This window comes from Pygocentrus nattereri, chromosome 12 (genome assembly GCF_015220715.1).
Source record: "Pygocentrus nattereri isolate fPygNat1 chromosome 12, fPygNat1.pri, whole genome shotgun sequence".
NCBI classification, from domain to species: domain Eukaryota; kingdom Metazoa; phylum Chordata; class Actinopteri; order Characiformes; family Serrasalmidae; genus Pygocentrus; species Pygocentrus nattereri.
The window spans coordinates 32,003,646-32,075,153 of record NC_051222.1 but is presented as its reverse complement, the minus strand read 5'-3'; the positions used below and the strand labels follow the sequence as shown (position 1 = coordinate 32,075,153).

The following is a 71,508-nucleotide window of genomic DNA, read 5'->3' as shown; positions in this document are numbered from 1 at the left end:
ATCACATCTTAGGGGTAAAAATTGAAATGTGTTTGCAGGAAAATGAATTAAATCATGTTCAGCATTTTTCATCTGCAGGTTCTGGTCTTTGTTTCTGTGTTTCTGATCTTGCTGTGAGGATCTCTGCATGTTGGCTTGAGCTCTGTAGGTGTAGACCTGCTTCAACCTGCCTTACAGCCTTCCTTATTCAGACTAGGTCCTCTCCCAGTTCACTCCGTACTCACTTCCCCTACCCACTTCAATGTGGAACAGTCCATAATGCAGGAGAGCACCGCTGTTATTATGAAATGATCAAACATCAGATCACTAAACTGACGCCTGCTTTGCTGTTTTACTGAATAAAGACATTTTCCTAAATGAACACATAATGGAAAGAATAACTAAAAAGAGAAAGAATGACAGAACAGGGCATGACAATGAAAGACTGAGCAGTTTGATCACCCCTGTCACTTGGATTGTTCGAGTGGAAGTGTCTAGGAGAAGCAAACTGGGGTTGAATTGTGTTCAGGCTCTTAAAGATCTCAAATGAATCTGTAACACACTGAACAAACACAAGAAGAGCCAGAGCTGAGCAGAGAAACAGCTCCAGTGGAACATTCCAGTAAGTACATTAGACAAACTGTTCATTACCTGAGTCTCATCAGACCAGCTGTACACAGACCAACACTGCTTCAGACAACATGACAGTGTTTAGTATTTCAGTCTCAGTCTTTCTGAAACATTCTATCCATGAAGTGCTGTCAACTGAAAACTGAGAAATGCAGGATCTGAATGAGCAACACAGTTCAGAACTTTAATGATTAGAGGATTTAACCATCCAGTGATGCAGTTGGTGTTTGTGTAGTTTTACTGGGGCTGAAGTTTCAGGATTCCACCCTGAGGCTCTCATACCCATGATCTAATACAGCTGACTGTGTGATGAAGATCTATGACGGTTCTCTGGTCTCTGATCTCCTCTCAAAGGAGTCTTGATTTACAATGATGACCAATTTCCATAAACAGAGGCTCCTCTGAGTTCTGCATTCCTGTCTGATCCAGAACTGGAGATGAAAATATCACACTTTTAGCTGTGAGTGCAGGAAAATGTCTGTAGAAGCTGAACTAAATAACAAGGTCAGCATTTAAAACCTGTTTTTCTGATATTTGGTTCTGCATTTGTACACGTGCTGTGAGGAACTGAAAGGAACTTAAAGTAAAGAAGATGAGAGTCGGATGAGCTTGGTCTTGATCTGGAGGAACTGAAAGCAAAAAGCAAAGACTAAGTTCATCTGGTTGCATGTAAGCCGTGTTTCCCCTCAATCTCTCTCAAAGCCAAGAATGTATTGTTGACTCTGTAGAGGCGGCACTGCTTCAACATGCCTTACAGCGCTCCTGCTTTAAAGCTGGCCCTGTCCCAATTCACTTCATACTCACTTCCCCTAGACACTTCAGCTTAGTACAATCTATAACGTAGGAGAGCACAGCTGTTATTTACTCATGATCCAGCAGTAGATGACTGAACTTAAACTAGTGCCTGAAACATGTTTTTCAACAAATACTTGAAATACAGAAATTCAAAAACAAAAATCAGAGCGAAGGAGTAGAAAAGTAGAGTGAAGGACGACGTGGCTGATATAATAGTGTTAGTATATGTGGTGTTTACAGGACTCTCTCCACCCTTTTAGTCCTTTTCATGTCCTCCTCACTTTCTCCTAAATGTTCACTTAATGTTCTACTTTTGTTCTCCTCCTGTTCACTTAACGTCCTCTTCTGGTTCTCCTCCGGTTCTCTGTGCTGGTTCTAAGCTATAGAGGAAAACAATATGCCAGATTTCACCTGCATGTTCAAGCAGAGAGAAGACCATCAGGATCATGAATGGTGCTCTAGCAGTGACCTCTACCTCACTGAAAGGTCAAAACCTGTTTAATATGAATGTTAATTATTTCTGAAATGTTTATTATTGAGCAGTTACATTTCACTGCACTTCATGATGTTTATGAATCCAGAATTCTTAAAGAACCTTTTCAGATTTCTGGACGGAGTAAATACTGCCCAGTTCTTGTGGCTCTGTTTAGTGACAGTGATGAAGATCCCCTGCCCTCGTCTGACCATCAGTCCATGGACACACCAAACACTTTTGAAGAGAATCCCTGGTTTCCTCCTCACAGGTGAAACACACTGTGAAATGATCAGTTACTCAGTTAGAGATTAAACATAGTGGTGTGTCTAAACCCCTAAAATTCAGTGCTATACTGTGCTATGAATGTCTCGCCATGCACTGTCAGAAATACATTCTGAAATCATACATTCTACTGATATAAAGTTATTAATTTATATAAATAATATTTAAAAGAAATGTTTAATTCAAAGGTCAGAGAATGTTGGAGGAATGGCCAGGGCCTCTGAAACTGACCCCCAACCCAGGATGAAGACCCAGCAAAGCAATGTGAGGGAAACTGAAAGTGAAAGTAAAAGAATATTAATGAGAATTTAATCTCAGTGAATGTTTAAGAATATTAATGATAATTGAAGCTGGGTGTTGATGTTCTGCAGGTAAAAGGGAAAAGCAGGAGCTCTTTCTTTCAGTGGGTCTTTCAGTCGGCACTACAAGCTCTCCTGATGATCTTCACTCTGTGCTACAGCTCCTCACAGCCTCACAGAGGTATCGTAAACATGAACTCCTGATTTCCTCAAAGCTAATATGTTGTTCAGTGTTGTGTTTTATGGAGATTTACTAACATCCTGTGTTTGGATGTGAAGGTGAAGCTCATAGTGATGAAGTTTGGAGCAGAGAAGAATCCAACAGGAACCACAGCCCCGGGTAGAGAGAGACAGAGACAGAGACAGAGACAGAGAGAGAGAGAACGGGAGAAGCATTATTCCTCCCTCACCCTCGAGTGCTCACAGTGGTGATTAAACTGAGAGGATTCACAGTTTAATAGACAGAATGCTGTGATGTGAGGGAGAACAGAAGAGCTGGTTCTGTTTCCACGTGGATCTGCTAAGAGAAACTTCTTTAAAACGTGTGGAGCTTCAGAAGCTTTTCATTCATTTTCATATATAAATACAGAACTGATATACATGTAAATCTCCTGTACTGGAGGACTTTGCTTTTCTGGTGGACGTTAAAATTATTTTTCCATCAAATATTAAAATCAGTCACTCATACCAGCAGTCAGACTGGTCTACCAGTAACCAGTGAGTGATGCTCAGTGTTGAAGAATTTGATGATTATTGATGTCCTACACCATCTACCATCTTTAGCAGACCCTCAGTCCCATAGCAAACAGATTAGTTTGTGAAATTCTGACATTAATGCGAAGTTTTCACTAAAACTACAAACAAATAAATTTAGAACAGGAATCTTCCTCAATGTGGAGGTACAGTTGGAGGTATAAGAATTGAGTGTGGAGGGAAAGTCTACAGTAAAGTACAGTTGGGGGTATAAACAGTGGATGTGGATGAAAAGTCTACAGTAAAGTACAGTTGGAGGTATAAACAGTGGATGTGGAGGGAAAGTCTACAGTAAAGTACAGTTGGAGGTATAAACAGTGGATGTGGATGAAAAGTCTACAGTAAAGTACAGTTGGAGGTATAAGAAGTGGGTGTGGATGAAAAGTCTACAGTAAAGTACAGTTGGGGGTATAAGAAGTGGATGTGGAGGGAAAGTCTACAGGAAAGTACAGTTGGGGGTATAAGAAGTGGATGTGGAGGGAAAGTCTACAGTAAAGTACAGTTGGAGGTATAAACAGTGGATGTGGAGGGAAAGTCTACAGTAAAGTACAGTTGGAGGTATAAACAGTGGATGTGGATGAAAAGTCTACAGTAAAGTACAGTTGGGGGTATAAACAGTGGATGTGGAGGGAAAGTCTACAGTAAAGTACAGTTGGAGGTATAAGAAGTGGGTGTGGATGAAAAGTCTACAGTAAAGTACAGTTGGGGGTATAAGAAGTGGATGTGGAGGGAAAGTCTACAGGAAAGTACAGTTGGGGGTATAAGAAGTGGATGTGGAGGGAAAGTCTACAGTAAAGTACAGTTGGAGGTATAAACAGTGGATGTGGAGGGAAAGTCTACAGTAAAGTACAGTTGGAGGTATAAACAGTGGATGTGGATGAAAAGTCTACAGTAAAGTACAGTTGGAGGTATAAACAGTGGATGTGGAGGGAAAGTCTACAGTAAAGTACAGTTGGGGGTATAAGAAGTGGGTGTGGATGAAAAGTCTACAGTAAAGTACAGTTGGGGGTATAAACAGTGGATGTGGATGAAAAGTCTACAGTAAAGTACAGTTGGGGGTATAAACAGTGGATGTGAATGAAAAGTCTACAGTAAAGTACAGTTGGAGGTATAAGAATTGAGTGTGGAGGGAAAGTCTACAGTAAAGTACAGTTGGGGGTATAAACAGTGGATGTGGATGAAAAGTCTACAGTAAAGTACAGTTGGAGGTATAAACAGTGGATGTGGAGGGAAAGTCTACAGTAAAGTACAGTTGGAGGTATAAACAGTGGATGTGGATGAAAAGTCTACAGTAAAGTACAGTTGGAGGTATAAGAAGTGGGTGTGGATGAAAAGTCTACAGTAAAGTACAGTTGGGGGTATAAGAAGTGGATGTGGAGGGAAAGTCTACAGGAAAGTACAGTTGGGGGTATAAGAAGTGGATGTGGAGGGAAAGTCTACAGTAAAGTACAGTTGGAGGTATAAACAGTGGATGTGGAGGGAAAGTCTACAGTAAAGTACAGTTGGAGGTATAAACAGTGGATGTGGATGAAAAGTCTACAGTAAAGTACAGTTGGGGGTATAAACAGTGGATGTGGAGGGAAAGTCTACAGTAAAGTACAGTTGGAGGTATAAGAAGTGGGTGTGGATGAAAAGTCTACAGTAAAGTACAGTTGGGGGTATAAGAAGTGGATGTGGAGGGAAAGTCTACAGGAAAGTACAGTTGGGGGTATAAGAAGTGGATGTGGAGGGAAAGTCTACAGTAAAGTACAGTTGGAGGTATAAACAGTGGATGTGGAGGGAAAGTCTACAGTAAAGTACAGTTGGAGGTATAAACAGTGGATGTGGATGAAAAGTCTACAGTAAAGTACAGTTGGAGGTATAAGAAGTGGGTGTGGATGAAAAGTCTACAGTAAAGTACAGTTGGAGGTATAAACAGTGGATGTGGAGGGAAAGTCTACAGTAAAGTACAGTTGGGGGTATAAGAAGTGGGTGTGGATGAAAAGTCTACAGTAAAGTACAGTTGGGGGTATAAACAGTGGATGTGGATGAAAAGTCTACAGTAAAGTACAGTTGGGGGTATAAACAGTGGATGTGAATGAAAAGTCTACAGTAAAGTACAGTTGGGGGTATAAACAGTGGATGTGAATGAAAAGTCTACAGTAAAGTACAGTTGGAGGTATAAGAAGTGGGTGTGGACCAAAAGTCTACAGTGAAGTACAGTTGGAGGTATAAGAAGTGGTTGTGGAGGGAAAGTCTACAGTAAAATACAGTTGGAGGTATAAGAAGTGGATGTGGAGGGAAAGTCTACAGTAAAATACAGTTGGGGTTATAAACAGTGGGCGTGGATGGAACGCTTGTGTTGGCTCAGCGCTGCCTCTGCTGGATTGGTGGGGATCTGGTCTGGTAGGAAAGGAATCTGCTCCACGCTGAAACTTGGAAGCTTGGCTGATCTCCAACAGCAGGTTTGAGCAAATCTGCCCTCCAAACTCAAACAACAAACTCTTTCTTAACTTATAAATCAGAAGAGTGTAGGACTTTTACACTTATGGTCATTCATCAGTGTAACATTGTGGATGTTCTAAGAACAATTGGAGCAATATCCACGTTTTGTATTTCATAAACATATAAATAATTGAATGTGTATTTAAAACCACATTATAAATAAAAATATCTGATAAGACGTCTAGATGCAGCATGAAAAAATGAGTAATAAAATCTTATACTGTCATTCTGTCTGAGAGTGTTACTGCATCATTACAATCACACAATACAAAACGACAGGCTGTTTTTAATATGAGAAGACAAACATCTCATAATAAATGTAAACACAGTCTGCTGGACTGAACCCTCTTTGTTGGCGTGAGCTTTTGTAGGTGTGGCACTGTTTCAATCTGCCCTCCTGCTTTAAACTAGGACGTCTACCAAATTCTGTTTGTACTCACTTCCCCTAGACACTTCAACCCTGAAGAGTCCATAATGCAGGAGAGCACAGCTGTTATTTAAACTGAATATCAGATCTCTAAACTAATGCCTAGAATGTCATTTCTCTCAGGAGGTTTAAGACACTCAAAGAAAAGAAATGACAAAGGAAAAAAATATGTGATCGTTTAAAAGTGTTACATTTGAAGAGCAGTTTGATCTCCATTAAAACCTGAGTTTCCCAAGTGGAAGTGTATAGGTGAAGTACTTTGGAGGTGGAATTATGTCCAGGCTCCTGTCTAACAAGAACAAACAAGACGTTCATTAATATTTCATCTTAGAACAGCTCTAGCTAATTTTCCTGCATTTATAAAGAAATCCTTATTCATTCAATCACTGGGTCAGTCATTCAGATGAACGTTTGGCCAGTAGGAAATATCTGAGTTTGTTTTATTTTCAGTTACGTGAAAAGCAAAATAGGGGTTTCACTTTTTCTATACTGGTTTTATTCTGTTCAGTTCTCTCTTTCTCTGTCCATCAAAAACGTCAAAACAAAGTGATTTACAAGAAAAAAAATTCAAGAGTACAAAATGTTACCAAAGTCTTAAATTATACGGTTCTTCTTATTTTATATTTGGAAATCTTGTTGGCAAATCATTTTGAGGTACGAGTCAGTCAGTTATAAAACTTGTTTATACAGTTACTGTTTGTACAGTCTGTGGCTGAAGTGCCCTCAGCATGTGACCCGACTTCCACCCTGAGGCTCTCACAGCCGTCATGCAGAGTTGAGTTTGTTTTTAAAGATCTGTGAGCGTTTCGTTTTCTGGTCTGACTTGTTCTGCTATGCAAATTGATGCTCTTCTGAGCTCTGTATTTCGGTCTGATCCAGAACTGGAGATGATAAATATCACACTTTAGGCTTTAAGTGCAGTAAAATGACTGTAGAGACTAAACTAAACCACATGGTCAGCATTTAGCATCTGGATTTCTGTGGTGTTTGGTTGTGAATTGAAATGTGAACCTGAAAGAAACAGAAAGCTCAGCAAATGAAACTCAGAGAAGTTTGAGGATGTTTATCTCTATGAGACACATAAGTAATATTTCACATTCCTGACTGTAAACAGTGAAATACAGACTACTGGAAGGAACTCGTTGCTTGTTGGCATTTGGTAGGTGTGGTACAACCTCCCTCAGAGGCTTCCTGCTTCAAACTAGGACGTTGCCCAAATTCACACCCTTCTCACTTCCCCTAGACACTTCAACCTGGAACAGTTCATAAAGCAGGAGAGAACAGCTGATGTTGTTACATGATCCAACATCAATCACTCAGACTAACAGCTTAACAGACATTTTTTTCTGGACAAATGTTTGTCCACAACACAGGCTAAGAAATGAAAAAGGAATATGATGTGAAAATAAACATTGTGATCTTTAAACACTCAAAGATTAGTTTGGTCACCCCTACAGCTTGAGCTATTCCAAGTGGAAGTGTCTAGGAGAAGTAAGTTGGGGTTGAATTTGGTTCAGGCTCTCAATGATCCTAACTGTATCTGTAACACACTGTACTAACACATAAAAACAAACCAGAAGAGCAAGACCTGGTCAGAGAAGCAGTACCAGTGGAATTTTCCACTGAGAGTAAGAGCAACTCCTCCCAGCATATAAGACTTATGAGGGTAGATTTTTCAAATCAGCTCTTATTGAGATTTAGGAACTTTAGTAACTTTATTAGAGATTTGAGAAGCACAATGAGGGTTTAATATATCTTTTGTGGATGACACTTAATAAAATAAATGTGCCCCAGAGGGTTCTTTACAGAATGAAATAGAAGAATCATAGAAGAATAACTTCAAATGTGTACTTCTTTGGAGATCCATTGATTTTCATAGAGTCTAGAGGATCTTTCAAAACATAAAAAACTCCATATGATGTAACAGTTTTAGGAAGAACTCTTAATTTTGTGCAGAATCTGTAAATTATGTGAAAGTTCTTTAAAGCTTTAAAAGGTTCTTCACACTCACACACATTTTTAAAAAGTGCTTTTTTCTCAGTCTTTTATGGAATCAGTCAAAAAACCCTTTGTGGCACCTTAATTAAGAGTGCAGAGTAATTCATTGTACATTTGCTTGCTTTCAGGATAAAACCTGCTCAAGCAGACTGTTGCTTGTTTGCATTTGGTAGGTGTGCTACTTCTACACTCACCCCCACAGACTTCCCGCTTTAAAATAGGATGCTGCCCAAATTCTCATCCTTCTCACTTCCCCTATACACTTTAGCTATGAAGAGTCCATATTGAAGGGGAGCACAGCTGTTATTTGTGAATGATCGAACACCAGATCTTCAAATTAAATGTCTGGAATGACATCTTTTCTGCAAATGCATGTTTCTCTGATGAAATAAACTAGAAGACAATTTCAAAAGAAAACCAATAGCAAACAAATAGCAAATATAACATGATTATGAACCAGTTTGTTCACCCCTGCAACTTGTACTGTCCCAAGTGGAAGTGTCTAGCAGAAGTCAGTTGGGGTTGAATTGTGTTCAGGCGCCTGAAGATCTCATATAAATATACAGCAAGCTGAACAAAAAACAAACAAGTAGAGCAAGAACTGATCATGGAAACCACTCCAGTGAAATATTCTGGTAAGTACAAGACAGTAAACCCTCATAAAATAAGACTTAGAGGACTTTTAGTTTGGAAACCTGTCCATCATCAAACATTTTTAATTTATTATATTTATGAGAAGCATTTATTTTTCTTTTTATGCATTAATTCCTTAAAGAAATGTAGTTATACTTGAACTGTCTGATGTAGAAGAGAAAAGAAATCATGTGAAGGTATTCCACATTTATTCACACTAAAAATAACTAGAAAATGAAAAGAGTTAATGATGCAGATAGAAAAGTTCTACAGAAGTCATGGAGACTTTCTTCTCTTTACTTTGATTAAGAACTGGAGTTATTAAATATCACATCTTAGGGGTAAAAATTGAAACGTGTTTGCAGGAAAATGAATTAAATCATGTTTAGCATTTTTCATCTGCAGGTTCTGGTCTTTGTTTCTGTGTTTCTGCTCTTGCTGTGAGGATCTCTGCATGTTGGCTCGAGCTCTGTAGGTGTAGACCTGCTTCAGCCTGCCTTACAGCCTTCCTTATTCAGACTAGGTCCTCTCCCAGTTCACTCCGTACTCACTTCCCCTACCCACTTCAATGTGGAACAGTCCATAATGCAGGAGAGCACCGCTGTTATTATGAAATGATCAAACATCAGATCACTAAACTGACGCCTGCTTTGCTGTTTTACTGAATAAAGACATTTTCCTAAATGAATACATAATGGAAAGAATAACTAAAAAGAGAAAGAATGACAGAACAGGCCATGACAATGAAAGGCTGAGCAGTTTGATCACCCCTGTCACTTGGATTGTTCGAGTGGAAGTGTCTAGGAGAAGCAAACTGGGGTTGAATTGTGTTCAGGCTCTTAAAGATCTCAAATGAATCTGTAACACACTGAACAAACACAAGAAGAGCCAGAGCTGAGCAGAGAAACAGCTCCAGTGGAACATTCCAGTAAGTACATTAGACAAACTGTTCATTAACTGAGACTCATCAGACCAGCTGTACACAGACCAACACTGCTTCAGACGACATGACAGAGTTTAGTATTTCAGTCTCAGTCTTTCTGAAACATTCTATCCATGAAGTGCTGTCAACTGAAAACTGAGAAATGCAGGATCTGAATGAGCAACACAGTTCAGAACTTTAATGATTAGAGGATTTAACCATCCAGTGATGCAGTTGGTGTTTGTGTAGTTTTACTGGGGCTGAAGTTTCAGGATTCTACCCAGAGGCTCTTACACCCATCATCTAATACAGCTGACTGTGTGATGAAGATCTATGACGGATCTCTGGTCTCTGATCTCCTCTCAGAGGAGTCTTGATTTACAATGATGACCAATTTCTATAAACAGAGGCTCCTCTGAGTTCTGCGTTCCTGCCTGATCCAGAACTGGAGATGAAAATATCACACTTTTAGCTGTGAGTGCAGAAAAATGACTGTAGAAGCTGAACTAAATAACAAGGTCAGCATTTAAAACCTGTTTTTCTGATATTTGGTTCTGCATTTGTACACGTGCTGTGAGGAACTGAAAGGAACTTAAAGTAAAGAAGATGAGAGTCGGATGAGCTTGGTCTTGATCTGGAGGAACTGAAAGCAAAAAGCAAAGACTAAGTTCATCTGGTTGCATGTAAGCCGTGTTTCCCCTCGATCTCTCTCAAAGCCAAGAATGTATTGTTGACTCTGTAGAGGCGGCACTGCTTCAACATGCCTTACAGCGCTCCTGCTTTAAAGCTGGCCCTGTCCCAATTCACTTCATACTCACTTCCCCTAGACACTTCAGCTTAGTACAATCTATAACGTAGGAGAGCACATCTGTTATTTACTCATGATCCAGCAGTAGATGACTGAACTTAAACTAGTCCCTGAAACATGTTTTTCAACAAATACTTGATTATGAAGGAAATACAGTACCAACAGCAATTCAAAAACAAAATCAGAGCGAAGGAGTAGAAAAGTAGAGCGAAGGACGACATGGCTGATATAATAGTGTTAGTATATGTGGTGTTTACAGGACTCTCTTCTCCCATCCTGTTCTCTTCATGTCCTCCTCACTTTCTCCTAAATGTTCGCTTAATGTTCTCCTCTTGTTCTCCTCCTGTTCACTTAACGTCCTCTTCTGGTTCTCCTCTGGTTCTCTGTGCTGGTTCTAAGCTAAAGACGAAAACCACATGCCAGATTTCACCTGCATGTTCAAGCAGGGAGAAGACCATCAGGATCATGAATGGTGCTCTAGCAGTGACCTCTACCTCACTGAAAGGTCAAAACCTGTTTAATATGAATGTTTATTATTTCTGAAATGTTTATTATTGAGCAGCTACATTTCACTGCACTTCATACTGTTTATGAATCCAGAATTCTTAAAGAACCTTTTCAGAGTTCTGGACGGAGTAAATACTACCCAGTTCTTCTGGCTCTGTTTAGTGACAGTGATGAAGATCCCCTGCCCTCGTCTGACCATCAGTCCATGGACACACCAAACACTTTTGAAGAGAATCCCTGGTTTCCTCCTCACAGGTGAAACACACTGTGAAATGATCAGTTACTCAGTTAGAGATTAAACATAGTGGTGTGTCTAAACCCCTAAAATTCAGTGCTATACTGTGCTATGAATGTCTCGCCATGCACTGTCAGAAATACATTCTGAAACCATACATTCTACTGATATAAAGTGATTAATTTATATAAATAATATTTAAAAGAAATGTTTAATTCAAAGGTCAGAGAATGTTGGAGGAATGGCCAGTGCCTCTGAAACTGACCCCCAACCCAGGATGAAGACCCAGCAAAGCAATGTGAGGGAAACTGAAAGTGAAAGTAAAAGAATATTAATGAGAATTTAATCTCACTGAATGTTTAAGAATATTAATGATAATTGAAGCTGGGTGTCGATGTTCTGCAGGTAAAAGGGAAAAGCAGGAACTCTTTCTTTCAGTGGGTCTTTCATTCGGCACTACGAGCTCTCCTGATGATCTTCACTCTGTGCTACAGCTCCTCACAGCCTCACAGAGGTATCGTAAACATGAACTCCTGATTTCCTCAAAGCTAATATGTTGTTCAGTGTTGTGTTTTATGGAGATTTACTAACATCCTGTGTTTGGATGTGAAGGTGAAGCTGATAGTGATGAAGTTTGGAGCAGAGAAGAATCCAACAGGAACCACAGCCCCGGGTAGAGAGAGACAGAGACAGAGACAGAGAGAGAGAGAGAGAACAGGGGAGTAGCATTATTCCTCCCTCACCCTCGAGTGCTCACAGTGGTGATTAAACTGAGAGGATTCACAGTTTAATAGACAGAATGCTGTGATTTGAGGGAGAACAGAAGAGCTGGTTCTGTTTCCACGTGGATCTGCTAAGAGAAACTTCTTTAAAACGTGTGGAGCTTCAGAAGCTTTTCATTCATTTCCTATATAATCACAGAACTGATATACATGTAAATCTCCTGTACTGGAGGACTTTGCTTTTCTGGTGGACGTTAAAATTATTTTTCCATCAAATATTAAAATCAGTCACTCATACCAGCAGTCAGACTGGTCTACCAGTAACCAGTGAGTGATGCTCAGTGTTGAAGAATTTGATGATTATTGATGTCCTACACCATCTACCATCTGTAGCAGACCATCAGCCCCATAGCAAATAGATTAGTTTGTGAAATTCTGACATTAATGTGAAGTTTTCACTAAAACTACAAACAAATAAATTTAGAACAGGAATCTTCCTCAATGTGGAGGTACAGTTGGAGGTATAAGAATTGAGTGTGGAGGGAAAGTCTACAGTAAAGTACAGTTGGGGGTATAAACAGTGGATGTGGATGAAAAGTCTACAGTAAAGTACAGTTGGAGGTATAAACAGTGGATGTGGAGGGAAAGTCTACAGTAAAGTACAGTTGGAGGTATAAACAGTGGACGTGGATGAAAAGTCTACAGTAAAGTACAGTTGGAGGTATAAGAAGTGGGTGTGGATGAAAAGTCTACAGTAAAGTACAGTTGGGGGTATAAGAAGTGGATGTGGAGGGAAAGTCTACAGGAAAGTACAGTTGGGGGTATAAGAAGTGGATGTGGAGGGAAAGTCTACAGTAAAGTACAGTTGGAGGTATAAACAGTGGATGTGGAGGGAAAGTCTACAGTAAAGTACAGTTGGAGGTATAAACAGTGGATGTGGATGAAAAGTCTACAGTAAAGTACAGTTGGGGGTATAAACAGTGGATGTGGAGGGAAAGTCTACAGTAAAGTACAGTTGGAGGTATAAGAAGTGGGTGTGGATGAAAAGTCTACAGTAAAGTACAGTTGGGGGTATAAGAAGTGGATGTGGAGGGAAAGTCTACAGGAAAGTACAGTTGGGGGTATAAGAAGTGGATGTGGAGGGAAAGTCTACAGTAAAGTACAGTTGGAGGTATAAACAGTGGATGTGGAGGGAAAGTCTACAGTAAAGTACAGTTGGAGGTATAAACAGTGGATGTGGATGAAAAGTCTACAGTAAAGTACAGTTGGAGGTATAAACAGTGGATGTGGAGGGAAAGTCTACAGTAAAGTACAGTTGGGGGTATAAGAAGTGGGTGTGGATGAAAAGTCTACAGTAAAGTACAGTTGGGGGTATAAACAGTGGATGTGGATGAAAAGTCTACAGTAAAGTACAGTTGGGGGTATAAACAGTGGATGTGAATGAAAAGTCTACAGTAAAGTACAGTTGGAGGTATAAACAGTGGATGTGGAGGGAAAGTCTACAGTAAAGTACAGTTGGGGGTATAAACAATGGGTGTGGATGGAACGCTTGTGTTGGCTCAGTGCTGCCTCTGCTGGATTGGTGGGGATCTGGTCTGGTAGGAAAGGAATCTGCTCCACGCTGAAACTTGGAAGCTTGGCTGATCTCCAACAGCAGGTTTGAGCAAATCTGCCCTCCAAACTCAAACAACAAACTCTTTCTTAACTTATAAATCAGAAGAGTGTAGGACTTTTACACTTATGGTCATTCATCAGTGTAACATTGTGGATGTTCTAAGAACAATTGGAGCAATATCCACGTTTTGTATTTCATAAACATATAAATAATTGAATGTGTATTTAAAACCACATTATAAATAAAAATATCTGATAAGACGTCTAGATGCAGCATGAAAAAATGAGTAATAAAATCTTATACTGTCATTCTGTCTGAGAGTGTTACTGCATCATTACAATCACACAATACAAAACGACAGGCTGTTTTTAATATGAGAAGACAAACATCTCATAATAAATGTAAACACAGTCTGCTGGACTGAACCCTCTTTGTTGGCGTGAGCTTTTGTAGGTGTGGCACTGTTTCAATCTGCCCTCCTGCTTTAAACTAGGACGTCTACCAAATTCTGTTTGTACTCACTTCCCCTAGACACATCAACCCTGAAGAGTCCATAATGCAGGAGAGCACAGCTGTTATTTAAACTGAATATCAGATCTCTAAACTAATGCCTAGAATGTCATTTCTCTCAGGAGGTTTAAGACACTCAAAGAAAAGAAATGACAAAGGAAAAAAATATGTGATCGTTCAAAAGTGTTACATTTGAAGAGCAGTTTGATCTCCATTAAAACCTGAGTTTCCCAAGTGGAAGTGTATAGGTGAAGTACTTTGGAGGTGGAATTATGTCCAGGCTCCTGTCTAACAAGAACAAACAAGACGTTCATTAATATTTCATCTTAGAACAGCTCTAGCTAATTTTCCTGCATTTATAAAGAAATCCTTATTCATTCAATCACTGGGTCAGTCATTCAGATGAACGTTTGGCCAGTAGGAAATATCTGAGTTTGTTTTATTTTCAGTTACGTGAAAAGCAAAATAGGGGTTTCACTTTTTCTATACTGGTTTTATTCTGTTCAGTTCTCTCTTTCTCTGTCCATCAAAAACGTCAAAACAAAGTGATTTACAAGAAAAAAAATTCAAGAGTACAAAATGTTACCAAAGTCTTAAATTATACGGTTCTTCTTATTTTATATTTGGAAATCTTGTTGGCAAATCATTTTGAGGTACGAGTCAGTCAGTTGTAAAACTTGTTTATACAGTTACTGTTTGTACAGTCTGTGGCTGAAGTGCCCTCAGCATGTGACCCGACTTCCACCCTGAGGCTCTCACAGCCGTCATGCAGAGTTGAGTTTGTTTTTAAAGATCTGTGAGCGTTTCGTTTTCTGGTCTGACTTGTTCTGCTATGCAAATTGATGCTCTTCTGAGCTCTGTATTTCGGTCTGATCCAGAACTGGAGATGATAAATATCACACTTTAGGCTTTAAGTGCAGTAAAATGACTGTAGAGACTAAACTAAACCACATGGTCAGCATTTAGCATCTGGATTTCTGTGGTGTTTGGTTGTGAATTGAAATGTGAACCTGAAAGAAACAGAAAGCTCAGCAAATGAAACTCAGAGAAGTTTGAGGATGTTTATCTCTATGAGACACATAAGTAATATTTCACATTCCTGACTGTAAACAGTGAAATACAGACTACTGGAAGGAACTCGTTGCTTGTTGGCATTTGGTAGGTGTGGTACAACCTCCCTCAGAGGCTTCCTGCTTCAAACTAGGACGTTGCCCAAATTCACACCCTTCTCACTTCCCCTAGACACTTCAACCTGGAACAGTTCATAAAGCAGGAGAGAACAGCTGATGTTGTTACATGATCCAACATCAATCACTCAGACTAACAGCTTAACAGACATTTTTTTCTGGACAAATGTTTGTCCACAACACAGGCTAAGAAATGAAAAAGGAATGTGATGTGAAAATAAACATTGTGATCTTTAAACACTCAAAGATTAGTTTGGTCACCCCTACAGCTTGAGCTATTCCAAGTGGAAGTGTCTAGGAGAAGTAAGTTGGGGTTGAATTTGGTTCAGGCTCTCAATGATCCTAACTGTATCTGTAACACACTGTACTAACACATAAAAACAAACCAGAAGAGCAAGACCTGGTCAGAGAAGCAGTACCAGTGGAATTTTCCACTGAGAGTAAGAGCAACTCCTCCCAGCATATAAGACTTATGAGGGTAGATTTTTCAAATCAGCTCTTATTGAGATTTAGGAACTTTAGTAACTTTATTAGAGATTTGAGAAGCACAATGAGGGTTTAATATATCTTTTGTCGATGACACTTAATAAAATAAATGTGCCCCAGAGGGTTCTTTACAGAATGAAATAGAAGAATCATAGAAGAATAACTTCAAATGTGTACTTCTTTGGAGATCCATTGATTTTCATAGAGTCTAGAGGATCTTTCAAAACATAAAAAACTCCATATGATGTAACAGTTTTAGGAAGAACTCTTAATTTTGTGCAGAATCTGTAAATTATGTGAAAGTTCTTTAAAGCTTTAAAAGGTTCTTCACACTCACACACATTTTTAAAAAGTGCTTTTTTCTCAGTCTTTTATGGAATCAGTCAAAAAACCCTTTGTGGCACCTTAATTAAGAGTGCAGAGTAATTCATTGTACATTTGCTTGCTTTCAGGATAAAACCTGCTCAAGCAGACTGTTGCTTGTTTGCATTTGGTAGGTGTGCTACTTCTACACTCACCCCCACAGACTTCCCGCTTTAAAATAGGATGCTGCCCAAATTCTCATCCTTCTCACTTCCCCTATACACTTTAGCTATGAAGAGTCCATATTGAAGGGGAGCACAGCTGTTATTTGTGAATGATCGAACACCAGATCTTCAAATTAAATGTCTGGAATGACATCTTTTCTGCAAATGCATGTTTCTCTGATGAAATAAACTAGAAGACAATTTCAAAAGAAAACCAATAGCAAACAAATAGCAAATATAACATGATTATGAACCAGTTTGTTCACCCCTGCAACTTGTACTGTCCCAAGTGGAAGTGTCTAGCAGAAGTCAGTTGGGGTTGAATTGTGTTCAGGCGCCTGAAGATCTCATATAAATATACAGCAAGCTGAACAAAAAACAAACAAGTAGAGCAAGAACTGATCATGGAAACCACTCCAGTGAAATATTCTGGTAAGTACAAGACAGTAAACCCTCATAAAATAAGACTTAGAGGACTTTTAGTTTGGAAACCTGTCCATCATCAAACATTTTTAATTTATTATATTTATGAGAAGCATTTATTTTTCTTTTTATGCATTAATTCCTTAAAGAAATGTAGTTATACTTGAACTGTCTGATGTAGAAGAGAAAAGAAATCATGTGAAGGTATTCCACATTTATTCACACTAAAAATAACTAGAAAATGAAAAGAGTTAATGATGCAGATAGAAAAGTTCTACAGAAGTCATGGAGACTTTCTTCTCTTTACTTTGATTAAGAACTGGAGTTATTAAATATCACATCTTAGGGGTAAAAATTGAAACGTGTTTGCAGGAAAATGAATTAAATCATGTTTAGCATTTTTCATCTGCAGGTTCTGGTCTGTGTTTCTGTGTTTTTGCTCTTGCTGTGAGGATCTCTGCATGTTGGCTCGAGCTCTGTAGGTGTAGACCTGCTTCAGCCTGCCTTACAGCCTTCCTTATTCATACTAGGTCCTCTCCCAGTTCACTCCGTACTCACTTCCACTACCCACTTCAATGTGGAACAGTCCATAATGCAGGAATGCATAATACAGCAAGCTGAACAAAAAACAAACAAGTAGAGCAAGAACTGATCATGGAAACCACTCCAGTGAAATATTCTGGTAAGTACAAGACAGTAAACCCTCATAAAATAAGACTTAGAGGAAGAACCTTTTCAGAGTTCTGGACGGAGTAAATACTACCCAGTTCTTGTGGCTCTGTTTAGTGACAGTGATGAAGATCCCCTGTCCTTGTCTGACCATCAGTCCATGGACACACCAAACACTTCTGAAGAGAATCCCTGGTTTCCTCCTCACAGGTGAAACACACTGTGAAATTATCAGTTACTCAGTTAGAGATTAAACATAGTGGTGCAGGCCTGATAGTTTTCAGGCGCCACGCCGGAATTCCGGCGTACCGACGTGTCTGCGAGGAAAAAAAAAAGGTTCTCCTAGTGCAGGGTCGGCACTATGCACTAGGCACTACTACTCAGAGAGCCATAAAAGCAAAATAATTGGAAATTCATTTCAGTGAGAGCCACATAATATATTAAAACGACGACGACATCTCACTCTAGCGAACGGGGGGGGGGGGTGATGACGCCGACATGTCAGTCAAGCGAACCGAAACTAAATACCGGACGTTTGTGATATTCCGCCCGAACATTTTTTTAAGTCTCAAAAATAATATACGTTAATTAAATTAATTATTTTCAAAAGCTGAGCCGCATCAGAGGGATCAAAGAGCCGCATGCTGCTCCGGAGCCGCGGGTTGCCGACCCCTGGCCTAGTGATCTGACCATAGGATCTGACGCTTCTCTTGATCTGACATGCGCAGGTTTCACTGTAACCAACACCAAGGCCGAGCCTACTAGCCATTAAGCCAGTCAGAAACAGGGGGGCGGGACTTGCTTTGACCAAACAAATTGATAGATTCAGTAGGAAATCCCGGGAAATACACGTGCGAATTTTTTTCAGCTGTCAACGCGAAACGTATAAACTCAGCCATGGAACACAACTATATTAAGCCTATATTAAGCCTATATTAAGGGGAAAATGGAACTGAATAGTAATTTTAGGGCTGTAGTATTATTTATGACTTTGTTGCACTGTAACTGTTTCAAAATATTTAAAATAAATGCTGCATAGTTTGCTATTATATTTTTAAAAGAAATGAATGTGTCCTTGTTCATGTCATTTAGTCAATGGTTAGGCTACTAATCAATTCCTAGTTTACTTTGGAGTATTGGAGTATTGTTATTGCCACCTGCTGACCGTTCTTGGTATGGCTGTAGTATCTAGTCTCCTATGATATAGAAGCAATAAGGTATGTGACTAGTTAAAAACAGGTATGGATTCCTGAACAGGCCTGCTAGTCCCAAGAGTTCTGGTAATCTGCACAAGCTTCTGAAATATAGGCTTATATTGGGTTTGTTTATCTCATGTCTGAATGTTGTTCATGTATTTCAACAAAATTCAACACAATCTATCATTGAAGGGACTAATTCAAAAGCAAAAATTCTGACAGTAATGAAGATCAGGGTTATACATAGATGTATATCTGCGCCCAGGGGCCAACAAGTTATGTGTTAAGTGCGTCGCATACATAGCACCCCCACCCTGCTCACCTCCCGAGCAGAGAAAAAAAGTTCAGGCTCAGGAATTTTTCTCACTATCACCCCTGTTGGTGTGTCTAAACCCCTAAAATTCAGTGCTATACTGTGCTATGAATGTCTCGCCATGCACTGTCAGAAATACATTCTGAAATCATACATTCTACTGATATAAAGTGATTAATTTATATAAATAATATTTAAAAGAAATGTTTAATTCAAAGGTCAGAGAATGTTGGAGGAATGGCCAGTGCCTCTGAAACTGACCCCCAACCCAGGATGAAGACCCAGCAAAGCAATGTGAGGGAAACTGAAAGTGAAAGTAAAAGAATATTAATGAGAATTTAAGCTCAGTGAATGTGTAAGAATATTAATGATAATTGAAGCTGGGTGTCGATGTTCTGCAGGTAAAAGGGAAAAGTAGGAACTCTTTCTTTCAGTGGGTCTTTCAGTCGGCACTACAAGCTCTCCTGATGATCTTCACTCTGTGCTACAGCTCCTCACAGCCTCACAGAGGTATCGTAAACATGAACTCCTGATTTCCTCAAAGCTAATATGTTGTTCAGTGTTGTGTTTTATGGAGATTTACTAACATCCTGTGTTTGGATGTGAAGGTGAAGCTGATAGTGATGAAGTTTGGAGCAGAGAAGAATCCAACAGGAACCACAGCCCCGGGTAGAGAGAGACAGAGACAGAGACAGAGAGAGAGAGAGAGAACAGGGGAGAAGCATTATTCCTCCCTCACCCTCGAGTGCTCACAGTGGTGATTAAACTGAGAGGATTCACAGTTTAATAGACAGAATGCTGTGATGTGAGGGAGAACAGAAGAGCTGGTTCTGTTTCCACGTGGATCTGCTAAGAGAAACTTCTTTAAAACGTGTGGAGCTTCAGAAGCTTTTCATTCATTTCCTATATAATCACAGAACTGATATACATGTAAATCTCCTGTACTGGAGGACTTTGCTTTTCTGGTGGACGTTAAAATTATTTTTCCATCAAATATTAAAATCAGTCACTCATACCAGCAGTCAGACTGGTCTACCAGTAACCAGTGAGTGATGCTCAGTGTTGAAGAATTTGATGCTTATTGATGTCCTACACCATCTACCATCTTTAGCAGACCCTCAGTCCCATAGCAAACAGATTAGTTTGTGAAATTCTGACATTAATGCGAAGTTTTCACAAAAACTACAAACTGCAACAAATAAATTTAGAACAAGAATCTTCCTCAACGTGGAGAAAAATGATACAGTTGGAGGTATAAGAAGCGAGTGTGGATGAAAAGTCTACAGTAAAGTACAGTTGGAGATATAAGAAGTGGGTGTGGAGGGAAAGTCTACAGTAAAATACAGTTGGGGGCAGGGGTGCAACTACATACTTTCTGAGGTGGATGCAAACATATTATCGGCGCCCCCCCCCCCCCCCAAAACCCCGCCCCTTAAATTAAGTGACTGAAAAAAATTAAAATTAAAATCAAATATTTAAGCAGGCAAGCTAAAATAAGGAACTTTATAAACAGAATACAAATTAAATGGTAAGAGCAAAAAACAAGCAATGAGGATTTAATTAAGAAGAAATAAAATAATTCAGAATAAACTGATAAGTGGACAGGCTAAAATGTAACGCAATAAAATAGAGATTAATAATTAGAATAATAAAATATAAGCACAAAGAAAGAGGGTTAAAACACCAAGTTTATATAAAAAAGTAAATTATGGAAATAAAATAAACAGTAAAACACAAGACAGAATAAATAAAAGGAAGAAATAAATGAAATAAAAAGGTAAAAGGCGAAAAGTATGGAATAAAATAAATAAAAAGGTAAAACAGAAAATTAAATAAATAAAAGGACAAAATAAATAAAAATGTAAAGGAAAACTCAACTAAAACAGTTACAGGCTGAATGTGTCTGAATGTGGCTAGAAACTAAGAGTTTAAGATGATTTAGTGACACCAGCGAGCTGAGCTTTAGACCAGGCTGCCACGGTTAGGATATTAACTAGAGTGTTGACTAGCTAGGTTAGCTAGCTAAACAGGCTACTATAAAGAGCTATGGCTTGACTAATGTCACTCGTTTTGAAGTTAAACCGAGAAAATAACCAGTTCAGTGTTAATCAGGTCGTAGCTGGAGAACCAAGTTTAGCTTTAACGTTAGCTTGCTGCCTCACTGCTATCATTCATCTGGCTGGCTGGGTAATATTAATATGGCGAGCCTTAGCTAGCACAGTAACATACATCTTAAACTGAGAAGGCGATCTCTTCTGATGGTGTGAATCTATTCACGGTGAAGTACGGGATCTTTGGGGAAACTATGGAAGGTCTGACCTCTATTATATTCCTTTATTTTTGAATAAGTGCGTTTGGGAGCGCAGCAGTGAGGCAGCTTTGCTAGAACCCAGTGGTCCAACGCTACTTTCGTGTCAGGAGCACATGAACCCTTTTTATTGGCTCTCACCATCTCCAGTTCCATCATGGCTGCATCCACTAATGGTTACATATGCAATTTGTTATGGACTCATTTAGTGGGCAGAGCCAAAGTGAAGCTGGAGACACCTTCACAAAAAGAAGCTTATCTTTCTCATTCTCTCTCCAGGTGAAAACATGCTCATTTTGTGGAGGAGAGTCTGATAGTTTGGATTTTTTTTTACCATTTATATAATTTGAGCACATCAACAAAATGTGAAAATCAATTGTTAAGAGATACCTAAAAAAATATATGTTCTGACTGAAGCACTGACACAAAAAAGTATTAATCTCTTGAATGGACACGTTGAATCAAATGAAAAACGTAACCGTTGCTACATTTGTTGTAAACCTGCCTGCTCACTCCTCTACGGTGCTGCAACAAAACCTGTCGGATGCTGCTTTTAAAGCTTTATATTATGTCCAGGAGTCTGCTTCTATTTTGCATTCCTTTCTAATTTCATACAATGTTTTCCATTACAAGTGATATTATTAACATAACAATTTGAGTGAAAAGTAGAATCTTACCAAATTTGAACCTGACTTTGAGAATTTCTGAGATTTTGGTACAGTATCTCCTTCAGTTCAGTTGAGCTAGAGATTCAAAGTTTGTACAGAGGCCTCTGAAGAGCAGAGCAGATCAGATCCATCTGATCTTATTATTTTATTCTGAAAAATAATAAAATGCTAAATAATGAAAAATTATTAATAAACTAAACTTAATCAAACCTTATTTCTTGTGCATTACATTAAACAGGCAATGCTCTTCCAAATTCTAAAATATGTTAAACTGTTCAGAGAAGGCTAAAAAAGAAAATATGTTCTGACTGAAACTCTAACACAAGGAAGTGTTCACTTTTTAAAGGGACACTCGAGCAAATAAAAAAATGTAACCATTGCAACATCTGTTTAAACATGCCCTCTCCACTGGAGCCACAATAGTCCTGAAAGTGAATGCCTAGTTAAAAGACTGAAAAAAACCCTTCTGGTGATGCATCTTTAAGGTGGGAGCACTTTCGGGTGAATATATGGGGTGGCTGGAAACCACATAGCTAACAGTACTGCTGAATATCCCGTCTTTGTTTAGTAGCCTCTAGATCAGTATGTTTCTTTATTGCTGTGAGGGGGATGTCCCAGTGGTTGTATGATGTATTTGCGTATTTGCGTGATGCATGCTGTGTATCATAGTAAGTGAACATTAATGGACAAAAAATGACAAATAACTGTCAAACCAGTGAGGCTGAGGGAAGCAACACTGAACAACAAAAGACTACATACCACAGCAAATAACATATTAAATGCTGGGATGCCCCTGTAAGGAGTCATTTGGATTCTTGCATGTTCAGTAATGGATAAGCAGACTGCTCCCTCGTAGTGGACACACAGTTCAGAGTTATATATTAAGTAAATTAAATTTTCTGCACTCGATCGTTTCTAACCTCAAAGGTTTTTTTTTTTTGGTTTTGTTTTTTCAAATAGCCTATACCATAAAAAGTAACACTGTCTGAAGTTAAACATTTACCTTTATGGACCATTACGGGCATGTGAATCTCCCAGTCAAAATCAAGAACAATCTAATATGTCCAAAGGTCTTGTGCTCAAAGGAATTTGTGATCTGTGAGCTGCAGCAACAGGACACCTACTTCTTTAACACAGGTATCTAAAGTTTATTTATAATTAATTTCATCTCTGTTCAACCATTTTTCCACATCATTTGAGCACAACATCTCTCTATATTGTGTGAAAATTTCCACATATATGAATCAGTAGAAATGGTACAATAGTACAGAGATTTTGAATAATATCTGTACATTCATTTACATTAGGATATTTTGCATTTTGGAAATGTTTTTTTTTTGGACAGTGATGAAATGCTGAAAGATCCTTTTCTACTTGATGGTAATTTATCATTAGGTACAAGTCAAATCGTATGTGCAAAATGGATGTTGATATGTTAATGTGTGCCCAGATTTATTGCACTTCTCTTCAAACATGAGAGAGGCCTGGAAAATGGCTGAAAAATCTGGTGTGTTCTAGGTATCATTCATAATCCGCTTGTAATTATCAGATTTCAGATCTGCTGACTTATTGTGACTTATTGTGAACTAATAAAATGAAATAGATTTGATAAACAAAATGATTGAAAAACATTCAGCCTGACATTTGCTCATTTTAAAGATGTTGTCTTTGTGTCAAAGACATTCAGTTTCTCTGTTTAATAATAGACTTTATTTGTATAATTCACTTGGACTATGATAGAAATTTTGATGCATGACCTTGAACGTTATGTCTTCTGAATAAGACTTTATTTCATTTGTGTGTATTTGTTAGCTAACTTAATTTTAAGAACCCCAAGAAAGTGGTTCCACAAGGTTCTATATTAGGCCTGATTTCATTGATTTCATTTATTTATTAACCACTATATACTCCTGAGTTTTGCCAAAATTATAAAATTGATTGACTAAAAGATTTCTAAAAGGCATGAAGGTAAAGATGACATATTTCTTTAATATGTAAAGAAAGCAACTAAGTAAAAAACTAAGGAAATTTTAGAACTTTTAAGGAAACTTTTTTTAACTAAAAAAGGAAATGGTCCTAAGCAAATGTTTGCTCACTCTGCATGGGCAGTACTTAGTAAGGCCTTTAGCAAGTATCACAGCTTGTAAATTTTTTGAAGCCAGCTAACAGTCTTTCAGTTCTTATTTGGGAGATTTTTGCCCATTCTTTCTTGAACAATCTTCTAGTTCTGTGAAGTTTTTGCATGGACTGCCCTTTTGGGGTCAGTCCACAGAATGATGATGAGGTGAGGAGAATGCGAGGGCCATAGCAAAACCTTTTTGAGGTGTATTTAGGATCGTTGTCCTTTTGTGTAAGTAATCGTCAGTTTTTTACAGATGGCAGCTGGAAGAGTTATCAACAGCTCACACATTAGCAGATGAACAACAGAACAAAATCTAAAATATTATCACCACATTTACATGCAGCCTAATAACCTGTTAATAATCCGACTAATGACTCAATCGGAATACGTCCAGGTAAACACCTCAGTCAGAATAGTCTAGTCCAATTGAGGCCATTCAGAATACAATTTCTACCCGATTGAACGAGGTGGATAAACCTCTAAATAATCAGTTAAATATAAGAATAATATCTGTGTAAACGCCTGAATCCGATTACATTCCCTATCAGAAGGCGGAAGAACGTTCTGCGCATGCGTGGCACGTCATAACGAAAGGTTTATACCATTCAACATGGCGGAGCAGAGACTGGTCTGCAGATGAGACGAAGTTTATGCTCTGAGCTTTAAAAGACGGTGGTGGGACGGACAGCCAGCTTATGTGTCTCAGAGCACGACGTGTCCGTCTCAGCCTTCTTTAATAAGAACATGTGAAGCATGTGTTTCTGAGTCTGACATCAGTTTAAAGCAATTAAAACCACAAGGGCGCCAACTGGAAGCTCATCTCATGACGACTGGACCTCATTCGCTTTCATGGTAACGTTCACTCTAAACGCTACTTCATGCATGCGCGTCAATTTGCATCGGATTATTTGTAGGGAGCATGTAAACGAAGATTTTCATCAGACTGTTGAACAGAGTGAGAATAAACGCCTCAGTCTGAACCTGTAATCCGATTATATTCAATCTGATTGGCAAAAATCTTTGCATGTAAACACAGCCATTGTAACTTTATTCACCAGGAGATATACAAGCTACATAAAAAAGTCATCACTGAGTAAAGGTGCAGCCACTGAACTATCAAAAGCACCAGTTCAACTGTATACAGTGCTAACCTGGACAGAAGAATGGAGCTGACTCTAGTGCTCCACACACACCAGAACAGGTTCATTTGGGGTTGTTGTCATTCTTCTCTCAGGTTGGAGTTTTATTCTTTACATTTTTGTCTGTGGTGGATTGTTAGATTGTTGGTTGCTCATATGTTTGTGAAGCTAACACTAGCACTTAATGCCAAAGACAACAGGCTTGATTTGCTTGTTGTGAAAACATGGGCTCAGCTAGGAGGCTAAAATCTCCACACAGCAGGTTTAATTCTCTTTTTCTTTCAGCCCAAAACCAGCTTAACATTTCACTTTCTTCGCTCATTTGATTTTCATTTTCTACACTTAGCAGTGGTGCATTAGCTGTTGGCCTGTTTGCTAAGATAGCACTAGCATTTAGTGCTAACAAGGACAAAAGATTGGAGCTACTGATTTTGCAGATGATAGATATTATTAACTGTTAGCATGTTAGCTCTTAGCCTATTCGCTAAGCTAACATTAACCAGTAACAGATAACTGGTTGTTGTGCAAACCGCACTTTAACAAGCAGGCACCAGTTATTTGACTTGCTTTTCCACTTTTGGCATATTTTTCCAAATATTCATTGTCCCCCATTCCCAACAGCAGTAGTTGGTTTTGTTAAACTCTTTTGTCGTGTGACGTTTACTGACAGCTTTACGCCACACAGTCATTGACTTAGCATAACCAGTGATTATTACACATGATAAATTCAGTCACACAGATTCACAGATTCTCTTCTCTCTTGCTTTCTCTCTCTCTTTATGTGTGTTTGTGTTATTGCAACTCTTGTTAATGAAAACCTAGATGAGGCTCTGAGTCAGAGCACAGAGAACGCAGAAGAAACAGGCAGGATCTCCTCAGCACTCATGCAGCAGGATACTAATGAGGTAACACACATTAATACACAGATATGCAGAAAACCCTCAAGATTACAAACTAGAGATGGGGACTCAAGTCAGCTACTTATACTTGACACATAACACTCGAGAATGTTCAGCCTGAGAAAAAACAAGAACAAAACTGATTAAATTAGGAGAGCCAACTTATGGAGTAAAGGAAAAACTTGAGACACGACTCTCACTTACCCCCAGAGATTTGACTCTGCGCTCACTCGCATGCCAGAGATTCAAGACTCAACTCTAACTCGTATCCCAGAAACTCAATTCAACTGGCCTCAGAGACTAAAGACTCACACTCCCACCCCAGAAACTCAAGACTCTACTATTGTACCCCAAACACTCAACTCAGACTTGCAACCCAGAGCCTCAAGACTTGACTCAGACTCACAGCCCAGCGAGGCGCATCCTAGAGACTCAACTCTGAATATCACTCTGAAGAATCATAGCTTGACTCAGACTTGCATCTCAGAGACTTGTGCTTATGTCTGAGACACTGGAGACACAACCTGGACTTGCATAAATCGACTCACAACCATTTCGGTCAGACGCTCAGTAACAAGTGTACATGCGACAGCAAATCACGGTAACACCACACTTAGATACTCATTGTTGGAGCAAACCAGAAAAGAGCAGGGAAAAGTTTCATTTCACTTATTATTATTACTTCATGAAAGACAGCAGTTCTGCCTCTATGCAGTCTTAATAGTCCCAAAAGATAGGCCACGCTGAGAAGAAGTGTAAACTTATTGAATTTTCTCCGTTTTTCTTTTTTTGCCTGCAGAAATGCAACGTATGGGTCAACAGCCTTCCGTCAGACCTAGAATCCGTTGCCCCTTCTATGAAAACCAGCCAGTCTAAAGATTACCCACATAACTTTTCTTCGAACAGGTGAAAGATGGCTCTAATAATATAATTGATGACAACATAATTGATTAAGTCTTTGTTTCATTATTAATCCAGAGGAATGTTTATGTTTTTGTGGTTTTGGTGAGATGGAATTTTTCTGGGCTTCCAGGTTTCAGGTGTTCTAGTGTCTGTAATCTCAGATGAAGTTACTTAATAATAGTGACAGAAGTTTAGCTTCTCGTCTTTGAGATCGGCTTGCACTTGCTTGCATTCTGGTGCCTTCTGGTGAATGGCTTTAAACCATGCTGGCACATTTCAACTGCAGTCTAAGACCAGTTTTGGAGCAGTGCCAGCTACAAACAGTAGTGCAATCCCAGCAAACTTTGTACCACTTCGCTTTGACTAATAAAGTGATGTTGCTTCATATGTATCTGTTCATAAAAAAACAGACTTAGTTTCTGGAGGAATTAGAATTGTTTTATTGTAAATAAACAGTGCATACCATCAGCAGAAATAACAGTTCAAAATGAAAGTAAACCTTTTCTGTTATGAAAAAAGGGTTACTGTTGGGAGAACAAGAAAAATATATAATATTAGTAGAATAAAACCATTGTTTTTGCATTGGCCATTATGATAATGTCAACAACTTTATTTATATAGCACCTTTTATACACAAAAATGCAGCAAATTTCTGTGGTGCTGCAGACTATTGCACAGTAATTTCTGGCTAACATACTACTCTAGACAGTCATGACCAGGGCATACTGGAAGGCTGGCAGGATGAGAAACTGGGTGGCTGGCTGAGCAGTAGACTGGGTGGCTGGCTGAGCAAAAGACTAGTGAGCTGCATTTCCACCAAAGATACATAGATTCATAAACTCAGTCTAAATAGAAGTTCTAAAGTAGTAATAAATAGAAGCAACTAATCAAGTGAACTGATCACCTGAATTCCTTTCTTGTAGGCTACAGAAATTGCAGACCCTTCAGACAATCAGGTGGCCACAGCTTTGAAACGTGCTGCTAATAATATGAATACACAATAATAAAAAGCTGATTAAAGCCAAGTGTGACCTGTGACTAAGGCAGATGGAAACCACCAAGTGTGGTAGCAGGACAGAACAATTAGGTTGCAGGTAGATTTTCTGTGGGAGCAGGATGAAGTCTTGTGGGAGGGGACGGAAGAGTGAAGCTGCTCCAGTAACAAAGGCAAGCAGTTCAGCAGCAGAGTGTTGACTGGTAGTCGGGACTGCTAATATATCTATCATCCTTGAGTGCAGAAGAGCCTGCTGACAGGTCAGTACAGGTGTCTTTATGAGCAGACAGGCCTGCTGTAACATCCTCAGGAGCATAAAATGTAATGCAGTGCTAAAATGTAATACAGTGCATTTTGGAAATGACTGTCCCATCCCTCTCCTCCAGTCCTAATATATTTATTTGAATTACATGTTTGTAACCCAGCAGACAAACCGGTCAGAAACAATACAGAAATGGTGATGACAGGTGAGACAAATCTCTAATTTACCCCTTTTAGGACTGGACACTTTTTATTCAGTTTTACTCACTGTGATATGTCCATGTTTTAGTGGTGTCTGTGCAGCATCCGAATTTGAGTGCTCTACATCTGTTAGTAACTCCCCTGAAAATTGCTTCAGGTAAGGTGTGATAGGCTTTGTTAAATTAAAATAAGTAAATCACTGTAGTTAAAGAAACCAACAGCTTAATCTTGGTCAGTATGAAAACAATGCAGAATATTTTATTAAGGTTAACAAAAAAGAAAATGTAAGTGAAGGTCATCTATAATTCTAGATTTGTATCTAGGATTTGTCCTTTAAAAATAAACACTAATAAAGTAAAACATTATTACCACTCACAGATCAAGCAAACAACCTTGATATTTTGTAAAGTTCTGGGATATATTATTAGACAGTAAGTGAACAATTGGTTCTTGTAGTCACAGAGTGTTGGATGCTGGAATAGAAGTAGGCATGAAGACCTCAGTGACTTTAAGAAGCCTGCTGTGTCATTGTTAGCCTTCTCCAATAAATCATTGGGTTTGAGCTGAGTGACAGCACATGGTCTGAGCAGAATTTACCTCCACAGTGAAGGAAGCCTCATTATCAGAAGACTTAGTAGCCTTCAGGAGTTGAGTTTCGGAAGGGGTCTTGCTAATATTAAAGGAAAAAATCCTTCTAGAGTTTATGCCTTCTTAGTTAATATCTTGTCAATGTATGGGATGTATTGTTAGACAGTAGGTGAACAGTCAGCTACCATCATGGTAACTGTCCATATGTAAGATGCAGGAGAAATGGCCAGGCATGAAGACCTGAGAGAGGGCCAAATTGTTATGGCCAGATGACTGGGCTAGAGTATCTTTGAAATGGCTAGACCTGTGAGGTGTTCCTGGTCGGTAGTGGTGAGTACCTACCGACAGTGATCCACAGAGGGGCAAAGCATGAACTGTCAACAGAGTGTTGGTCACCCAAGGCTCATCAATGCACAAACGCAACAAAGGCTATCCTGTCCAAACCGACAAAGACAAAAGTTTTTCAAAACCAATGCCAAACTCAGATTGGAGCTATTCAAGAGATTAGATTATGCAGTTACAGGTTTGAGTTCTAGCTTCTTTTGTCTGTAATTTTCTTAGGTTTTCCATGGAAATGACACGAGACACACAAATATGCACAAGTACAGCCCAGCAGGGGTTCCAGAGTAAAGATGAGGAGGTGAGCATTATATCGTAGAGTACTGGGACAGTGAAATCAATATTTTGTATACATTTTGAATGAAAAGTTAAAGATAAAGTACATGTACATACACTGACATACCAAAAGTCATGAGACAGAAACTAGTATCATGGAGCATCTTTTCAACAAGTGGACAGAAGGCGTCTAGAGGGATGTTGAATCATGCTGCCTGGACAGCCACCCACAGACTGTGATATATGTAGGTGCAAGATCTCTGGTGTGAATGGACTGCTCCACCACATCCCATAAATGCTCCATTGGGGCAAATGCGCACATCACATAATTCATCACAACTCTCCAGAATGCTCCTCAAACCAATTATGGGCCAGTGCATCATCCTGCTGAAATATCCCATCATTTTGAGGGTACATGAAGTTCATGAAGGGCCAAAAAAAGTCACCAAGCAGTGAAATGGTCAATGACATTTACAGGCAAACCAGTGGATCCAACCCAGGTCATTAGAAAACACCCCATCATCCACTATGGGTGATAATGCCTGGTATACATGTGACCTTGTGGATCTAGAAATGTTAAATGCCCACACAACTTTGGAAATGTAATTTCCCATCCATCTGGCACCCACTACCATGCCTTGTTTGAACTCCCATAATTCACGTTGATTTCCCATGAGCACACTGACCAATGTTCAACCTCACTCACAGGATAACAACCTAAACTAGTGTGGGCATTCCCAAGCCATCCCCTGAGGTAGTGCTACTTCATACTCAGTTTACATTCTGCTGTCCCATGATTTTTGGCATGTCAGTGTATGTCAAAAAACACAGCATAGTATGTGCCTTGATGCACTCTCAATATGTCTGAAGTTAACCTTCAGTTTACTATGGTTTACTGAGCCTTGGTATTGGGATTTTTAAAAGATTTTTTATTTTTTAACTCTGGTTTTTATTTACTTTTTATTACAACTAAGTATTTTTAACACTATTATTCTTGCATTTTTTATTCTTATTTTACCATAACATTATTGCTTTGCTATCATTTGTGATATATTTCTGTCAAACTTATTCTGTCTTACACTTTATCAAGTATTTTGAGTTGCATCAGATGCAGTACTGTGACATTTTTGAGTTAGATATAAGATAATCCAATTGCAGAAGGAAGGTCAATGTCAAATGAAAATAAGTGGGAAAAAAAAGAAGTTTCCAAAACTGGAATTCAAAAAATTATTAAAAGCTATGGGAAAATCACCTGAAAGACCTCACAGACACAAAAACTGTCCCCATCAGATAAACAGCACTTAAAGCTTTCATCTTTATCAATTGCTCCCCGGGTGCCGTGGATAGGGCTGCCCACCGCTCTGGGCAAGTGTGCTCACTGCCCCCTAGTGTGTGTATCTATTCACTAGTGTGTATGTGGTGTTTCACTTCACAGATGGGTTAAATGCAGAGGTGGAATTTACCCGTTTGTGGGATTAATCACTTAACATGTAGACTTTCATGACAATGAAAGAATGAAGCAATTAATGAATTCTGGTCATAATGAATAAACTTATCAATAATGTTAATATTCTGAATATTTTCACACTGTGCATTTGTGCTTGACTGTGTAGATGATTATTGATAGATTTCATGGACATGTCATTTTCTGTTGTTTGGTAGAAAAATAGTTGTATTTCCATTTGGAAGGCTTTGCTGCCAGTGGTACTTTTAATGTTGGTCACTGGGTTGTACGCATATTCTACAGGTAAGTGTTCATCTTAATTTTCAACCCAGCTTCACAAATTGTGTCACCAAAAAGGCACTAATTGTAATCTGCACCATACTGGATAAATAAATGAGATTGTGTTTTCTGTTGTTGAAGAACATGAGGTGAACCATGCTGAGCTGAGACTGATGCTGGTGGGTAAGACTGGAGCTGGGAAGAGTGCGTCAGGAAACACCATCCTGGGTGAAGAAGTTTTCAGAGTCGAGGCGTCTCCAGCCTCTGTGACTGCACACTGTGAGAGAAGCAACAAAGCTGTGGATGGACGGAATATCACTGTGATCGACACTCCTGGGGTGATGGATACATGGCTCACATCAGAACAAGCAGCCCACAGTGCACCTGATTGTATCTACCATCCTGCTCATCGTCCTCATGTGTTCCTGCTGGTGGTCAAACTGGGGAGATTCACAGAGGAGGAGAGGAACGCTGTGAAGTGGATTCAGGAGAACTTTGGAGAAGAAGCTGTGAAGTTCACCATAATACTTTTCACTGGTGGAGATCTGTTAGAGAAAAAACCCATTGAGAAATTTATCAGTAACAGTTTTGAGCTTCAGGATCTGATAGACACGTGTGAAGGTAGATATCACATCTTCAACAACTATCAGAAAAATGATCGCAATCAGGTCACAAAGTTACTTGAAAAGATAGATATGATATTATTTGGATCTTTTGGCTACATTCATACACAAGAATTGCATGACAGGGTCCAAAAAAACACTAGAGAAGAAGAAGAGAGGAAGAAATTAAATTTGATTAAAGAGATCAAATCTGAGGAGGATGTAAAGAGAAACACAACAGAAAGAATGATCAGAGAGCAGGAGGAACTAAAGAGAAATCAGATGAAAAGAGAGTTAAAAGAGGAGGAAATGAGAAAATGCAACAGCAGAGAGATGGAAATCAGACGAGAGGAGGAACTAAAGAGGGAACAGATAGTAAGAGAATTAAAAGAGGAAGAAATAAGAAAATGTAACAGCAGAGAGACTGAAATCAGACGAGAGGAGGAACAAAAGAGGGAACAGATAGTAAGAGAATTAAAAGAGGAAGAAATGAGAAAATGCAACAGCAGAGAGACAGAGATCAGACGAGAGGAGGAACTAAAGAGAGAACAAATGGAAAGAAAGGTAAAAGAGGAAGAAATCAGGAACATTGAGAACAGGGAGGAAGAGATCAGAAAGGAGGAGGAACTGAAACTGAGGCAAATGCAAAAGGAGATGAAAGCAAAGGAGAAAAGAAAGATGAATGAGATGGCAGTTAAATTAAGAGATGAACAATATGAGAACCAAAAACTTCTAGAGGAATTAGAGAAAGTACATAGAACCAAATTTTGGCTTTGTGTCGTGGCAGTGTTTCTCTTTGTGTGGATTTTGTGTTTGTGCAGCAGGAGTGGAGTCCAACAGAAATCAAATGAAAAATAGTTAAATAAAATACCTGTAACAGATTCAAAACTGCAAGCCTTTTCTAGTTATTGGTCTTTGGATTTACTTTTGTCACTAACATATTTGTTTCACTTGAATGAATCAGTGAAAAAATATTTTGTTATTCTCATCAAACAGCGTTGAATGCTATGCCAAGGGAATGACAAACGGTGCCCAATCTGGTGCAGAAAAGCAGTAGAAACAGTGTCTTTTTTCCACTTTGCTGGGACTATGTTGGTTTTTTTTTTTGTTTTTTCTTTTTCAATTTCTCCAGCCTTTGAAAGTACCTGCTCACATGGGACTCAGGAGGCTAGGGTGCACAAAAACTGGGGTGCACGCTGAGAAAGGTGGGGATAAGCAGTCTTCTGTAATAACCAGAACTTGTTTGTTTGAAGGAAAAATGATGTCTATACCTGAAACAGTGTATGCTCGGTGTGTTATCTCTACCCTCTATCATATGTTCAAGCCTAAAATGTTTATATGCTTCTCTTTTTTCCTGTTTGCTTGTTTTGAAGTGCTTTGCCTGCAGCGGAATTGAAATGATTTGACTAAGTGTGCTTCATCAGTTCCAGCATGAATAATTTGTGGCTGTAAAATCACAAATTAAATTAAATTCAATTCAATTAAAACCACATCTGTGTTAAGCTGTTCTGAAAATCAGTAATAACGGTCGCGCTTTCATGCGGGTTTGAGCGGGTTTGAGTCTAACGCTGTTATAGGAAAACGAAAGTGAAAGTAAACGCTCGAAGACTGCGAGAGGAAGCCTGATTGGCTGGCTGGGGAGTCACGTGGAGAGGCAGCCTAGCTCAGTCAATCACAACCACGATGCAGTCGCCAGAGTAAGTGAACCGTGAGCTGCTAGTTTGATGTGTGTAGCTCGAATTTATTCAGTGGACTGATAGTCGAGCGAAGTTCAGGAGGGTAAACATCAGGTAAACACATTACTGATACATTTTCTCGAGAAGATTAAACATACTGTGGTATTTTCGCGGCATATTAGCCCATGTGAGGACGCGGTGTGGCTACAACCTCCTGCAGTCTTAACGGCAGGTTTGCATTGTGCTAGAAATGCTAACTCGAAAGTAATTCGGGGGTGTGTGCGTGTATTTAGCCACTTGTGGGGACCACCGGTCTCGCTCCCAGAGAGCAGGTGACGTGGATCCACAATCATCACTTTGGTCGCGTTTGATATTAAACAGTCAGTGAAGTCAGCAGCTCCCAGCGTTGGTCGCAGTGATGGTGAACATTCCTCATTCACAGCTGACCCAGGTGAAAATCTCCTTGTGCAGCGGGCAGTAATGGCGTCAGCGCGCGAGACCATGTACGCACCCGCGCGAACGCTCTCGCACGTGTCCTGGTGCTGGATTCACGAAAGTGTCTTAAGAAAGTAAAAATCTTTATGGATATTTTTTTTTTCTCCACTTCATTCCTAAGAAAGAACAATAACATCTTCAGAATCCTCTTCTTTTCTTTTCTTAAATATTTTCTAAGAATAATTGTGAGATCAAGCGGTTTTCTTGAAAACATTCTGTTCTTAAATGTGTTTTTACCTTAGAATAGCCTCACACTCATCTTTGGCCAAGTTCATTACAAGCCTCATTGCCTAAATCCGATTTTTTGCTCGAATCCGATCTCTCTGACAGGACGGTTCACACTGGTTTGGGTCAGTAATTCAGATCCGCCATTAATGTGAACGAACTGGCGTCCTGAAATGAAATGAATTGAAATGAAAGTATATTTAGCACCAGTGTGGCCAACATTAGGAGCTGCAGCCTTCTTTGATAATTTAACATTGAACACATTGTCCACACTGAAACCTCGACCTGGAATCGTGATTCAAAATGCCGAAAAAGCGACGATGGATCAATGAACAGACAATAAACAGCCTTTTAGAATTCAGAGCTATAGAGGAAAAAGGAAAATTTGTGAAGTAAATCAATCCTTTTATGAATTGCTGACCGTTTGAGTTTATGACTGTTCACTGTTGAAAAGTTCTTTTCAAAGAATTTTCCTGTTATCTCATAATTCAGTGATCTGAATGAAGAAACGTGTGAGAAATTCAGAAGTACTCCTTGCTGTAGATAAAGCAGGATGGCTTCCATGAGGTTTATTGGAGTTCTGTGTTTTCAGAAGTGTTTCTGAGCCTTTGCAGTGATTTCCACTACAGCGTCATGTCTGTTTTTAATGCAGTGCTGTCTGAGGGCCCAAAGATCACGGCCTGCAAATACTGGTTTTTGGCCTCGTCCCTTACATGCAGAGATTTCTCCAGATTCTCTGAATCCTTTAATGATATTATGTACTATAGACGCTGAAAAGCAACAGTTCTTTGTTATTTTACGTTGCTGCACTATTTGATGGTGAAGTCTTTCACAGAGTGGTGAACCCCTCCTCATCTTCACTTCTCACAGACTCAGCCTCTCTGAGATGCTCTTTATACCCAACCATGTTGCTGACCTATTGCCAATCAACCACTAGGTGTTTTTTTTTTTTTTTAGCATTACACAACCTTGAGCCTTTTGTTGCACCTTTCCCAACTTTTTTGGAACATGCTGTTGGCATCAAATTCAAAAAGGGCAAATATTTTTCAAAAAATAATAAAAGTTTCTTTTCTGTTCTGCTATTTTCAATGAAATATAGGGTTTAAATGATTTGCGCATCAATGAATTCTGTTTTCATTTACATTTTGCACAGCGTCCCAACTTTTCTGGAAATGGGGTTGTAAAAATGTACAATAAAATGCACAGAATAGATAAAAAGAATAGAAATATGACAGCATGATATTTTTGTTTGTGGTTTATTTTAAAAACAGGTTCAGTTTCAACAGCTTGATGGCAGAACGGCAGCCTGGCAAGACAATGCTCTTTAATGAAGAATCCAAAGATGATATGCCAACAAATAACCTCAACTGCCCAGAAAGGTAAGACAAACTTTACTACAGCTGATTTTTATTTTTCCAATTTTACTCATGGTGACAATATTAAGTACAATGCACCAGTCTTTGTGTTCAACCAGCTGCTGTTTTCACTGCATCTCGAGTCATCAAAGATTTGATGGAAGAAGTTTTTAATCAGGTTTTAATTAAAGGTTGTGTTCATTTGTTTAATTTGAATGCACACAAAGTGAGTGAATTGAATAACTGATTCAGTTTAAAGTCGAGGACAATTCATGTCTGCCTTTATATGAACTTTTTTTCTAAATGAGTATAAAATTCAGAGTTTACAGTAGTGAGAAGTATGTGTGAAATATGATGTAGTGTGATATGAATGTGAAGATAAGGGAATGTTTATTCAGTAGTTTAAATGCACACAAACTGCTGTAGCGACTATTGTTGCTCTGTGATGTATTTCACCTTTAGTATGTGCAGGATTGCTACAGTTATGAGAAACCCAGTCTATTATGAACAGACGACGTTATGTTTCTCCAGACTTTGGTAGATTTCGATCTCATTTCTGGAAGAATATAAATTCATGTGCTTTTTGTAAATTGTTACATATTTCCTTTGATGAAGTGCCATTTTTATTATTCAAGTCATTTTATATATTTCAAACAGGTTTCTTAAAGTTGTTTATAATAAATCTTTCATGTTTTTCCCACAGTAATTTCTTTCATAAAATATTGTAGACTTGTAGAAAACTGTCTACACTGCAAAACAGTTCTGTATTTGAGATATAAACAAAAGCGTTCAGCATGATTTGATGTGAAATAAACTCACTGAGTTAATTTACTCACAAAGACAACTGGCTGAAGTGCAGACCAAGCATCAGAACGGGGAAGAAAGGGGATTTAAGGGGCTTTGAACGTGGCGTGGTTGTTGGTGCCAGACGGGCTGGTCTGAGTATTTCAGAAACTGCTGATCTATTGGGATTTTCACACACAACCATCTCTAGGGTTTACAGAGAACGGTCCGAAAAAGAGGAAATATCCAGTGACCGGTCAGTTGTGTGGACGAAAATGCCTTGTTGATGTGAGAGGTCATAGGAGAATGGGCAGACTGGTTCCAGATGATAGAACTTTTTAGAAGAAATCAATATTACAAATGTCACAAATATTTACAAGTCAAATTTAGCCATTATACACCGATCAGGCATAACATCCTGACCACCTCCTTGTTTCTGCGCTCATTGTCCATTTTATCAGCTCCACTTACTGTATAGCTGCACTTTGTAGTTCTACAACTGCAGACTGTCTTTATTATTTTATTATATTACAATAAATACCAATGTAAGATTTTTTAAGAAGTTTAAAAATACATATAATCATATGACATAATTATTTTGTTTGTTACTTCAACCTCCAGGGGTGGTGCCAATAGGAAACATGGCAACCTTGAGCAGTCATCAGAAAATGCATCCTTACAACACTTTTATGATTTCTCCAGCAGTGGGTAAGACAGAACTCTACTTTTCTCTTTTTTCCTATTCTTCTTTTTGAGTCGCAATAGTTATATCTGCTCTTCCCAAGCTTGCAAGTTTGAATCAAAACACTTCTGTGTGTAGAAGATAAATCAATTACAAATAAAGCATTTGTTTCATTTCAGTTCTTCAAAAAATACAAACAGAAAGCTAACAGGCTAATAGGCTCCGCTAACACAGCTCTGCATTTGGCTATAAGTTGAAATATTTGCTAAAGGATCTGCTGAAAAACGGCAATATGCAAAGTAAAAAATAGTCCATGCATGTCTTACGAGCTCCAAAAGTCAGTTTTTAAGCTAGCAAACTCAATGTGGAAAAGTGAATGTACACCACCATTACCATGCTGCTAACATGACACTGTAAATCCCATAAAGACTGAATCCCATAGCTAGATCAAATTAGCATTATTGTAGCATTGGTAATCAGATGTTTACAAAGAGAAATGTTACTTACAAAGTGAGTGTTTTGACATTAAACACTGCTGTGTAATCACATGTTAAATAAATAAATAAGTCCAGGAATTCACTTTAATATCCCATACTTTATTTTATGTTAGTACTGGCACTGTAGAGAGTAATTGGATATCTGGATAAATCTGGCACATTTATATTAAGAAATTTTGAGGTTGTAATATTACAAAAGCCACACAATAAGGTGTTTAATACAGTAAATTCTGCCTGTGCTATAAATGTTTCCTCAGAATTCAATACTGTTGTTGTATACAACTGTACAACACATCTGAAGTATTATGTTGACTTGAATATGGTGAATTATTGTAGAAATTACAGAAATTCTTTACAGTGTGCCAGTACAATATAGCCTTTAATGGGCCTTTAACCAGGTCCTTAATCCAGATCGCATTAAATAAGCTGTATAACGCATTGAACAGTCCGGAGTAACATATTAAAACTTTGTAACAGTTTTATTTTTCTAACCAGCCGTGTTTTCATCCAATAATGAATACATTTGGTGGGGGAATTAAATGGGCACAGAAAAATGATGCTAAGTAGACATTTCTATCAGCTCTGTTTAGACCAATAAACACATGTCGCTGATTATTTCATGTCTGTAAGAACACTTTCACTACAGGCTGTCGAAACTGACCAATGAGTTCTAGCTTTCCCCAGTCAAATCTGCTCATAAACTGTTTTGTTTAATTTTGTTTTTTATCAGTTTCATCTTTGACATAGCGGTACACTCATTCTCATGTCTGGTTGGAATGAGTGTACATACATAATAGTTTAACAACCTAAATACAAATGCTTTATTTGCAGTTTACTAACTAAATCAAATTATCAAAATAATCTATAGTACCATCAAGAAGAATAAAATTAAAATAATACCAATAATTTGTGCACTTGGCAATCCAGTACAAAAGGGAATGTACACTGTGGTTTTCTTTTAAACTACTGACTCCGCCCATAAAATAAAACAATACAAAACATAGTGCCAGAGCCTCTCACACACTGTAATGATACAGTGTTTCAGTGTGTTCTTTTGTGAAGTAATCACACTACACCATCACATCATTCTACTGTCTTAAAAAAACTATTTCACATTTTATTTTTTCCAGTATTTTTAACTATGTTAAGTTTGGTCAGTAGGGGGACCAGTGCACTTACTACACAGGTATTTAGCTCATGAGCCACTGAATGTTGTCGTTTTATTGTCTACCCACCAAAGCACAGCTTAGAGCATTCTTCATGTAAATGACATGTAAAAGAGGTGCTGGTAAGGTGGAGCTTGATTTCATGCACTGAATCTGACTCGTCGTTTCTGCTCAAATCTGCTCATTTCATGAATCAGATGCAGAGTAGATTGTGCGTCATTAAAGGTGGCCAGATCTGTTCAGTTGCAGGTAAAATGCCCTGGCCAATGTCCTGCAGCTGGAAACTAATCAGCGATGATTACCCTACACATTTAGAATCAACGGGCATAACAAAAGCTTCTGTTAAGTCTAAAGCCCCGTTTGAAATCGCGTTCTAAAAATTGGAGTCTTTGTTTTATTCATGTCAGTCTACTGACCTCCATCTCCAGAAACATGGCTGGTCAAACAACTTGATTTTATTCACAATTACATTAATCATTCAGCACATGCTTGACCCCTTGCTCCATCACAAGTAACTGAAATGACTTTTACCAAAAATAAGCATATTTTTCATATGCAATTTAGAAATTGGTCCTCTTTCCATGGTAACTGTCCAAAACTCTGGTAGCATGCATTTTTTCTTTTTTTTTTTCTGAGGTTTTATCTTCATTTCGCGTTTATTATGTCTACCACCTCTAGACCCCCCATGCAAAATCAGAGAACCAGCCGAAGGCACAAGCAAACAGAACCAGGCATCACAAATTAGCGTCAACAGGAGATCCAGCAGAAAGTGCGGGAGGAGGAGAAGAGGAAGACAGAAGAGGAACAGAAGGGGAGAAAGATGGAAGAACATATGGATCACCTGAAAAATGTGATTACCAGATTGCGAAAGGAGGCATATCATAAAAACAAAGTACTTAAAATGAAGATGAAATTGGGAGGGCTTAGTAAAGGGTCTATTCTTGTGGAAGATTTTGTTAAATTGCAGACTATCATTGTTGTTTGTTATTAACCCCTTTAAATCTGGATCTTATATCCTACGGTTGGCAGTATACTTCAAACGAAAACAACACCTTGAGACCTCCCTCTGACTGTCCTAATCATTGGGTCATTCATTCTGAGACCTCCTGCTGGCTATGAGGTCCTAATAACCAGGTCATTTGCATTGTCGTGCATTTAATTAAATTCATTACATTAGTAATTAGTTACAGTTACTAGTTACTTCTGTGAACAGTATTTGAATTACTTTATCAATTACTGCATATGAAAGTAATTAGTTACTAGGAGAAGTAATTTTGTGTTAATTCTAAATTTCTAAAATTCTAAGTTTGCTTCAATTCTCTTATTAATGCATACATAGCTGTATTATTGTAGTGTTGTTATAATACAGTGAGGGACAAGACAACTGAAAAATGTTTATTATTTGACAACAGTTACCTGGCAGTGAATCTATTTATGAATTATTTAGTCCTGCCTGGCTCTTTGGATGCTAGCATTGGGATCTTTTGTGATTAGCTTTGTAAAAGCGTTTGGTTTAACCAGGTACTTCCGAAGATCAGAATTACTATTCCTTGATGTGGATAAAGTTCCCTTACCTGCTTTCAGACTCACCAGTATATTTTGATTCTTGATCTCGAAAATGGAAGAACAATGCCCACATTTCCAGGACAGCACGCTCACATTGCCTAAACTGTTGGTTGCTGTGTGGGCTCATGCTGACCGATTTACTCATTCGTTGTGACATTAGATCACAAACAGGAAACTTAGGGAATAGGCTGCATTTCTCTGCTAGTCTCCTGCCTGCACAATTTCATCAAGGCAAAGTGACAACCAATATTTTGGATGTTTATATATGTGGTTTAGTGCTTTATTTAAGCTATTCATTCATTTGTGCAATGTACCTTTATGCCTGTTTGTCCCGGACCTGCCCGCAGTGCTTTCCACTCCTATGCCCAACAATGAAAATTAGCATGATATTCTGATGGGTCCCACAGGGTTCCTGCTGAAACTACAGACCTCTAGTTTGAAGTATACTATCAGCTTAAGGTTTATTATTCAGTAAATGTATGGACCTCAATGCTAACCAGACCGGTTAGTCTTAAGTTATTGAGTTGTGTAATATAAATGTGATTTTTTAAATTTAAATCATAATGTTACCTAAACATGCTCTTACCTGTTCTGGTAGAAAAACTTCAGCATTTTCCTTTGGATGACCTGTTTGCTGGGTGCATTAGCAGCATTTAATATCTGGTATTTCGCTTTCAAAGGTATGCACATATTAGGAAATATACAAATACTAGTTATCAAATATTACACCCGATGTTGAAATCAAATTCGTGACATTAGACAAAGCTCAACTTGCATTATCTATTTTGTTAAGGAGCTGAGGTGAACCATCCTAAGCTGAGACTGATGATGGTGGGTAAGACTGGAGCTGGGAAGAGTGCGTCAGGAAACACCATCCTGGGTGAAGAGGCTTTCAGAGTCGAGGCATCTCCAGCCTCTGTGACTGCACACTGTGAGAGAAGGAACAAAGTTGTGGGTGGATGGAACATCACCTTGATTGACACCCCTGGGGTGATGGATACATGGCTAGCATCAGATGAAACAGCCCACAATGCACCTGAATGTATCTCCATGATCAATCCCGATGTGTTCCTGCTAGTGATCAGACTTGGGAGATTCACGGTGGAGGAGATGAACGCTGTGAAGTGGATTCAGGATAGCTTCGGAGGAGCAGCTCTGAGGTTCACCATGATACTCTTCACCGGTGGAGATCTGCTCGAGAGGAAACCAGTGGAGAACTTTATCGGTAACAGTGTTGAGCTTTTGAAACTTGTGGACACTTGTGGAGGGAGATATCATGTCTTTAACAACTATGACAAAAATGACCAAACTCAAGTCACAGAGCTTTTTGTGAAAATCCATCAAATGCTGTATGAGAGTCAGGGCTATAGTCACACAAAAGAGGTGCTCCAGACTGTCCAGCACAAAAAGATGAATGACATGGCTTCTAAGCTGAGAGATGTGCAATATGAGAACATAAAGCTGAAGAAAGACTTAGAGGAGTCAAACAGGTGGCAAACGGCTGGACTTTATTTAATAGTCCTTCTATTATGTATTGTTTTGGTTTGTGGAATGAAAATGAAACGGAGATAATTTAGTATCTTACTAATTTAGTATATTACTATGTGTATTTGTTCATTACTGGAGCGTCTCAACATACTCTTTTTTGTTTTTTGACAAGGCCACTTGTAGACACCTGCAAGTAATTGTTTCCCCAAACAATTTAAATTAAACCAGCTGTTACTGCAATAAATTAAAGGATCAATAACCAGTCTGTGATCTGCACAACAATGTTTTATAAAAGGAGTAGTCCAGCTCAGGAATAGGATTTCCATTATGGAGTAGAAGCCTGAAAACCCATGCTTAGGATTACACTAGCTGCATGGATAACCTCAGATTTGTATAAAAAATACATTATATAGGAATGTAAATGAATACAAACACATAGACTTTTGTAGTAATGGACTACATATGACAATAACGTGATCAGATAAGAAAAAAGGTAAATGTGTTCCATTACAGTTAAAGAGACGGTTATCAGATTACAGGCACATTATAAAAATAGATTGCTCACGAGAATACGTTCAAATCACTCTTTTGCACCAAATGTGATTTTCCTTCTTTTTTGAGCAAAATTGCTATATTATTTTATTCACTCTCTGTTCATTTTCTGTAAACGTTTCTGTAATCATTTCTAAATTGGAAAGTAGCTTATGCAATCCCTATCCAATAAAAAGTAGTCTATCCAATTCCTGTCCAATAGAAAGTAGCCTATCCAATCCCTATCCAGTGGAAAGTAGCGTATCCAATCCCTGTCCAATAGAAAGTAGCCTATCCAATCCCTATCCAATAGAAAGTAGCCTATCCAATCCCTGTCCAATAGAAAGTAGCCTATCCAATCCCTATCCAATAGAAAGTAGCCTATCCAATCCCTGTCCAATAGAAAGTAGCCTATCCAATCCCTGTCCGATAGAAAGTAGCCTATCCAATCCCTATCCAGTGGAAAGTAGCGTATCCAGTCCCTGTCCAATAGAAAGTAGCCTATCCAATCCCTATCCAGTGGAAAGTAGCCTATCCAGTCCCTGTCCAATAGAAAGTAGCCTATCCAATCCCTGTCCAATAGAAAGTAGCCTATCCAATCCCTGTCCGATAGAAAGTAGCCTATCCAATCCCTATCCAGTGGAAAGTAGCGTATCCAATCCCTGTCCAATAGAAAGTAGCCTATCCAATCCCTATCCAGTGGAAAGTAGCCTATCCAGTCCCTGTCCAATAGAAAGTAGCCTATCCAATCCCTATCCAGTGGAAAGTAGCGTATCCAATCCCTGTCCAATAGAAAGTAGCCTATCCAATCCCTATCCAATAGAAAGTAGCCTATCCAATCCCTGTCCAATAGAAAGTAGCCTATCCAATCCCTATCCAATAGAAAGTAGCCTATCCAATCCCTGTCCAATAGAAAGTAGCCTATCCAATCCCTGTCCGATAGAAAGTAGCCTATCCAATCCCTATCCAGTGGAAAGTAGCGTATCCAGTCCCTGTCCAATAGAAAGTAGCCTATCCAATCCCTATCCAGTGGAAAGTAGCCTATCCAGTCCCTGTCCAATAGAAAGTAGCCTATCCAATCCCTGTCCAATAGAAAGTAGCCTATCCAATCCCTGTCCGATAGAAAGTAGCCTATCCAATCCCTATCCAGTGGAAAGTAGCGTATCCAATCCCTGTCCAATAGAAAGTAGCCTATCCAATCCCTATCCAGTGGAAAGTAGCCTATCCAGTCCCTGTCCAATAGAAAGTAGCCTATCCAATCCCTACCCAGTGGAAAGTAGCCTATCCAGTCCCTGTCCAATAGAAAGTAGCCTATCCAATCCCTATCCAGTGGAAAGTAGCCTATCCAGTCCAAAAATAGTCAAAATCTTTTTCAAGAAAGGGGGGGGTTGCAAAATTGCACAGATGGTTGCCTGATGTACAACTGAATAAGTTTATGTAGAACAAGTCAACACGTTTGTCATGTTTTCAGAGATGAATATTTTCAATAAAATGTATTATAATAAATAAAAGGTAATAAAAATATAATAATATAATAATGCAATAAAATATCATAAAATGTATTGTAACACAAATTATTAAACTGAACTTGCACCAAAAATGCTCCATATCGACTTAGTGTGTTCATTACACCCATTTCTGGTTTTAATGTGAAAACAGATGCATCTCAATTGTACATTGTAGTGATAAGCATTACATGTTCACACATCATCTGCACAGAGCACACTTCTGTACATGTTAATACACAGTTACTGAATGATGAATTTAATATGTTATCTTAAAAATGTTATTAAAAAAGTGGCCTGGGCAAAGATTACACACATTCTGTATTTTTGTTGAATTTTCTAATATGTTAAACTCAGAAAATACACAGACATTACACACTAAAATTTGCAAAAAAAAAAAAAATTAGGGGATGTGGTACTGTAACTTACTTTCACAAAATATTTTAACTTAACCAGGGGTGTACCGACTTTTGCTTGCGATTGAGTAGATGGAGAATAAGACCACATATCAAGACATCCAGTGCTAGTTTATTTGCTCCATGAGTTTATGTACAGGAAATTATGTGAGCGGAAAAATATATTAAATAATAAAAGCTCAAAAGCATAAAGTACTGGCAGCTAAATTAGCTCATGTGTTTTAATAAAACCAGTCACTATCCTGCTATATCTGCATTCTACCGCTCTGGATATGAGCTGACAATAGTGATTCGTTTTTCCTTGCTTTTGTTCACAATTCATGTGACTGACTGAAGTCGTATTGGAAGTATTCTAGTGGATAATGTGCTCTCCGATGCATCTATACATCAAAATTCAACTCTGGTTTACTTTTTTAACAGAGAAAGGTGTAATTTTCATCATACTTTGGTGTCTACAGTCTGCCAACGCATCATTCTCATTGAAATCAGTGACAAGAGGTGTGTTTTTATGTTCCTGTTAACACAGCCTAACCCCACTAGTGCAGGAATTAATCCATCCAGAAGTGCAATGCACCCAAGAAAGAACTACTGAATGTAGAAGAACTGAGATTTCATGCTCTGAAGACCTGACTTCAGCAAACCTGCTCTATGGCTGCTGTAAATCCACTGCTTTTGGATTTGCAAATTGTGACCAACAAGGATGAGGGTAAGGTTCAATTTAACTGGTTTACTCTGGAAAGAAGTGGACAGTATTTTCAGTTCATTCATGATGTTTATGATTACGACAAAGTGGTGAATAACTAATGAAAACGTCATAACAATCTCAAATGTAATATAACCCCATTTCCAAAAAAATTGGGACGCTGTGCAAAATGTAAATAAAAACAAAATGCAATGATGTACAAATCATTTAAACATTATATTTCATTGAAAATAGCACAAAGCCAACGTCAAATGTTGAAACTGGGAAATTTTATTCTTTTTGGAAAAATATTTGACCTGATGCCAACAACACGTTCCAAAAAAATTGGGACAGGGGTGACAAAAGGCTCAAAGTTGTGTAAAAAAAAAAAAAAAAACACCTGGTGGTTGATTGGCAATAGGTCAGTAACATGGTTGGGTATAAAGAGCATCTCAGAGAGGCTGAGTCTGTCAGAAGTGAAGATGGGGAGGCGTTCACCACTCTGTGAAAGACTGCACCATCAAATAGTGCAGCAACGTAAAATAACAAAGCATGGGCTCAGAAACACGTCTGAAAAACACTGTCTGTGAAAACAGTTCATCACTGCATCAACTCATGCAAGTTAAAACTCAAATACAAAGAAGAAACCAAATATAAACAGGATCCACAAATGCTGCCACCTTCTCTGGGCCTAATGTCATTTAAAATGGACTGAGAGGAAGAGGAAAAGTACTTTGTGGTCTGAGAAATTCTAAAAAAAAAAAAAAAAATCATGGACACTGATTTTTGGAAATCATGGACACTGTGTCGTCTGAGCTAAAGACCACTCAGCTTGTTATCAGTGTACAGTTAACAAGCCAGTGTTCATGATGGTATAGGGGTGCATTAGTGTACATGGTATGCGTGATGTGCACATCGATGAAGGCACCGTAGGCTGCCATCCAGATGATGACTACTAAAAAGTTAAAGAGACCACAAAATTGTGGAACCATTTAAGTTTTATGCAAGCTAAAGTTATCCTACCGTTCCAGCAATCTGAGGGCACATCTCAAAAATATGCACCCATATGCATCCGATTTAATTCCTCAAATTTACACTCCCCCTGACACAGACACACAGCACTGAAACAATGGAAAACAAATGGGTGAAAAAGTCACATGCATCCATTTAACAATCTGATCTGCAGAAAAAGACTCCTACCTTTCTTGAAACTTTTTTCGTTTCTGTAGTTTGTGTTGTTTGGTGCTGATTTCTGCTCAGTGAATGCGGCTTCTGGGGACTTGATTCATGAAGAACATGAATCTGAGGGTACCTGAATGTGTCGCAACACTCAATGTGTTTGTTTGCCCCTTATGGACATAATGCACAACAGGAGTTATTTAAATTTAGAGTGTCCCAATTCTTGTTGAGATAGACGGGTAGGGCAAAGTGTTAGGGTCTACATGGCCCTCCAAACGGAGATTTTTCAGGAGGCTCACTCCAAAAAAAGAGAACTGTTTAGAAAAAAAGAAAAGCCAGCAAGATGGCTATACGAGCAACCAAAGAAACCCAAAATTGAGAGCATTTTCTCTATTTAAAAAAATTATAACCATTGTATTTTCCTTATAACAAGCATAAAAAATTGCCAATACTATGCTAATGTCTCAGTAGCTAGCTAGATAACTTTGCCGTTCCACGTTAAATGCCCAGCAGTTCTGACACCTGAAGTGCCCGAATATAACTGCTGCACCATTTAAGGTGAAACGGGAAAATTCAAGCAAGAAGTTGGTGAATCTGACTTCAGGGTCGTATCACCAGAGAATTAGCAGAATTTTTAAAAGCATATTGTGAGCCTTGCAATGTGTTAAGTAGCCAACTACACCACCTTGGGAATTTCACCCCAGGAAATATTTCAATTCACTGAGACCAGCACACAGATCCATTTGTAAATATTCAATAAGAAACCCTTAAAAGATGGCTAGAGATGTGAACTTGAGTTGAACCGGACATTTAATGAAACAGTAAAAAAGATGAATACAACTGTGTTAAATACCTCTTAAAATTGAAACACCACAGTTCTTAGAACAGTAAAGATAATTTAAAAAAAGGCAAAGTATACTGGCTACAAATCTCCACACAAGGAGCAATTACTAGGTGTTGGTTGGGCAAGGACTGCTTCAGCTATTTCTACTCCTACGTCCAGAAACCTTAAAAATCACACCAACACACACACACACACACACACACACACACAAACGCCTTTTAAAAGAGAAGTGCGCGTGAATCCAGCACTACACACAAAGTGTAAAAGGGTAGAGAAAGAGTAGAGAAGAAGCTGTCCGATGGTAACCAGCCCACAAGAAGTGCTGCAGGTACTGACGTACTCTAGAAACACAAGGGAAATTATCGTCAACACCAATTAGCTACAAGCTACTATAACTAGAAGCAATCCTTTTAGCAGCAATACTCCAGCCAATATACCTTTACCTTCTCAAACAGAAATAAAGAGAAGAAAAGGCTTATTACAAATGTTAACCCAAAACAAAATTATTCAACAAAATGTATTGTAAAAATAAAGGCTAACAAACCCAAAATGAAAAAAGCAAATAACCAAAAAAAAAATCAAATCAAAACAGTAAAACAGGAAAGGTAAAACAGCAGTGGCTCCAATGCAAGGCTCTGTGCTTAAATACAGTGAAGGCCACCTAGGCTTGCCAAGGGGCGACGCTCCACACCAGGACCTGGTCATGATTTAAGCAGGTAAAGTAAATAGAGTAAATGTAAACCTTTTGGAGCTGCTAACAATTAAATGCAAACACACATTCAGATGGAAGTTAAACTGTAAGGGTGAATATTCTCTGCTGCATTTACTTCAGTCCGGGGCAGTGAGCGCTCCTCAAGAACCTGTTTTCCGGCAGGCCAGTGCTCAAACCCACCCGTATTCAGGCACAAGGACACACAAACCCACTCGTATTCAGGCAAGCCACCGCGCACACCTAAATACGCAAAAATACTGCCACCGATGACCATATTGTACACGGATGAATGAAGTTACATCGCACCCAACCACACCTTCAGGGTTGTATCAGTCCAGTTAAACACTCAGCTACACGCCGGCGCGCTGTTATGCTGGAGCTAATGTAGCCGGTTGCTAACACGTGGAGAACACTAACACAGGGAAGACGCAACCAGGCAACCAAGGCAACCAGACAACCAGGCAACCAGGCAACCAAGGCAACGAGGAAACCAGGCCAACCAAGGCAACCAGGCAACCAGGCAACCAAGGCAACCAGGCAACCAGGAAACCAGGCAACTAAGGCAACCAGGAAACCAGGCAACCAAGGCAACCAGGCAACCAGGCAACCAAGGCAACCAGGCAACCAGGAAACCAGGCAACCAAGGCAACCAGGAAACCAGGCAACCAAGGCAACCAGGCAACCAAGGCAACCAGGCAACCAATCTTCCCTCCCCTTCCCCTTAACTCCCTAATCTAATGCAAGACAAGTCCAGCAAAAAAAGAACTGATTTGCTTATAAATTTCCCTTCGATGCATAAGAAGGATTTCTCTTAAGAATCTACATCAACGTACAAACCAATAAAATAGACACATTTACTTCAATTATTTAAAGAACAATTGCATTAAATCTGACTATATGTCTGAACTTTAGAAAAATTCACCGGGTGTGTTTCATGGCTCTGTAAAATCATTATATACCATTTTTATTTGTTAAATGCACCTTTTTTTATTTTGATGTGAAACTCAGCTATTCTTGTTCAAATATTTCATTCTACCTTAAATGGTGCAGCAGTAACATTCTAGCACTTCAGCTGTCAGAACTGCCAGACTATTTAAGGTGGAACGGGAAAGTTAGATAGCTAGCTACAAAGACAGTAGCATGCTTTTGGCGATTTTCTATGCTTGTTACAAAGAATATGACCATAATACACTGAAACAATATTACATTAACAAAATACAGTGGTTACACTCACTTTAATGGAGAAAATATTTACATTTGTGGGGTTTTTTTGGTCACTCATCTTGACGGCTTTTCTTTTTTTCTCATAACACATTGTTTTGAAGGCCCTGTAGCCCTAACACTTTGGGCCATGTAGCCCAACGAGAATCAGCACACCCTACCCCTAGACGTGAAATGTGCCAAATGCAGGGCTACAGGCTGAGTAGTAGGGCCAAGGGGTGAAATGAGATTGAGTGAGATTGAAAGTGAGCGTAAGCGCTCAGAGACTTTGAGAAGAGAATCTTATTGGTTCACTAGGGGGGAAATCAGCCAATCACAATCACAACACAGGCAACAGATTAACTGATCTTCAAATCATTGCTGTAGCCAATGTGTGCTTGTGTGCTGTGTGTAGATCCAATGTGCTCACTAGGCTGATGAACAAAAGGTCAGGAAAAGAGAAAGCAGCAAAAAAGGACGAGGGGGGCTGGGGAGCTAAGCAGAAGAGAAAGTTCAAGAGCCGAAGAGAAACCAGCCGACACACTTCGTCGTTCTTCTGTGTCTTCTTTCAATAATCAGGTGAATAAATCATAATTTACCTCTTCATGCGAAAGGGACGGTAGAGCATAGTCTATGGTTTTATTTTACAGCACTAAGCCCATTTTGAGTCGTCTACAGGGAGACAGCTGACTTTCTTGAGGTTTTCTCTAGATTGAACAGGACAGCATAGACCTGTATTAACTTACATACTGATTCCAGCTTGTTTTCAATGGTTTTTGACCACACAAAGTGGGTTATTGACATCTGTTGGAAATGCGACTTTCTCTCCTCTATTTCTAATGAACTAAATGTTCAAAGTAGTGATCAAACCCACTGAAAGACAGAGAACTACAATTTCATGTGTTTTTAAAAATGTCCAGTTTTAAATTTCACTGCATATGAATGTTTGCGAAAGGCAGGTCACCGAATGACCTTTAATGATTAAGGGAGCGAACACATTGATTTTTTTGTTTGTTTGTTTGCACACCATGTCTGCACGTTCGCACTTTGTACTTTGTGTTCCTTGTGCACCGTGTTGTTCTGGAGGAACGTAATTTCACTCCACTGTGTACTTGTACAAAGATGGAATGACAATTAAAAGCCTCTTGACTTGATTTGACTTGAACACATAATTCCCACATATTTAAGCTAAAACAAGGCAAAATCATATCAAATCACTCACGTTAAGGAGACTGGCTTTTCTAACAGGGCTGTGTCGTCGGCTTAAAGGAAGCTACTGTCTACTTTATGACATACGTGTTTCTTCTAAACACGTGGAAAGTGAAACAAAAGAAAGACGTGCTCATTTTTTTTTTGCACTTGTTAGACGGCCCCTTAGTCTGTTGCACTTGTTAGACTGCCCCTTAGCCATGGCCTGTGGACTGTTGTCTTCTCGGGCTTCTGATGTAGCTGTTTACATACATTCATCAGACTGTTCGATAATGCAGTGTCAGGCCTGAAGGAAACGCCACTCAGAGATAAAGGAGGTTGAGTGATTTGGTGGCATTAATTGAGCCGCAGTCATGAAACATATGGTGCTGTAAATGTTCTTAGTAGATACTTAGCAGAAACATCCAACTTATCTGTTTAGTATTCATGATAATTTTTGTGCAGAACAACAGGTCGTAATCTTAATCTTAAACTCTAAAAAACTCTAAAAAAATAAATAAATAAATCAATAAATAAAACAAAATTTAGGAGCTTTCAGTTTCATTCCAGGCAACTGTGACAGTAAACCAAGTTCACTATAACTGACAGAACTCGTGTTGCCAATTTCCAGAAAATTAAATAAGGAACCGGGGGCAGGGTGGTGTGCTGGACTGAAGAGCTCAGACTACTGTGGACCTACAGTATAAAAAATATAGCAGGTCTTACACCATGTATCTATCAGTGTTGGTGGACCAGTTTGACCAGGGAACCTCTGCTGTACAACACTGCAAACCTCACCTGCCCACCACTGACCCTCCTGATGATGTGGCTATATATATTTTTTTTTATCGTAATCATTGCTTCTCCGGCTTTTCCCCTTCACTGATGATCAAATCTCATTCTCTGCTGTTACTGTTTGCTACAGTGGGTTGCAAAAGTATTCAGCCCCCTTGAACTTTTCAACCTTTTGCCACATTTCAGGCTTCAAACATAAAGATATGAAATTGTAATTTTTTGTGAAGAATCAACAACAAGTGGGACACAATTGTGAAGTGGAACGAAATTTATTGGATATTTTAAACTTTTTTTAGAAATAAAAAACTGAAAAGTGGGGCGTGCAATATTATTCGGCCCCTTTACTTTCAGTGCAGCAAACTCACTCCAGAAGTTCAGTGAGGATCTCTGAATGATCCAATGTTGACCTAAATGACTGATGATGATAAATAGAATCCACCTGTGTGTAATCAAGTCTCCGTATAAATGCACCTGCTCTGTGATAATCTCAGAGTTCTGTTTAAAGCGCAGAGAGCATCATGAAGACCAAGGAACACACCAGGCAGGTCCGAGATACTGTTGTGGAGAGGTTTAAAGCCGGATTTGGATAGAAAAAGATTTCCCAAGCTTTAAACATCTCAAGGAGCACTGTGCAAGCGATCATATTGAAATGGAAGGAGCATCAGACCACTGCAAATCTACCAAGACCCGGCCGTCCCTCTAAACTTTCAGCTCAAACAAGGAGAAGACTGATCATAGATGCAGCCAAGAGGCCCATGATCACTCTGGATGAACTGCAGAGATCTACAGCTGAGGTGGGAGACTTTGTCTATAGGACAACGATCAGTGGTACACTGCACAAATCTGGGCTTTATGGAAGAGTGGCAAGAAAAAGCCATTTCTCAAAGATATCCATAAAAAGTCTCATTTAATGTTTGCCACAAGCCACCTGGGAGACACACCAAACATGTGGAAGAAGGTGCTCTGGTCAGATGAAACCAAAATCGGACTTATGTTTGGCGTAAAAGCAATACAGCTCATCACCCTGAACACACCATCCCCACTGTCAAACATGGTGGTGGCAGCATCATGGTTTGGGCCTGCTTTTCTTCAGCAGGGACAGGGAAGATGGTTAATATTGATGGGAAGATGGATGGAGCCAAATACAGGACCATTCTGGAAGAAAACCTGTTGGAGTCTGCAAAAGACCTGAGACTGGGACAGAGATTTATCTTCCAACAAGACAATGATCCAAAACATAAAGCAACATCTACAATGGAATGGTTCACAAATAAACGTATCCAGGTGTTAGAATGGCCAAGTCAAAGTCCAGACCTGAATCCAATCGAGAATCTGTGGAAAGAGCTGAAAACTGCTGTTCACAAACGCTCTCCATCCAACTTCACTGAGCTCGAGCTGTTTTGCAAGGAAGAATGGGCAAAAATTTCAGTCTCTCGATGTGCAAGACTGACAGAGATGTACCCCAAGCCACTTGCAGCTGTAATCACAGCAAAAGGTGGCGCTACAAAGTATTAAAGCAAGGGGGCTGAATAATATTGCACGCCCCACTTTTCAGTTTTTTATTTCTAAAAAAAGTTTAAAATATCCAACAAATTTCGTTCCACTTCACGATTGTGTCCCACTTGTTGTTGACTCTTCACAAAAAATGTCAATTTCATATCTTTATGTTTGAAGCCTGAAATGTGGCAAAAGGTTGAAAAGTTCAAGGGGGCTGAATACTTTTGCAACCCACTGTATCTGGTGTCAACCAGAGGAGGAGGGTTTCCCCGTTTGAGTCTTGGTTCCTCTTAAGGTTTCTTCCTTTTCTTCTTAAGGAGTTTTTTCTTGCTACTGTTACATTTTTGTATTATATTTGGTGATCATTTTGTACCACACTACATTATCAGTGTAACGCTGGAGAGCGATGATGAGGCGGACGCTTGTACTGAGAGAAGCGAGATTTATTAGGGGCAAATCCAGATTCAGGGTCAAAACGGTCCGGGGTCAGAGAGCCAACACGGACAGAATGAGGGACAGACATTGCAAAAAAGGAAAACAGGCTAAACAAACAACGGAGGCCAGCAGAACAGACACCAAACAATACAGTACAATACATACAAAGACCATATTTAAGACTTAAATACAAAAACAACAAGGGTTAATATGACACAGGTGATAAACATAGGTGGTACAATTAAGAGCATGGTCTGGAAACAAGGGGGCAGGACCGGGAAAAACAAGGAAGCAAAACAAAAGCACATGGAGGACTGGGAGGGGCCAATCATGACAGCCAGTATCAAGTAGAACTACTTTAAGTAGCTTTATGCGAACCATACACTAGACGACTGAAAATGCTTTGGAAAGACGAAAGTCTGACACCCTATCACACCTAAAGACAACGTCACAGAGTTTCTAGTCACCGACTATGGTTTTGCAATGACTAGGGTCACTATTTGCAACACTGCAACTAGATTATTGAGATTATTCCCCATCATGCACCTGATGGAAATTTACAAGCATTTAAACACTTTACCTTCTCCACTCTGTAGTGGTACAGATGGGACGATACATGAGCTGGGCATGTAAAGATCTGGGGCTCAGCTCAGTTCCCTGTAGAATTGTATATTCTGGCAGATCATAACACAGAATATTTAATTAACCTGTAAAATGTGCAGTGACTTTTTTCACTTCTATAAAGATCTACACATCAACACAACATGCAGCGACTCAGCGTTTGTTAACTGGATGTCATGAACTAAACCATCAAAAAAAAAAAAAAAGCAAACCACTGTAACAGAAAGAAAAAAATGGGGAAAAACATTGATGCTTGTTCAGTAAAGTCAAAAAAACATCACCTTAAACGGGACTAAAAATGTCCCATAAAATTCACAGAGAGTACAGTATTTAGAGAGTAGAAATCAGAGCATGACTTTTTTGTGGTTTATTTTTCAAATAGGTTCAGGTTCAACGACATGTCCAAACGAAATCTACGACTAGATGACAGATCCCTGCCTGGCCCACTTGAAAACTTTACAGAAAAGTAAGACAAAGTTTTACTATGACCATTGCTATAAAGCTTTAACTGATTTTTTTTTTCAATTTCACTTACTGTGGAAATATTACAACTATATTAGAGCCATTTTTGAGAACCACTAGACTGCACCCCTTATTTATTTGTGCTACTTATGAATTGGCTGAGGGTCATCAAAGATTCAGATGGAAGTTTTCTGTAATGGTTTGTCTTGATTTGTTCAGTAAAAGCACAGAAAATCATTTAAGTACATGGATGAATGAATGATTCAGTTTAAAGTCTGAGGTAGATAAATTAGCCTTATTTAGACTTTCTGTATGATTGTGATATTTGCAGGAGTTAGTAGTGAGTGTGAAAATAAAGAAGCTAAAACTGTACACAAACTATTCTAGCAACTACCAGTTGCCAATCTGATGATATAGCCTGCTGAAAGAACCCATATAAACTATTCATTTTTCAGGTTTGCCTTCCTGTGCGTTGCATGCAGCTCATCAGTTACTTTGCTTGTCTTCAGTATCTGAATTCAGATTGAAAGCATAAGTTAAATTAATGAGCTAAAACTTGGCATTTTTGCTCACATCTGAATATCTTTCTCTCCATCATGTTAATCAGAATGTTGTAAGGAACCCTTGGCTCTCATTGGTCTTTGCCTGCATCTCTCAATTTTGGGTAAAAGGCCACAGGTGCGATCCTCGGTTGCAGTAAGGGTGCATAGAGGGTGCTTGTGAGCACCCTGGTTGAACAGGCACACACACTTGTGGACACAAACTAGTGTGCCATTTGGGACTGGAATAATATCATTCCCCAGTCTCATTCAGTCCCCTACTCAGCCTGTCCACTCTGGCTGTTTGTGTGTTCATATAGAGGCTCCCCATGTTGAGGGCTAAAAAGCAATTAGTGGTGAGTGGAGTAGACCATACAACCCAAGACCAACATTTGTGGTCTACACCTTTACTAACAACAGTGCATCTGTGGTCAACCTCATTAATGTGATGCAAAGTCCCATTTAAAATAACTTCTGCAAGTCGTATGAATTTGAGAGAAAAACGTAGAGCAGTGCAACTGCAAACAGCATTTTGTATTATTGTATTGTATTATTTTGTATTATTTACCATGTTTTACACTGTCTGTCTGCTGTTATCAATCATACAGTTTCAATTCTGTTACATGTGGAAGACTGAAAAAGACTTCATACATTTTCCAACATCCATACCACATGATCTCCAGCACATGAGGACTAATGATAAATAATGAAATAAACAAAGAAATCAGTTTACTGATAGAAATTACGTAACGTTTAAGATGGTATAAAGTTAAGACGATAATGTTCTTCTGCCTAAACTTAAAGTATTGCATAATTTTATCACTTTATTATTACAATTTACAGGGATAATGCCGACACTGAGGCAGCAGATTCTGAGTCTGGTAATCCTGAGCAGGAAACAAATGACGAGTACTTAAAAGGGAGCAACAACGGTACATCACCCACTTCAGGGTAAGACAGAGATCTTTCCTCTCTCTGTGCTGTATATCCAGAATCAGGTTCCTCACTGTTCAGCTATAGTGGCTACATCATCTTCTCACAAGGTTGTAGGTTTTGAATTTAAAAACTTTTGTATATAAATGTGATGGGTGTTGTTAGAAGAAGAACTGTGTCACAAAGAGTCCATTCTGGATCATCCCATGGGTTTTACGGGTGCGTGCCCTGGGGTCCGAGACGCTAGGGGGCTCCCGTAAGTAATCTGGACAAAATCTGAACACACAAACAGACACATATTTTCTAAGCCACTTCTCCCTCAGGGTCGCTGGAGCCTATCCCAGCGGTCATCGGGCGGAAGGCAGGATACGCCCTGGACAGGTCGCCAGTCCATCGCAGGGCAGACAGACAGACACAGACAGTCACACACTCACACCCAGGGGCAATTTATCAACCAACACAAACAATGAACAGAACAATACAAACAAACATGGTGATGATATACGAAACATTTAAACAGTAGTGATGTTGCCCTTCCCAAAACAATCGTGAAGCAATGTCTCAGACAGTCAGGCAGTGCATTCATAGCCATTTTATATAATATCTCTCTGTGAGGGAGCTTTTAGAGTCATTAAAGTCTTCAGATGTCTGGTTCCTATCACCACCACTGTGAACAATTCTGATTCAGTAGGTTCCTCTAGAAGAAACAAACCACTCTGAATGACTGTTTACATCCTAACCATTTAAATTTAGACAAATTTGGTGAAATTCCCCCTTAACGCTCTGCAGACTGATTGCCACGTAGCTTGGTACTGTGCATGTAGATTTATTTCTGTTTAACTTGCTCTGGTAGCACAGGCGTGTCAGGATGACGTATATCATTCTAATCTGTGCCTGACTTCAGTACCATTGCTTAATCTCTGTCTGTTGTAAGGAGGTAGGTGGGTTTCAGAGCAAACGTTTTTACAAATGTATTTTGTAAGATTAACTCTACATAACAGTAACACTTTGCTATCAATAATGTATATATTATATAGTAATACAGTTTGGTCCATAAATATTTGGACAGATGTAAACATTTATCTAATTTTGGTTCTGTACATTACCACAATGAATTTTGAACAAAACCATTCAGATGCAGTTGAAGTTCAGACTTTCAGCTTTAATTCAGTGGGTTGAACAAAATGATTGCATAAAAATTTGAGGAACTAAAGCCTAAAATGTTCATTTCTAATACTTGGTTGAAAACCCTTTGTTAGCAATGACTGCCTGAAGTCTTGAACTCCTGGACATCACCAGACGCTGTTTCCTCCTTTTTAATGCTCTGCCAGGCCTTTACTTTACTGTTTTCAGTTGCTGTTTGTTTGTGGGCCTCTCTGTCTGAAGTTCAGTGTTTAACAAATGAAATGCGTGCTCAATTGGGTTGAGATCAGATGACTGACTTGGCCACTCAAGAATATTACACTTCTTTGCCTTAATAAACTCCTGGGTTGCTTTGGCTTTATGTATTGGGTCATTGTCCATCTGTATTATGAAATGCAGACCAATCAGTTTGGCTGCATTTGGCTGGTTCTGAGCACACAGTATGTCTCTGAATACCTCAGAATTCATCCAGCTGCTTCTGTCCTGTGTCACATCATCAATAAACACTAGTGACCCAGTGCCACTGGCAGCCATGCATGCCCAAGCCATCACACTGAAATGAAAGTAAGTCTGAATGAAAATCCAGGCTTACTTTGTTCTGCTTGAAGCTTCAGCTCAGCTATAGCCGCTTTTCTCACATCTCCAGCAGGAAACCTTTGTAAACAAATGTAAAGTAGTTTTTGTAAAATATCGCTCTGTGTTTGATTTTTTACAAAGCTGAAATCATCTGGTGTGCCCATACATGCAAATAAGTCTGTCAATTCATCTCTAAATTATCAATGCTCATCTTAAATCTTTCTTTTTGACTTTTTGTTGCTACTAACTAGGCAAGATTGTTGTTGATTCAAATTCAAATCCTGCTCCGAATCCTGGCGCTGAAAATTATTTAGCAATTAGCTTACCTTATGGGTGCAATATTGTCTAAAATATCTTGAAAAGCAGGTTCATGCCAATCCATTGACTTTCAGCTTCACAAACATGCAGCCAGATGCCATTCACAATTACATTACATTTACATCACCACCCATTAAATCTTTTTTTGCCAAAAATATTTTCCACTAGATTTTCTTTTTTCTTTACAAAATTTTGAAATTGGATCTGTTTCTACAGTAACCCTCCAAAACTCTGGTGGCATGCACTTTCTCCTGACTTACTGGTTTATCATGTTTGTTCTCAATATGTCTGCAACTTTCAGGCTCTCAGTGAAAAAGGAGTCAGAGAGCAAAGAAACACAAACAGACAACACATATGAGGTGTTGCGAGATGAGGAACAGAAGAGGAGAAAGATGGAAGAAATTGCGTTCTTGAAACGTGAGAACAAAAGACTGACTCGACAGGTACATCACAAAAGTCTACAAAATCAGAATCGTCTTGTGGAGGTTTTTTATTAGATCCCTACATTGTTCGTCATTAATGTAATCAGTTTATGAATAAAACCAGTATTGACTGCGATGTCTACAATTCTGTGCCTTCACTATTTATCTCATTCAAGAGAGTCTTTGTCTGTTTCTGGTAGAAAATAAGTGGCATATTCATTTGGACGGCCTCTGTGGTGTCAGTGACTGCAGTGTTTGTTATGCTGCACTTTAATGTCAAAGGTAAACTCAGATCAAACTACAGATTACAAAATTTTACAGTTATTGAAACTCAAACCCTGTATTTAAACTGCTTACAAAGACAGTCTCCCTAATAGTGACTTGTATATTCAAGGCTATGAGGTGAATTATCCTAAGCTGAGACTGATGCTGGTGGGTAAGACTGGAGCTGGGAAGAGCACGTCAGGAAACACCATCCTGGGTGAAGAGGCTTTCAAAGTCGATGTGTCTCCAGCCTCTGTGACTTTGGATTGTGGCACTATGAACAAAGTTGTGGGTGGATGGAACATCACCCTGATTGACACCCCTGGGGTGATGGATACATGGCCAACATCAGAAGAAACAGCCCACAGAGCACATAAATGTATCTCCATGACGAGTCCTGGTCCTCATGTGTTCCTGCTGGTGGTCAGATTGGGAAGATTCACAGAGGAGGAGATGAACGCCATGAAGTGGATTCAGGAGAACTTTGGAGAAGAAGCTGTGAAGTTCACCATGATACTCTTCACCGGTGGAGATCTGCTGAATGGAAAACCCATTGAGAAGTTTATCAGTAACAGTTTAGAGCTTCAGAATTTTGTAGACACCTGTGGAGGTAGATATCACGTCTTCAACAACCACGACAAAAGTAACCAAAGTCAAGTTAAAGAGTTGTTTAAAAAGATAGATCTAATATTACATGAAAATATGGGCTACATTCACTTACACCAGGTCTACCAGAAAGTCCAGCAAAACACCATAGAAGAAAAGCAGGATAAGCAAGATAAGCTGAAGGAGATGGCAGTTAAATTGAGAGATGAGCAGAATGAAAACATAAAATGTGTTGCAGAGCTAGAAAAGGCCTCTAATATAATCATCATATTACAGGTTGCAGTTGCTGCCTTAGTAGCTCTCTGTGTGGGATTGTGTTGTAAGAAGGCAAAATAGCTGAGCCTTCAGGAGAACATGTCCAACACGGGGTCTGCAGACCTTTTTATAACTAAATAAACTAAAATATTCACGCCCCGTCCCATTTCTTCATTTTACCCCTACCCCTTGTTTTCAAACGTCACCCTAAACCCTTGGAACTGAGTTAAAAGGCATCATAAGCCTTCAAGGAGGGGGGCAAGTATTTATTATCACCCACCCCTGATTCTTCAGTGATACGAAGCTAAAGTCAGCTATTCTTGCTAGAATTTTCCTGTTCCACCTTAAGAGGTGCAGCAGTTACATTCTGGCGCTTTAGGCATCAGAACTGCTGGACTATTTATGGTGGAACGGGAAAATTAGCTAACTAGTTACCAAGACATTAGCATGCTATTAGCAATTTCTGTGCTTGTTATGAAGAAAGCGAGCAAAATACACTGAAACCACATTAAAGAAAATACAGTGGTTATCAGTTTTAACAGAGAAAATACATTGGTCTGTTTGGAGTCTCTGAAAAGCCTGTGTTTGGAGGGCCGTGTAGCCCTAACTCTTCGACCCACCCCTCTATCTCAACAAGAATCAGGACACCCTATGCCTAGACATGAATGCACAAAACAGAGGGCTATGGGCTGAGTGGTAGGGGCGAGGAGTGAAATGGGATTGGGCCTTACAATGCTTGCCAGACAAAGCACTCTATCTCTCTACAACTCTCTGTATACCTGTCCTTCTACAACTCTAACTATCTATCCATCTGCAAATCTATCTATCTACAGTGGTGTGTGGAAGTTTGTGAACCCTTTAGAGTTTTCTAGATTTTTACATAAATTTGACCTAAAACTTCATCAGATTTCCACAGAAATCCTAATCGTAGATAAAGAGAACCGAATAAAACCACTGAGACACAAATATTAGAACTGGCCTTTTATTTACTGAGGAAAATGATGCAATTTTATAGATCTATGTGTGGCAGAAGTATGCAAACCTTTGCTTTCAGTATCTAGTGTGACCTGCTTGTGCAGCAGTAACTGCAACTAAATGTAACTGTTGATTGGTGCTGCACATCAGCTTCATGGAATTTGAGACCAATTCTCTAAACATAAAAGCTTCAGTTCTGTTATGTTGGTGGGTTTCCTCCCATGACCTGCTGCTTCTAGGTCCTTCCACAATATTTCTATAGGATTACGGTCCACTGTATATACTACCACCACCATGTTTCACAGATGGGATAAGGTTCTTATGCAGGAATGCAGCGTTTTCCTTTCTCCAAACACAAAGCTTTTCATTTAAACCACAAAGTTCTATTTTGGTCTCATCCGTCCACAAAACATTCTTCCAATAGCCTTCTGGCTTGTGCACTTGATCTTTAGCCAGTGTTCTTTTTGGAGAGCAGTGGCTTTCTCCTTGTCATGCACACCATTACTGTTCAGTGTTCTCCTGATGGTGGACTCATGAACATTAACATTGTGGACTGCTCCTGGGGAGGGAAACAGTGGTCTTGAATTTCCTCCGTTTGTACACAGTCTGTCTGACTGTGGATTGGTGGAGTCCAAACTCTTTAGATATGGTTTTGTAACCTTTTCCAGCCTGATGAGCATCAACGTCTCTTTTGATAGATCCCTGTTCTTTAAATAAATCAGGGTGCCCACTCACACCTGATTGTCATCCCATTGGCTGAAAACACCTGACTTTAATTTCACCTTCGAATGATCTCCTAATCCTACAGGTTCACACACTTTTGCCATTCAGATACGTAACACTGGATCTACTTTTAAGACTTCTGTGAACATCTCATGAGGTTTTAGGTCAAATTTATGGAGAAACAGAGAAAATTCTAAAGGGTTCACAAACCTTTAAGCACCACTGTATCTATCTATCTATCTATCTATCTATCTATCTATCTATCTATCTATCTATCTATCTATCTACAACTCTATCTATCTGTCTGTCTATCTATCTTAAATATCTTTCTAATCTTTATCATTTTCTTTTTATTTTACTTTTTTTATATTTTGCAAGTAAAATAAAAGCAAAAAAAAAAGGAAATGCAAATCTATATATTTTTTTAGTCCCTTCAGGCATATCACCATTAATTTAGATGTCTTGAAACTGTTCCACCTTTAAAAAAAGAGAGAAGGGTTACTATTAAGGCCCATGACACATATAAGTATTTGCATTTGATAATATTATTATAGAAGCACATCTGTTCTTTTTCATTTGCAGAAATAGTCAAGAAATGCCTTCTCATCAAATAACATGCTAAACAATGTGGCCTCTTACACAAAATAAACATCGGCTGATATTGAAAACACTGTAAATGTAGCTACTGTGATATAAATGAGTCCTACAGTTTCTGATTAGGCTGACTGAATAACTGGCTCTTAATGTATGTATTGTGATATGAACTCAGTTGTTCCGCAGACCTTAAAACACACTGTTACCTTTCTTTCTTATTTCATTATTATTATTATTATTATTATTATTGTTGTTGTTGTTGTTGTTGTTGTTGTTGTTGTTGTTGTTGTTGTTTTATAATGGATATGTGATTCTGTGATCTATACATTCCTTCTCTCAAATGCAGCTGTCTATAATAATATGAAAGTTAATAAATAAAAAAAAAGATTTGGGGAAAAAAAAGGCCTGCGAGTTTCTGTCAACAGTATGCGCGTCTGGCTGAGTCTCAAATGGCTCCCTACTCCCTACGTAGTGCACTATGTAGGTCACGAAAAAGCAGCTTCACACCCAAACAGCGCAGTGAACGTCTAACAGAGAGCCATTTACATTCGCCCATACGCTGTACGACTCCCTGTCTACCATCTAGCGCACTACTTGGGTGGAGAAGAACTAGTTTCCAGACCGAAGAAGCGCACTATAGAGGGAGCAGGGAGGCATTTGGGATCAAATGCAGCTGTCTATAATAATATGAAAGTTAATAAATAAAAAAAAAGATTTGGGGAAAAAAAAGGCCTGCGAGTTTCTGTCAACAGTATGCGCGTCTGGCTGAGTCTCAAATGGCTCCCTACTCCCTACGTAGTGCACTATGTAGGTCACGAAAAAGCAGCTTCACACCCAAACAGCGCAGTGAACGTCTAACAGAGAGCCATTTACATTCGCCCATACGCTGTACGACTCCCTGTCTACCATCTAGCGCACTACTTGGGTGGAGAAGAACTAGTTTCCAGACCGAAGAAGCGCACTATAGAGGGAGCAGGGAGGCATTTGGGATTCGGCCCAAAGTCAACGCTCCCTGTTAAAACTTCCGTCTCCCTCTGGGCGCTTCGCTTCCCCTCAAACTTTCCGTCATGTCCAACAACAACGCCAGCACCAACCTGGCCGTCGCTCACAAAGCTGTCAAACAGCTCCGGCTGGAGGCCAGCGTCCGGAGAATCCACGTAAGAGCGGAAAATGAACTTTAAAACGGCGGGTGAAAGTTTATTGGGCGAAGTTTTCAGTGGAAAGCAGGTGGTAGGTTAGCATCTGGCTAACTAACTTAGCCAACCTGGGTTAACCAGCAGACAGCTGGGGAGCTGGGCGGCCTGCTAGCTCGCTGTTCAGCCCTGTCTGTACAGTAAAGCGGTCGAAAATACGTGTTTTTAGCGTATTAATGATCTAATTCGTGTATTTCTTTAGGGAAAAGGGTTCGAAGCGTTGAACGACGTTATTGCTGTCGGTCGCTCCCTCAGGGACCCATAAACAAGTGGCTGGTCATTGTTTTGTTTCCTGCTCATACAAATACGAGCAAAGCCTTAAAAAAGCCAAATGAGTGAGTTACTATCAGCTTTAGACACGACGAGAAGAGTTTAACGCCACAAATGCCGAGTATTCATCTGTAACTTTGGGCGTAAAAGGCGTTTTACCCTCTAATAAAGGTGGCATCGTTCAGAAGACAGCGTTTATTTTGCTTGTATGAGTTGAGCACTGAAAGAGAAAAGCCTTAGTAGTGTTTATGGAATAACACACAATACACAGCCACTTTATATCTCATCAGTGCTTATTAATCAGTCTGACGACAAACTAATGATGCAGTTGTGTGCAAAGGTTTGAACACCCCGGTCAAATGATTTATTTGGCTCCTGAAAACAAGTGAACACGGTTAACTGGACAGGGAACAAACTTAACTAGCAAAAGTTCATGCACAATTTCTGTTTATTTACAGAGCTCAACACACTGAGGGGGGAAACGACACGAAGCGACAGGGTAAATGTGCTGTGACTGAGGCTCGGGCCAAATTTAGTTTTATTTTTTCCCCCAATTTGTTAAATTTAGCCCACAAAAAGAGTCATTTAAGTGCGTTAAAGGGTCTTGATCTTCTCTTAGGAAACCGATAGAATCTGTCGTTTTGACCAGGGGCACACAAACTTTTGCACACGACCGTATTGTGACTTCAGTGAAATAACGGCTCGGTTCGAGCTGAAGTGAAAGCAACTTAAAAATAATAATGATAATAATAATAATAAGGTCCGTCTTCCGCCAAGGTCCATGTTCATCTATCGAGTAACCAGAACTGCAGTGGACCTTCATAGCACATCCAGCATCGATCAGCACAGCAACCGGAGTGTGTTGGGCTGTTTTTGGATCCTGTGCTGAAGGTCCGAAGTGAAGAGCCGAACCAGCACAATAGAAAGACGTTAAGCACAAAAAACATGATTGATGAACTAGGCTGCACCAGTATGAGCATTACTGATATTCTTCATGTTCATATCTGCCAAAGCAGATACACAAACGTTATAAAGTGTAGACACCAGGACTAGGATGGCCTGGGTTAGTCTGTCGTTGATTTCTAATGGGTTGCAAACACAGTAAAATAAATTAAATGCTGATATTTTAATAAAGTAGCCCAGGGTCACCTACATGTTCTGCTCTTTCAGAGGGCAGTTATTTATTATTGCCCACCCCTAATTCACCCCTTCAGTGATACGAAGCTGAAGACAGACATTCGCCAGCTTCCCATTTGAATTGTCCCGTTCCACGTTAAGTGCTGCAGCAGTTACATGCGGCAGAACTGCTGGACTGTTGAAGGTGGAACGGGAAATTTATCGGGTAGCTAAAGAGACATTGGCTTACTAGTGATCTTTTATGCTTGTTCTGAAGAAAAGGACCCTGATACATTGAAACGACATTAAACTATGACTTTGGTCGCTGGTGCAGTCATCTCGCCCGTTTCGCTTTTTTCCCTCATAACTCTGGAGTGTGCCTGTGAAACACCGCCGTTTGGAGGGCCATGTAGCCCTAATACTTCGCCGTACCCCTCTAACTCAACAAAAATCAGGAAACCTTATCCCTAGACGGGCTTCGGAACAAGGTGTGAAGCCGTGGGTCCTTCCCCAACAACCATTTCACTAGATCATCTTTGCTATGGACAATAACACTAAATCACTGTAAATAACAATAACACTGAGTCACTTTAAAATGTATATATGCTTCACGGGTTATACCTTGTTTAATCTAAATATTTTGTACATAGCAGATTTTTTTTTCTACGTACATCCCTCCTGTCTCTATATTTTGTCTATATTTCAGCTTCGGTATTTTTTTTGAGTATTTTTATAACTTTAGCTGAGCCTCGCCCCAAGCATTTCAATACATGGATGTCCCGACATGTGCAAATAACAAATAAACTTGAAACTTGGACATGAATGCGCAAAACGGACGAACTAAGGGTGATAAGTGGTAGGGGTGAGGAGTGGGATTGGGCCTAAATCACTGGATTGTTAGAAAAGGCTAGAAGTATACAGAAGTAATTATCATTTGAAAATAGACTGGAAAAGTGCAAAAGCATCAGTTTAACTTAACTATCTGGAAACATAATGAGAAGACGGCATTATTTCTGAGTCTTTGTGAACAAGATGTTGTTAAAGTGATCATTTTTGGTTGACTCTTGAGAGTCTTCTTTGCCAGGTGTCTCAAGCGGCCACAGACCTGAAGAACTTCTGCCTACAGAATGCCCATAAAGACCCGCTGCTGATGGGCGTCCCATCTGGCGACAACCCCTTCCGTCCACCCAAGTCATGTGGGCTGCTTTAGAGGTACCCAGATCAACCTACACAACCTTTATTTCAGTCCTCCTCCACTTATCCCACCCTGAATTATGATGATATTGATGTAGGGTACTTAGCCCAGCAAGCCTCTGCTGTCTTTTCTTTAGTGAAGCTGCTCTGTTCTGCTCTTTTAGCTGTGAAAACTGCACCAAAATGCCATAAAGGACCCAAATCCCATTATTAATCCCCTATTTTATGATTGGTTGGTTGTCCTGATTGGTTGTCCTGTATTGCACCCTCATTCAGTCCAGGCTGAAACACTCTTTATAACTTCAGTGTGAGTGGGCGGAGCTGAATAGGTGGATATTTGTGAACATACTCAGCAAAAAGGTTTAGTTTTGTAGCTTAACATTACATATATGGACTGAGGAGTGAACAGTTTGTTTCAAAACTTGTATCAAACAATGTTTACACACGATGCAAAACTCATTTCAGAAAGGTGAAGGTTGTTTTTTCCATGAGCACTTTAAAAATGTTTTCTTGCTACGTTACATTTCTGTGAAGTTTATTTAAGCCGCTGTTGCACAATGTTGTCTCAGGGCAACAAACCCATTTTCCTTCTCCGTCTGGTAATCCAATGGACGAGTCTGCGTTTGGTGGATTCCAGGAGAACAGTACTTGTCTGACTGCATTGTGCCAAGTGAAAAGTTTGGTGGAGGGGGGATTATGGTGTGGGGTTGTTCCTCAGGAGTTGGGCTCGGACCCTTAGTTCCACTGAAAGGAACTCTTAATGCTTCAGCACCAAGAGAGTTTGGACAATTTCATGCTCCCAACTTTGTGGGAACAGTTTGGGGATGACCCCTTCCTGTTCCAACATGACTGCACACCAGTGCACAAAGCAGGTCCATAAAGACATGGATGAGCCAGTTTGGTGTGGAAGAACTTGACTGTCCTGCACAGAGTCCTGACCTCAACCCGATAGAACACCGATAGATTGAAACCGATAGATTGAAAATTTTGATGGTGCGCTAGTAAATTAAGGACGTTTCTACACGTTTTTAATGTTATTAAAATTCCGTCCACACTAATTTTCTTTCCCTTCCACAGCTGCTGATGGCTGAGGACCACTGAAGATGATGGTCATCTGAAAAAACATCTTGGAAACACTACACACACACACGCACACGCACATACACACACTTCAGTACAGAGTTGTGAGAATTCTTTTTGCTGCATTCGTCTCCTCTTATGGACACTCTATCCGATAAAGCTGCGTTACACTGTGTTATCCACGTTGGTACGATCCACTTGTAGGTATTCATACACTACAGTACTGTATTCACATTGTCTCAGAACTACATCACCCGTAATACCATCCTGATTTAGTGGTCCATATCCTGTTCCTAAAGACAGAAAGGGTTAGAAATGGTTACAAGCTCTTTTCCTTCGTACTTGCACCCTCAGAGTGCACTGGGAGTAAATGTATAACACTAAAAAAAAGAAACAAGAAGACTGTTACAAATAACCACACTCCTTCATGTCAGTCGAAAAACCTTGAATACAATCGTTCACACTGTTAGACATGAAGTGGATCATTCAAAGCAGGACTGATGTTACCAACACATTATGGCCTTCATTTCCAACAAACCAAAACGTTTCCCAGCAGTGACTGTTAACCTGTAAGTTTTTATATGAAGAAAAAAATAGAATCTGTTTTTTAATAGATAAATATCGGAACTTTTTATATTAAATTCTAACTGAGTTGTAGGTGTAATTTTTAAAAGTGATCCTTTGCTAATTTATTAGTGCTGTGAAGCAGAAGCAGGGCTGGGCGATATAACGTCTGTGTTCTGTAATTGCGTTATGGAATGCGTTCTATACGAGTTTGAATGGGAAGGGAAAGTGTAGAACTGCGCCATCTGCTGGTTGCATTGAAAACATTTTGAATTGTTATTAATTTTGCAATATGGGATCATTTTGGTTACAGCTTGAGTAACCTTTGAGAGAGACACTTTTGCAACCATGCAGGCACAGTAGCTACAAACACAGTAGGAAAGCTGTTATACACAATATAAAGTTACATAATTGTAAAGATTAAAAATACAATTGAACTACAAATCCCACGGTGCTACTTCATAGGATGGAATGACTGATGGACAGAGTTTGTAGTCAGTCTTGTGGGAAACACCTAATAACCAAGTTACTCGTTTGGAGCATTCACACAGTGTGGAATGCAGCTGAACATGGGGGCCATTTGGCACATTATATTGTGCAGATTTGCAGAACCTCCAGTTCATTGTTAACCTACATTTTGAAGGCAACCGGCAGGGCACGAACTAACCACTTTCCCTTCACTTTCATATTTGTTCATAAACATTTTAATGCGTTACTCCAGCACAAATGTGTCTGGTTCAAATCCAAGTCATATGTTAAAGGAATAGTTCAGTCAAGAATTGTTTCTAACGGTGAGTAAAAGCAAGTAACCACCAATGGCATCATGCTGACTGGTGCTTAGCAACATCCACTCATTTTTAGCCATGCTAACATGATTTGTCAACCTATTCTTGTTACATTAGGCCTAATAGAGCCATTCTGAGGAGCCTGGCCACTTCCTATTTCCCCTATTATATCAGAAACATGACTGCTAAATAGCAGAGGGCGTCCACAAGCGAGTCCTCAACGAATGTGGGTGAATAGCTCAACGGCTAAAAACAAAAAGTTAAAATGGATTCTAATCACTTGACTAGAACTTTAATTTTAGAAAATTAGAAGGATGTATTTTGCTAAAAAAAAAACAAACAACACATTTGTATGTTTCCTTTTTCTACAGCAAACAGTTTTTGGGCAGCAGGTCTCATTACTGCTACGGAGTGATGATTGATTGGCGAGCAGAGCAGCTCATTGGCGGTTCACATGAACATACACGAGGCGCCGTTTTAAACTCCTATAACGAGTTTTAAAGCTCTTAAAAATATAACAGCGGTGTTAAAATGTTTTATGCTGCTCTGTGTTCGGGAAATTATTGTATTCTTTTATATTAAAAATGCTCAACCATTTATAAGCAATGATTTTTCGCAGATGCTCCATATAAACCCGTTCAGTTTGGACTCGCTCAGGAGCGCCCTCTAGTGTTTGAGAACCCCTGGAGACATGATTCTCCTCTCTGCAGGTTCTCTGCTACTACTGCATGAATGTGTTTGAAGGAAGATCACATACTTTCCTTAGATAAATATGACGTGTGAGCTACAGTCAAAGATAAATTTGTTGATTTTACACACAGTTGTGCCTTTGATGAACTTTAAGTGTGCTTGGACATAAACACACAAATGTAGACCTCTTTGGAAACCTGTTGCCTGGCTGAATAGCTAGCCTGCTGCGTTTGTCATGCTACCATGATTTCTCCGCCACGTTGCCCAGCCCTGGTGTGAACGGTTGTTTTTAACTATGTTTTGGGTTTTAGATATTGTTTGTTACTCTGATGATGCTTTTCTTCCCACTGTAGTGTCCTGTGTTCATTAGCTTAGCAAAAATCCTAATCTCCTCTATGGGCTCAGTCTCAAATGTCTCTTTGCTTCCTATGCAGTGCACTGCGTGTGCTTGGCTTCTGCACCCAAATAGTGCACTAAATGTTAGGGAGTCATTCAATACCAATGTAAATGGGATTATAATCTATATCTGATGGATATAGAATATGCTATTTGGGAGTGGATGACATCTTTCATGACCTACATAGTGCACTACATGTAGTGTAGGGAGCCACTTGTGATTCAGCCTTATGGGTTCTTCTGGGTCTATGTACTCGTGTTCTGCCCAGTGTGGAAAGTAAACGCTGATGTCCGTCGTGTTCATTAGAACATGAAAGGTGAACAGTTTTCATAAACCTGGTAGATACGACGTGTATTTATATCTTTCTGATTTGATTTTGTGTTGGGCTGTTAAATCTGTGTGCCTTATAGTGGAACTTCTGAGTAGTTCACTTGTTTTCTATCCACTAGTAAAGCAGCCTCCTTTTGACCCTGATCTCTGTGGGTGTCTTTCTTTGCTTAACCTGTGGGTTTCAAACGTTCCAATTCATTTACAATTTGCACTCATAAAACGATGCTTCTTAAAGGCTTTTAGAGTAAAGAAAATGGTTCTATGTAGAACCATGAACATTCGAAGAGCCTTTTGGCATGATTAAAGGGTACTGCGTCACAGAAACGTTCTTCAGATTGATGGAGAACGACATGCGTTTGGTTGTATATAGAATCTTTTTGAAAAGGGTTTTACTGTTATGATACAAGCTTGTAATAATAGAAGACCCCCTATATAGTGCTATATAGAACCATCTATAGCACTTTATCCATCAATCTGAAAAATAATTTCATGATGCAAAGTACTCGTTCATCTTGCAAAGGGTTCTCTTGAGTGTTCATTGTTCCAAAGAACCATCTTTTTCAGGAGTGTATATTTTAGGTTCAAATTAACTTGTGGACCAAAGCTGATAGTAATGATTGACGTCAAAAAGACACAAAATAACCTGGTGCTAGGTCAAAGTAACCATATATTTTGGGTCAGATTAACCCAATGTGTGTTCCGTCAGTGGCCCAGTGCTGGTTATTGGTTTTGGACATGACCCAAATGTGAGTCGTTTTTAACCCAGCATTATTGTGAGTATAAAAAGTAAAACCTCGGCTGGGTCGAGGTCACCCATACAGAAATCTAATATATGACCATATATGGACTGTATATTCTAAAAGGTCAGGCAGATATATATTTAAAATGATGTGTATATGTGTTGTGTACATAGCATATGTGTATCAAATAGTGGTCATATGCCTAATACATGGATCATCTGTATATGTATATATCCATCCCTGTAAATGACTCCTTGTCTTCCTCCACCCTTTTCCCTAAAGACCTGTCCTATATAGTAAATATAGTAAAACAGTGATAATAAGCATAAGCACAAATAGGAATAGGAAATAGATGGAATACCTTCATGAATATTAAAATGAAAAAGATATACCGGCTGGAACTGAAACAAGCTGATTATACATAAGAGTTTACAAAAAGTATGTTTACATAAATGATTACACGATGGAAGCTACAGCAGCTGCCACCAAATCCCACATCCTCAGCTCCCTTTGGCTGTTGTAGTGACAAATGGCTTTGACATGCTTGCAGGCACGTTCCGTTCTGTGTTGTTTTAAGTGGTTCTTGGGTGTCGTATCTCCCCTTGATGCTCATCATGAACAAAGATTATAAACCGTTTGACTAATATTCCTCATAGAAATAGTGAATTGGTCCAAAACAAAGTGTTGCTCTCACTCACGCTTTACACCACTGCGTTCAACACATTGCATTGTGCTTGGTGATGTAAGGCTTGGATGCAGCTGCTCGTCTATAGAAACCCATTCCATGAAGCACTCTACGCTGTTCTTGAGCTGATCTGAAGGCCACATGAAGTTTGGAGGTCTGTAGTGATTGACTCTGCAGAAAGTCGGTGACCTCTGCGCACTATGCCCCTCAGCATCCGCTGACCCCTCTGTCATTTTACGTGGCCGACCACTTCGTGGCTGAGTTGCTGTCGTTCCCAAACGCTTCCACTTTGTTATAATCCCACTGATAGTTGACTGTGGAATATTTAGTAGTGAGGAAATTTCACGACTGGACTTGCTGCACAGGTGGCGTCCGATCACGGTACCACGCTGGAACTCACTGAGCTCCTGAGAGCGACCCATTCTTTCACTAATGTCTGTAGAAGCAGTCTGCAGGCCTAGGGGCTCGGCTTTATACACCTGTGGCCATGGAAGTGACTGGAACACCTGAATTCAATGACCTGGATGAGTGAATGAATACTTTTGGAAATATGGTGTATGTTTAATTATATATATATATATATATATATATATATATATATATATATATATATATATATATATATATATATATATTTCAGTGTTATGCAAAAGTTTTTGGCACCCAAGACACATTTTCAAGATCTATTTATTTCAGTAGTTTGTGTTTATTTACTGAGAAAAGTGTTAATATTTGATTAAACACGATTTATAGAATATTAATTAATGATTTTATATGTTTTGTTACTTTTTATTGTTTTTATGTTTATTTGAATTATGAATATGACTTTATTCTAATGTATATTGTGATAAACCCTCTGCTGAGTTTATTATGTATGTATATGAACAAACACAGGACACAGCAGGAACGGTAAGATGCGGTGACGTCATTGATTGACAGCCCCTTCATTAGCATAAAGACAAGGACATAGAGAAATAAACACAGAAATAAATAAATATGGAAATGAATGAAAACAGAAAGAAGTTGATAAGAAATACCAACCCAGCTGAATCAGAGAGCAGGAGGTCAGACATTGTGAGGTTGGCTGATTAATATGGCGTTTCTCTGCTGTCGCGGCTCCGCAGCAGAATCAGATCAGCAGGGAATAATAAAATAATCCTCCTCTACAGTGAAATAAAGCTCTGCTGCTCTTTCAGCGCTTTAACGCTCACTGCTCTC

At 39.2% G+C, this 71,508-nt stretch overlaps 4 protein-coding genes and 1 long non-coding RNA gene across 11 annotated transcripts; all 5 read left to right on the top strand.

Moving 5' to 3' along the window:
* Positions 1–17,549: 17,549 nt before the first annotated feature.
* LOC119264787 lies at positions 17,550–20,204 on the top strand. Its single transcript, XR_005131223.1, has 4 exons — positions 17,550–17,576; positions 19,094–19,169; positions 19,277–19,385; positions 19,484–20,204. It is a non-coding gene; the product is annotated as an uncharacterized LOC119264787 (long non-coding RNA).
* A 2,717-nt stretch (positions 20,205–22,921) lies between these two features.
* LOC108443942 (GTPase IMAP family member 7-like) lies at positions 22,922–33,402 on the top strand. 6 transcript variants are annotated; one of them, XM_037543718.1, is made up of 8 exons: positions 22,922–22,988; positions 25,935–26,017; positions 26,811–26,917; positions 28,337–28,375; positions 28,459–28,527; positions 29,520–29,598; positions 31,236–31,320; positions 31,438–33,402. In XM_037543718.1, the coding sequence occupies exons 2-8, from the start codon at positions 25,997–25,999 to the stop codon at positions 32,754–32,756; spliced, it is 1,719 nt and encodes a 572-aa protein (XP_037399615.1). In that variant the 5' UTR covers positions 22,922–22,988; positions 25,935–25,996; the 3' UTR covers positions 32,757–33,402. The 6 variants fall into 6 exon arrangements, with proteins under 6 accessions (XP_037399615.1, XP_037399613.1, XP_037399617.1 ...); XM_037543716.1 differs by having other exon boundaries at positions 28,334–28,375; XM_037543720.1 differs by lacking the exon at positions 28,459–28,527.
* A 180-nt stretch (positions 33,403–33,582) lies between these two features.
* LOC108443952 (GTPase IMAP family member 9-like) lies at positions 33,583–43,491 on the top strand. Of its 2 annotated transcripts, none has more exons than XM_037543126.1 (6): positions 33,583–33,688; positions 35,566–35,673; positions 37,054–37,140; positions 39,456–39,627; positions 40,942–41,023; positions 41,137–43,491. In XM_037543126.1, exons 4-6 carry the CDS (start codon positions 39,598–39,600, stop codon positions 41,913–41,915), a joined length of 891 nt encoding a protein of 296 aa, XP_037399023.1. In that variant the 5' UTR covers positions 33,583–33,688; positions 35,566–35,673; positions 37,054–37,140; positions 39,456–39,597; the 3' UTR covers positions 41,916–43,491. The 2 variants fall into 2 exon arrangements, with proteins under 2 accessions (XP_037399023.1, XP_017580361.2); XM_017724872.2 differs by having other exon boundaries at positions 39,456–39,669.
* Positions 43,492–49,365: 5,874 nt separating this feature from the next.
* Positions 49,366–59,337, top strand: LOC108443953 (GTPase IMAP family member 7-like). Its single transcript, XM_017724873.2, has 6 exons — positions 49,366–49,479; positions 53,819–53,902; positions 55,281–55,388; positions 57,709–57,850; positions 58,030–58,111; positions 58,224–59,337. The coding sequence occupies exons 2-6, from the start codon at positions 53,835–53,837 to the stop codon at positions 59,033–59,035; spliced, it is 1,212 nt and encodes a 403-aa protein (XP_017580362.2). The 5' UTR covers positions 49,366–49,479; positions 53,819–53,834; the 3' UTR covers positions 59,036–59,337.
* A 2,911-nt stretch (positions 59,338–62,248) lies between these two features.
* Positions 62,249–69,009, top strand: si:ch211-286b5.5 (uncharacterized protein LOC100003596 homolog). Its single transcript, XM_017724871.2, has 3 exons — positions 62,249–62,403; positions 64,910–65,037; positions 66,097–69,009. Exons 1-2 carry the CDS (start codon positions 62,314–62,316, stop codon positions 65,033–65,035), a joined length of 216 nt encoding a protein of 71 aa, XP_017580360.1. The 5' UTR covers positions 62,249–62,313; the 3' UTR covers positions 65,036–65,037; positions 66,097–69,009.
* Positions 69,010–71,508: the final 2,499 nt, after the last annotated feature.

Coding starts and splice junctions, on each gene's coding strand:
- LOC108443942 (XM_037543716.1), top strand. CDS start 25,997: ATGCAGCAGGATACTAATGAG. Junction 29,599..31,235: donor TCCAGAGTAAAGATGAGGAG/GTGAGCATTATA, acceptor GTTGTTTGGTAG/AAAAATAGTTGTATTTCCAT. Junction 31,321..31,437: donor GTTGTACGCATATTCTACAG/GTAAGTGTTCAT, acceptor CTGTTGTTGAAG/AACATGAGGTGAACCATGCT.
- LOC108443952 (XM_017724872.2), top strand. CDS start 39,598: ATGGAAGAACATATGGATCACCTGAAAAATGTGATTACCAGATTGCGA. Junction 39,670..40,941: donor AGGCATATCATAAAAACAAA/GTACTTAAAATG, acceptor CTGTTCTGGTAG/AAAAACTTCAGCATTTTCCT. Junction 41,024..41,136: donor CTGGTATTTCGCTTTCAAAG/GTATGCACATAT, acceptor TATTTTGTTAAG/GAGCTGAGGTGAACCATCCT.
- LOC108443953 (XM_017724873.2), top strand. CDS start 53,835: ATGTCCAAACGAAATCTACGACTAGATGACAGATCCCTGCCTGGCCCA. Junction 53,903..55,280: donor CTTGAAAACTTTACAGAAAA/GTAAGACAAAGT, acceptor TACAATTTACAG/GGATAATGCCGACACTGAGG. Junction 58,112..58,223: donor GCTGCACTTTAATGTCAAAG/GTAAACTCAGAT, acceptor TGTATATTCAAG/GCTATGAGGTGAATTATCCT.
- si:ch211-286b5.5 (XM_017724871.2), top strand. CDS start 62,314: ATGTCCAACAACAACGCCAGCACCAACCTGGCCGTCGCTCACAAAGCT. Junction 62,404..64,909: donor CCAGCGTCCGGAGAATCCAC/GTAAGAGCGGAA, acceptor CTTCTTTGCCAG/GTGTCTCAAGCGGCCACAGA.